The 72,089-nt window shown below is 41.4% G+C and overlaps 1 protein-coding gene and 1 long non-coding RNA gene across 4 annotated transcripts; one reads left to right on the top strand and one right to left on the bottom strand.

Moving 5' to 3' along the window:
• Positions 1-46,043: 46,043 nt before the first annotated feature.
• On the bottom strand, positions 46,044-58,490 carry LOC146511228 (uncharacterized). The gene is made up of 3 exons (XR_014876190.1): positions 58,266-58,490; positions 57,744-57,834; positions 46,044-48,210 (listed from the first exon to the last, which is right to left on the bottom strand). It is a non-coding gene; the product is annotated as an uncharacterized LOC146511228 (long non-coding RNA).
• Positions 58,218-66,392, top strand: slc35b3 (solute carrier family 35 member B3). Of its 3 annotated transcripts, none has more exons than XM_085173167.1 (10): positions 58,218-58,292; positions 59,721-59,957; positions 60,130-60,251; positions 60,369-60,523; positions 63,026-63,133; positions 63,504-63,601; positions 63,747-63,839; positions 64,107-64,218; positions 64,460-64,529; positions 65,369-66,392. In XM_085173167.1, exons 1-10 carry the CDS (start codon positions 58,233-58,235, stop codon positions 65,517-65,519), a joined length of 1,206 nt encoding a protein of 401 aa, XP_085029293.1. In that variant the 5' UTR covers positions 58,218-58,232; the 3' UTR covers positions 65,520-66,392. The 3 variants fall into 3 exon arrangements, with proteins under 3 accessions (XP_085029293.1, XP_085029294.1, XP_085029295.1); XM_085173168.1 differs by lacking the exon at positions 58,218-58,292 and adding an exon at positions 58,605-58,743; XM_085173169.1 differs by lacking the exon at positions 58,218-58,292 and adding an exon at positions 58,849-58,964.
• Positions 66,393-72,089: the final 5,697 nt, after the last annotated feature.

Here is a 72,089-nt window from a genome sequence, read left to right as displayed (position 1 = left end):
CGGGGGACTAGTGAAAAAGGTGGGGGGTGAAGACTGGGGGAGGGGGTTTAAGGAAGGGAGGGAGGAAACAATTATGACCTCATTTAATAGTCTCTCTTTCTTTGGGCTCCCAGGCAGAGATCGGAAAGGAATGCCCAGTTTCAAAACCGCAAGTCACCTCTGAACATGCAAGCATTTGGCCTAAGTGTTTCCTGTTGCAATAAAAATGTATGTCAAGTATGTGAACCGAGGTTCCTCTCTTCGCTAAGCCTGTTGAGCACACACACACACACACATATACAGCCACACATACACGATGGAAGGGCAGCATTCTGGTTTCCTCCACAGCAAAAATGAGCACATATTGAACCGTACTGCCGCTGCCCAAGCAAGACAGTGTGATTAAACCAAGCACGGTTCGTGGGGGTAAAATGTGTGCGTATGTGCAGAGCGGGGTGGCATTGTGAAAACGGTTGAGGGGTTGCTGTGTGACACAAAGCCCATGCCGTTCTGGTGTCAGGCTCACGATAAGAGTTTGGGAACTCGTCGCATGGTGATAGCCACGGGCACAAATGTGCAAAGGGGCTCCGAGTGCTAATTTTATTCATTTACCTCCCTCTCTGGATAATTGTTTCTGTCAACCAGCGACGGCTTGATAAAGGATTTCACGCCACTGAAAACAGTTACACGGCTACTTTGGAAGGTGATCGCCAGAGACGATTATATTTATCACCTGCTTTAATATCCATAGTGTGGTGTAAATTGATTCATTCTCTGAGGATTGCTGTCACAGGAGGGCAAGGTGTGAAGAGTTCTGCACCCAAACAAGGCACCTGGCATCTGACATGTAAGACTGCAAAAACAGGCGCTTGCAGGAAACGGCGCAGCGTCGTAAAATTAAAGTAACAAAATGTCGAGTAAACATTATTTTGCTCTTTCTACCCTTTTTTAAAAGTCACGATTGAATTAAATGCATTAATGTTTGTACTTAGATGACACATCTGCACTTACACTACTGCACACATGCTTTCATGCATGCCACAGCGCATTACGCCACAGCCACAATAAGTGGCAAATTGGTTGGGATTAAAATATGGTGTAAACAGAACCACATAACCAAAATATTGCATTTAAGGATTTTGGTTTTTTCCCTGATTAAACAAATACGAAAAACTTTTCTTCATGTGTAAATTTAAGAGGAAGAAATGCATTTTTTTTCTCCTTTCAAAATCTGAATCCCAAAAAAAGCGACATGAAAATCAAAATAAAAGTGTTTTAATATTTCCCTAAAAGAATTTCATCTCTTTTCATGCGTAGCCTTCAAAGACACTGACTGCCACCCACACCCACCAATAATCAAAACAGCTGATTTCACTGCTTGTCTGTCAACATGAACATTTACAAGATTCATCAGATTTGGCCCATAACAAAAAAGAGAGAGAAAAAAAACACACATGCGGCTGTCACTCACACGACTTTAAATTCCACAGCACACCTTAGGCTCAGTAAGTGACAGATTCCCACCCATTCAAAAGAGTGGCCTGGAAGCCCCCCGCCCCCCGCCCCGGAGTTCAAAAACATGTCGCTCTGCCTCCACTCAGGGAAACCGGCTTTTATTGGACTCTTTGTGGAACATCCTTTCTTCCCCCTCATCAAAAGGAGGAAAATAAGTCAAGGCGTATTCGCACCCCCACCTCCCCACCCCCTCCCACCTCTCTTTTATTACAATTCTAATAATACTTCATATTTGTTCATGCCTTCGTCTTCTCAAAGCAGCCACTGAATGTGTGGTTATGAAGCGCTACAGTGAGGCAGCTCCACTTTACTGACCGCATTTGTACTCTAAGCTTCAGTGTGTAAATGTGGACGGATGGAGTGATGGATGCATGTGCATACCTTTCCTGCTACGGTATGTCTGAGTGACTTAAACAGTGCTCAACACAAGGTCACATTAATGAAAAGACTGAAGTGAAATGTAAGAGAGAGCAAATGATTATTACAAAAAAATAAATCCGTGAATCCTGAGATTGTGGCTTTTAATGCCGACACACAACAGGAAGTAGGCGATACAGTTCCCATCTATACATCCACGTGGACGTATGTGTGATTCTGTGTGCAGAAACATCTTGTTAAAATCACTCTACACTAAAAGCAGCTCATGCCCCTTTGCTCCACCGAAGCCTGCAGATGAAGTGGTGGTAGCTGCAGAGGGGGAAAAAGGAGGAGGGGAGGTGGAGGGCAGTTCCCTTCGCTGCCTGGAATGAATGGTATGGAGCAGTAGTGACCATTCATGCATGCTCTTTTACCTCTCTCTCTCATGTGCGCGCTCTCTCCCAATCCTCTCACTGTTCCCTATTTGAGATTTTTAGCCTCGTGAAACAAGAACTACCAGGAAAGGGAAGAAGCGGACAAAGACTTAGGAAACAATTAAGGAGGAGAAGAAGGTGACGGGTGAAACAAAAAGAGAGGAGATATAAGGCAGACTAAAAAAAGAGAGAGAGAGAGAAAGCGTATAAAGGAAGGAGAGAGAGAGAGAGGCAGGACTCTAGTCACTGGGCCGCTGGAGTTGAAGAGCAGCGCAGCGTGAAATAAGAGAGAGGAGCAGCTGAACCAGAAAGAACCCAGGCTGCTCATTACAAAGGCCTAGGCCTGACTTCTAGCCTTCGCACACACCTCTACACTGTAACACACACACGCACACACACACACACACAAAAGATGGTCAGATAAGCACAGGACACAAGCAAATAAAAAGAGGAACTCACACACATCACAGTGTAACGTATGCTTTGACAGAGATACTTTTATGTATATGCACTGTACCATACTCTAACGAGAGACACACACACAAACACACACACACACACACACACACACAAACTGCATTAATCCAAGCAGAACTATAAAGATCTCCTTTTTTTAAATACTGACTCTGTGAAAATGTTACACAAAACTTTGGCAGGCTTTCCAGGAGCATGCAGGGCGACACAGAGGAGGAAGCCTCGATGCTCATTGTGTGACCCTCCTCATCCCGTCTTGACAGCTGACGAAACATTTGGTGCAACTTGTTTATTTAGATTTCATTTCCTCCCCTAACATTTGAGCAGCTGCCTCTCAATACATGCCTCACAAATATCTCATTCAAGGGCACAAAAAAAAAGTGTGTTGCCGGCTTGATGATTTTGACTTTTTAAGACCAGCGATGAACATTCGGGAGGTTCTTGTTTTATCAGTTTTCTATTTAATTGTAAAAAGAAATGATGTTATAACATGACGTGATATGATCATGATATAGGATAAAAACAGAAATCTTTAAACACTACCACCTCTATATTTCTTGCTGCTTTATCCTAGCATCGTCTGAAACACTGACAGATATCTCTGCAATAATCACTGAGAGTAAAACCAGCACGCAGAAAAAAGGGGGCTCCATCTGCTCCAACCAAATGCGTTCACTCGGATGCAGTATATTACTTCATCAACATTTACAGCTCACTCTTTCATCTTTTAAATACACACTGGAACCGAGGGGCAGTAGCGGAATTAAATTCAACAGGGAGATGTAAATATTAAGAGACATACAGTATAGAGATGTAAAAAGGAATGACAATACGCTCCTCAGATATTCCTTTACAAGTTCTCCTAAGACCTTCTTTTTTCGTTCTTTCTTTTCCCTTTAAAAAAAAATTCAAACAGAAAAAGCTGTAAACCAGTGCTGCAGTGGCTTCAGATAAACCCCCACCACCTCTACACCGCTCGCTGACACATATTCTGTGAAATACTGCCATCTCTTGGCACCAAAAATGAGCACTTTTACAAAAAAGGGGGACCCATGGTGGCTCAAGACTGTGACTTCAATCATATGTTGAAGGCCACTGGAGGCTAGGTCTCTGCTGGGCATGGAAGAAAAGAAATAAATAAAATGTGATTCTGATTTGCCGAAGGGTTTCAAAGAGTCGTGCTGGAGGATCAGATACCCAACATGTGATCAAATACTTTGCTTATATTTTTAATGCACGTTTGAGGGATGGATTTATCCAACAATATGACGTCACAATAAACACAAATCTGAGCACAGCGACGTAAGCATAAACTGTCTGGTATCTGTTTATTACTTTTTGATATTTTTAGCTATAAAAGAGAGTACGCTAGCTGAAATAAATGTTTTCAAATTCTTTAATCAACTCTCTGTAGTACAAATATGAGGATATGAAATATATTACCACTTAAATAAAAACACCAGTAAAGAAAATGCAGACTCAATGAGTACCTTTCTGCGGCAGTACCGTAAATTTAAGTGGGTACAGCAGACTTTACTGTACAGCTTCAGTTCCTCACAGCGAGCGTTGGTCCCCAGTCATGATGTGGAGGTGTGCCTCGGCGTGCTGTACAAGTTATTCGGCGGGTTCCTGCGCCGTCTCTTTAGAGAGATGAAAAGGCCTCGATGCGTGTCGAGGTTGAGGCACGCAGATAAAAGTGACATCTTTTGAAAAGGGGAGCGAAAGTGTATTTCTCTCTCTGCTTCACAGAGCAGTAGAGTTGTAATTCAATACTCCCCAGTCAGTGCTTTGCAGGCTTTCTACAGAGGACTGTTGTGTTTCACAGAATGTATTTCCAGCATGGAACAGGTTGTTCATCACAAGGTCTGTTGATCTTAAACACACACACTGAGCTGGGAACTTTGAAGTGTGAAAATAAACATTTTCACCTAACCACTAATCTTCTCTCTTTCTCTCCTCTCACTTCTAGTCTCTCTCTCTCTCTCTCTCTCTCTGCATCCCTCCCTCCCTCTCTCAGCACCTTTTTAACGTGAATTCATTTACAACTTTCATTTCAATTTGTCCCGTTAGTCCATTTGTTATTGTAGCGGAACCAGCGCCAGGGCCTCTGGTTAGTGAAAATGTCAGATTCTTTGATTTGATTTTATAGGATTTCAGCGGGGACCGGCCGAGCTGCTTGCTTCTCGGCCCCCTTTTCGCTGTGAGTGGACTGACTACTGTTTGCATTTAAACATCCATTTGAGCCCGATTCCCCCGAGGATTCATTTATTTCATAGAGGGTCAATTACCTCTCACCACCCCATTCAAAAAAAAAAAAAAACTCTTTTCTTTTTCTTTTTTTTCCAGCTGCAATTAAACAGATTTTTCCTGTTTAGGTTAGGTGTAGGATGAGGGTGCCTGGCTGAGGTCACTCTTTTAATTAGGCACTATTTAAGACCAATAACAAACTGATTATTTGCCAAATGGCTCTTGCAAACTGAGAAGCTTGATGGTTGGCACGTTGAGTGCTTCCCAAGTAGTTTTCACCCTGCGAAAATCGCAAACTGCTAAAACGCGAGGTCGCAAAACCCGTCTTTGATTGAGCCTTTCTATGGATACAGATAACACCACCCCCCACACACACACCCCTCCTCTCAACCTCTCTCTGTCACCCTCTTCCTCTCCCTCAGCCTCCCGTGCAGTGTCATTGCCGAGCGCTAAGTAAATACGCGCTCTTTATGTTCCTCGTTGCCTTTCAATATTTGGCAGCGTGGCAGCGGGGGATCAAAATGTGTGTGCCTGCTAAATGTCAGTGGGTAAAAAGGGGGTTGAGTTTAGAGAGGCACACACCATGAAGCACCTGCTGTAAAGCGAGCAGCGGGGGGAAGTTTCATCTCAGTTTGATCCAAAATGGAAAAGGCTTTAAGCGCCACATCCACATCAACAGCAGCCCCCTCCCTACAAACACCCGACTCCCACTTCCTCAAGCATATTTTCAATTTAGAGGCATTCAACAGATGGAGGTAGAACACCTCACTTTGGCATTTTAATCAGACCAGAACATCATTTGAGTTATTATGCAGACTCTATGCCCTAATCTAATACTGCGACTGATTATCGGTTTCCTAAATATTTGTATCTTATTGTATTTTTTGCTGCTTATCGTGACATTACGGTGCATGTTTGAAGCTAATGCATGAGTCGCAATTGTTATTAATTCTAACTCACCTTAACTTATCTCTAATCAGATTACATTTTATGGGCGGCGACCCACGGAGACATCTGTGTCCTCTTAAAAGACTATCACGGCTTAATGTATTACAAATGCAGTCACTGATAATAATGCCGAAATCTGAAATGATTAAGTTTTCATGTCAACATAATGGGGGCTGACTGTGCAAATAAGATCACTTTCCGTAAAAGCATCACTCAGTTGCTTAATAAAAGCAATTGCCAGGGAGGGGAAATGGGTCTGGTTTGCGGTTATGTATGACATCAAATAAGGTTTGAGTTCTATGTGAAATGGTCTGCATGAGCGTGACCAGCCATGGGAAGAATCTTTGGCCTCGAGGGAGTGGAAAAAAAAGAAAGAAAAAAAGACAGGAAGCCCTGAAGAGCCACTGCAGGCCATCTCCCCCTACTCCTTTACCTCCTCCTCCTTGCTACTTGGCCTTTGTCTTTACTTGGCATGTGTGTGCGTGCATGTGTGTGTCTGTCTGCGTATGAGTTTGCATCTGCATCCTGTCCTTGTTGCCTGTCCCTGCCTGCGCCATTGGAGGCAGCTGATGCTATCTCATGGCAGTATTGTGGCAGCCCCTGCTGCGAATAATCAAAGGCAGCTGTTTGGAAAATACCAGAGATGCCTAATAGGAAGCACTGATGGCCTGGATTCACTCTTTACCCAACAAGCTCCCCCCATGTCTAAAATGAAATGCACCAGATCAATTATTACTATCCACATGCAGACTCTATGCCTCCTTTAGTCTGACATATAGTTGTGCAATTTATATCAGGAAAAACAAGGTTTTTTTGCAAAAAAGGCCGACATTTGTCTCATTTCAAAGTGAATGTCGTGTCTGCTCTCTGCTCCCTTTATTTTAGCATAATTACAGCTAATAATGTTTGAGCTATAACCCTCAGTGTTTGCAGGGTAAAAAGTAAGAGGAAAAGACCCATTATTTCTATTATTTGGACTGCACACCGAGGCAGCTTTCGGGGTTTGATTGTGTTTTGTTTGAACAAGTCAGTTAATGAACAGCAATCGCTGGATGCTGGTAGTTCACTTCGCATATCTGCTGATCTCGGGGGTCCCAGCAGATCTTGGCCAAACACTAGGCGAGGCAAAAACAAATCTGTCTGTCAGTGCGGGGTTAGGAGTCTTAATTAGAGAGGTCCTGACTCTCTGTCCGCGGCTCTGAGTCAGGACTCGGTTCTCCCTGATTGGTACAAATCGCGTTTTTCTAAGCCTCAAATTTTCACAGAGAGGGTCAGCGGCTCACCCTGATGGTGATTTGCTTATACCTTTAAGAGGACACTGATTACGTAATTAGACAGGGAAAATGTTGCACCAGTGCGGGCTGGAAGGAGGGGTTAAGCGGTCAGGTTCTTTGGGAAGTGGTGGGAACGCTCGTGCGCTGGTCGGGAAACCAAGATAGGGAGTGGTGTTAACTCACAGAAGTCTGGAAGTTATAAAAAAATCGACATTTTATAATGTCTGCTGTCTGAAAAGTTAAAGATCAGTTAAAGAGTGCTTACAAGAAATGGACACTATCCACAGTGGGGCTTTTACTTTTACTTTTTGTAGCGCTCAAACTGTTTACCAGGAAGTTTCAACAACACTGAATTTTACCTTAATTAGTAACTCACAGTTTTTATCTCACTTTCTGCCACTGACTCATAGATGACACCGGTGAGATAATTCTCACTGGCCATTTTTACATGATAGCATCACTGGCTTTACTGTAACAAAGACGTCTGCAGTAAAAGCATTACTGGAAATGAAACTGTGGCCAGGTGTGACAGCAAAAACACACACAAAAAAAATGCCAGCATCTGTTTAGTTTACTTTAGAGCACTGGGAGATTACATAAGGCCAGTCTGAGGAGGGTGAATCGTATCATGAACTTTCTCTGCTCATGTTTTCGAGGGGAAAGGTTGAAATAAATGGCCACGATTGTCCTTAAATAGGCGCATCACTTTTGTTTCCAGTTAACCGACGCTTTCAGAAAGGCCAGCTGCTCCGTGTGCCTCTCCCCCCACCCCCCACCCCCGTCCTCTGTCTGTCTGTCTGTGCAGGTTATGGATGGTCTGGTCCACGAACACTCGCTGAGAGCAGAGGCCACATGCACAAAAGCAAAATAAACTGCAGGGGAAGGAAGTGGTTAACATTAACAAGGATCCAATAAGAAGATTAAATGTAAAACTTGGGCCCTGGTAATTGATGTGCTTCTAACTGTGTGTGTACATGTGTGTGAAAGTATGCCCAAGTCTGTATAGGTGCATTCGACTGTGTATGTGTGTGTGTGTATGTGTTGCAAATATGGGCTCTGTGTGTGGACATAATTGCTCCCAGACCTGCAGCATAACTCTACGGGTTGATTAGCAAATGTCTCTACTGTTAATAGTCGCTACTAATCATGCAACACCATCGCTATTAGCATAAACGGGGAGCGCTAGAATGAGCAAAAAAAAAAAAAAGGAATAAAACTTTTTTTTCTATACTACAATCAGTGACTGTGATGTAACTGGAATTTTCAGATGATTCACAAAGTCTACTGGTACATGTGTAACTTGGAAATGGTAAGGTTATCAGTGAAAAGAGACTCCTGTCTTCACGTTCTTATTGTTATCACGGACTTAACATGATGGGAAGGAAAGATTAGAGCAAATCTCGATGCCTCATTTCCTTATCCACCCACTGACCTCAGTAGACAAGGCTCCCGCTATACCATAATGTATAGAGACACAGAGATTAACAGAGCTTAAAGTTTTTTATCACATAACTTGTTAATAGAAGACTGACGAAACACAAAATCAAATCTTATGTAGTTTGTCTATAAAATATTAAAGATTGCACCAGATTAATGGTTTAATATCTTAGTGATATGACCAGCGTTTAAGTATAATGTTTGCTCATATTGAGATTATTTAAAATTAACATTATGATCAGGGAGCTCTTTTCTTAAGATCCAAGTATTTTTAGGTTCTTTGTAAACTAAAAAGGTTGCTGCACATTTGCTCTATAACCTAAAGAGATGCAACAGTTTCAGTGGAATATTACTCAGCTATTAAAGGTTAGCTTAAATTAGTTTCAGCAACATCACTGTCCTTCAGTGTCCTTCAGAGTAAAATGAATGGTAAAGGCAGTGTTCGCTGTGGAAGTATTGGGGGGTTTCCATCATGTTTACATTACACATTAAATGCCATGTGTACTGACTCAAGGCTGAAACCGGTATTAGTAAGTGACCATTTTTCCCACTCCTTTCCGCTAAAAATACTTTTTTTACAAGCATATTAAACAGAAACGCAAATCATTCTTTTTAAACCTTCTTGTGTTCTTTAAACTGTACAGAAAATTCCGAGTTTCTCCTCAGATGACTGAAGGTGCGCTTGTGTTTGTTTGCAGATAGAATCCGATACGGTGAAATAAAGACTGAGCTTAAGTGTATTTCAGGTGACTCCTCCCCAAGGTATCCCTGGATGTACATAAAATCCCCAAGTGTTGAGTGAACTGTTTGCACACTGCATCGTGATGCTGGCTGCTGTTTAAACAGTCATTAATTGTTGTACCTTGGATTCAAATTATTGCTGTCAAATGAACTGATTAGGGTCAGTTTTCTCTGAAATATGCTTATGTTCACAAGACTGAAAGCTTTAATGCTTCTATTGCTGAAAATTACAAATAAATTGTCCCTTCTCCAATGTAAACAAAATGCTTTTCAGTTCTCATAAACAGCCAGATAGCGTGCGATTGCATTGCTTTTAACATGCTGCCACTTTCAATGCTGTGTTAGGGTGACAGAAGCCTGAGGGAAAGTTAGAAAGCACTAAATATATGCCATTATGGGTAATAGATTGAACAAAATCCAAGACTCTCAGAGATTATCTATTGAGACGCTGTCAAACAGGGACAATGCGTGCCATTGCCATTCCCATACACTCTGCATTACTGCGAGCCCATACACCTTGGTGTCGAGAAAAAAAGAGAGAAAGAGAATCTGGGCAAACGTGGTAAAAATAAATATAGGATAAATATAACCTAAAGGCAAGGCGGCTGGATTTAAGCGAGTACTTATCCGCTCAGCATATGTTCCCTCTATGAGGTAGATTCTCCACCCCGTGTCCACAACACATCTCTATGTGGAAGGGTATGGATAATGTCGGAATGTTAATGGTTTTCCGATAATTACCGCTATCTGTGTTCTGTAATCCATCATACTGAGTAGATATAAACAAAAAATGTACATCTGTTTATTTTCCTGTTGACAGGCGCAGCAGGCTCTGTGCAAAGGTTGCTACTGTAGACGAGTTTATTTGCTTTTTTTTTAAAACTAAAACCTCCGTTAATCTCCGCTTTGAACCGTGACTGGCGATGCACGATATCGCATCAGTGGGTGGAGGAGGGCGGCGACTTCGGAACGATTTCGTAAGAATGAGGCAGAAGAGAAAGCATTGGAAATTGTAGTAGAATTGCAGAAACGTGAGTAGACACGATCATGTTTTGGAAAACACCAGGATTTTTCCTCCTCTCAGAGGTTTCACACACATGTGTAGTATCTGCTGGGAGCTAACTCAATAATAAGTTTAACTACAATGGTATAACTGTGTACCCGACTTCTTTATCAATAGTCTTCATCTTCAGCTTGGCATATGTGGTCAGTATAACTTTAACCACTTAAATGTTTTGTTTGTTTATGAATATTCACTGAGCTCAGGTCATTTTACTTGATTATTTTTGTCAGATGCATGTCATTTATAAAAATGGCTGATCACAAACAGACAAAGAAAAACTGGACGGGACATGTTCATTTATAAACCTGTCATTTTCAACCTAAACATGTTTAACCTTTTGCACAAGATTAGACATCTTTACTTTCAATTCTGCAACACAGCGTCAGCGCTGCCATAATGAAGACAGGGGAATCAATCGATTGATGAATGAAAGATTAGTCCATAGACAGAAAGCCCGTTAGAGCCGTTAGCCCAAAATGAAGAGGGCATCCAGATGGATGGAGCCTTCCCAGTTCCATAATCAGGATAGACTTCAGTCTTTGCGCTTAATTAACATTAATTTTCAAAGTTTTGCGATCACTTCATTGCTATGATGTCCTTTGATCATCATACCATTAGAAATTCAACTTCAAGACCTCTTGCGCTAATGGCAAAATGTACTATTCCAGCTCTCAGTTGGAGGCCCCATTCAATAAACAGCATGCATTGAGGAAAATGATGTAGACTATATGCATTTGTCTCCTTCGTGTATTATGTTATATCCAAGAACGTATAATGTACAAGATGTAGTTATATTCAATAAAGCGCTGCATGTTCTGTACCACACACATTAACACCTATCCTCGCATGCACACGGTAAGCACTTAATGCATCAGTGCTGATTATCACACCCACACAACCGACTTCATGCATCCCATTGAAAGTGTATGATTAACTATATTAAGGCTGATCTGCAACCCAGGCCTCCTTAGCATGAGTAATTGATTTGTGAGAATTATGGCTGTTCACTGTCTTTTGCCTATTCATTAATCATACAAGTGTTGTTTGAGTGAAACAATGTAGTGAGTAATGATATTGATGAAGTCTCCTCTGCACACAGTTGTCTGGGGAAATGGGAACATAACGCTTAACAGAGCAGTTTTCTCATAATGCCGGAATTAAGTGATTAGAATAATCGCCTTTGTGCAAATAATCTCAGAGCAACATGCGCTCTGCCACAGCCGATTGTGCGCTCTTGTGATGCTGAGAAAAGGCACGCGTGTGCCTGTTTTGTCACTGCTTCAGCTAATTTCCCATAATCCACTCTGATAAGGCCCCATGGTCCTCATCTACCTATGCTGCATAGCGATGTGATGCACATTAGTCAATTAATAGTGTGTTAAATGACAGAAGTTCCAGTCAATTGAGTTTCTCTTGGGGGCGGGGTTGCCATTGTCCTACAATTCAAGACACAGACAGATGAAGGCAAAGACAGTGATGTTGGGAAAACCTTTGCTGCATTTAAATACTGCTGCACACATATGATGTATGTTATGTCCCACATAATTTATGTCCCTTGTTTTAACTAATGATACACTATCCTGCATTATGACATGCTCCCCTTTCACTTTATAATTACCCTCCTGTGACACTTTGACCAACATTACAAACACAAAGTCATATAACTGCAATAAAGTCAACTTCAGTAAATTAGCAGCTCAGATTAACGAACAGTATAAGTCATTTTATATTCAAACATCCCATCCCCCAACTTACACATGCCCCCCGCTGCGTCAGTGAAAGGGATCCGGTCCACATTTCAAGCATTACCGCTGCAGAAAGAGGGAAAAGATCCCCCTGTTATTATGAGACCCTCAATCGAGGCCTTACCTCCTGACAAGGGCATTAAAATGAAATAAATCAGCCATTAAGAAGCGGGCGCTGGCAATTGAAACTCTATTAATGCAGCAGGCAGAAAGAGGTAGCCCTGGCGTGATGTGACAATGGAGCACCACTGTGCCACTTTAATTGCATTTCAGCCATGTTTTTATTCCCCAGAATGGGTAAGGATGACAGGTGTGTGCAGCAGATGAGAGTGCACGGACACACAATCATACACTTGGACTTTAGTGCACGGGTGAACACACCTAATTATAGCAGTGAGCTTCGAATGGTAAAACCTCAAATGTGCATCTCCATTTCATAACAGCCCTTAATAAGACGGTCACTCCTTCAGTCAGCCATCATTGTCTATGCGTAGTCGGCAGCCAGGGCCCCATCAATGTTGCATAGGTTCCTTTCTCATTACCCTCTCTGTTAGACTAGACACTGGGTGATGGATCATGGCCTCGACTGGACCTCATTTGGGTGATCTATCGCTAGCGTTCCCCTGTGAAGTGTGTAGGTGATTATGTGCAGACACAAAGACAAACACAAACACTCACACGGAACGAAAGACGACAAATCGGTCCCAAGCAATTTGACGTCCCCACTTACGGTGTCCTTGATATGAGCAAATAACGAAGCCGAACAAAAAGTTCAGCGGTATCCTGCGCCAGTCTAATCTAAAATACGGTGTACGTGTAAACAGACGGCGGCGGTTTGACACATTATCACATGACAACAGGAGGGAAATATTCCTGCAATTTTTTGAACATTACGCAATTTAGAATTCAAGACAAAACTGAATTTTTTGGCTCATAACCTCAAAAGGAATGTTTGAATTTTGTTGATGACATTATTTTGCTGTTAATTGCGTTATTTACTTATTCACCCTGGCAGACAGCAAAAACAAATGAAGGCATCCAGGAGAGGTGTTAGTGCTTATTTGAAATTTCGTCAGGAGCACTCCTTCACCTGTCACAGGTTATTGATATATTCATTAGAGGGCCCTATTCTCTTTCTCTGGTATCAGTTTCTCTTGACAGTAGCACTGTTGACAACATCAGTCAGTGAATCACTTTACAATTATGATTGTTGATGGCCCATGACACAAACTTGGAGGGGATGTCATTATATGAACATTAAAGTGATACACAGAGAAGCCGGGATGGAAGACCTGGTTGCTACCTCTCCTCCCCCTTCCCACGACTGCTGTGACGCCTTCATTTAAAACAAGGCCCTGTCTTGTATGACTTTATCCTTCAGAACAATGTTATTAGATCATTTTTTAGGGGACGGACTCGATAATATTAGCAGCTTGTGCGGCAATGATATTACACTGATTTGCATCGCAATGAATGTCTGCATTAACTTAAGTGTTTTATAGTTGAGGATAGCCAAAAACATGACATTAATTTGTATTTACATATTCAGAACGGTCTATTACATAGTTATACCACATTTATATTATTTACTCATTTAGTATAGAAAAATCATCATTGGCTAGGTTTAAATGCAAGAAATAAGCTTATCAAAATATATAATAAAATCTGTATCAGCAATTTTATAGGTAAACAGGAGGTGAACGGGTCTCCTCTCGGTAACTTTGGGAATACACCGGGCGCGTGGTGTGTGATGTCACATCTCTGACGGATTCTCGAATGCCATCTGTGTGCCTGACTTCTTGCCCTCCACATCCTCTCTGTGCTGCTTCATGCAGCTTTTGTATAAAATAGACCGCTATTTTTAGTGGCACAGAGCGGAGACCCATTTCTGGGCCGCTGCAGCTCGTCTGGTGAAATTGTGAGCTTTGTTTTGAGTGGGAGTGATCAGAACCAGAACATGATTCAGCCGGGCCTGGTGTATTCCCGGGGTAACCCTTCAGCAAATAAAGATATACAGTACCTCGAGTGGCCGCTTGTGGCTGGCTCTAAAAGTAAGTCAATCGCCATTTCTAAACCAGAAATAAACAGCCTGGTAACAACAAATGGCTTTAGTCTCTATGACTTTTACTCACCTATTAAAAATAACTTGAAGTATAAAGTTCCAGATTAGGTCCATGGCCAGTTTGACTGACAGCAGGTGAAGCACTTCTTGGCATGTCCTCATCTATTCTGAGTCACTGAACTGGACCTCTTGACTATGTTTTGCGCTGGATAAACACAATAAGCAGACAAATAATATGATTTACTGTGCAGTTAACTGTACTGACAGCCCATCCCAGTAGACTGCTCTTTAATATTGGTGAGTGAATTCAAGTATTTGACATGTATGCCACTGAGCACTTATTAACGAATGCCTTGCTAGTGTTAGCTGATAACCCTTTGGGTCTAACAAACCAAAGTAGTGCCTGACCCTTCTGACCGTGTTAGCATGCTGTCTGTGCAGTTATTTAGACAGAGCAGATGCTATGTTATCAGTATAATGCAGTCGCTTCTGTCATGGACCCAAATTACACTTTACTATTATTCTATTGTCCTTTTTGGGCAATAAAAATAAAACTAACACTAATACTTCCATTAGTCACATTTTTGCAAGCCTGAAAATCAGCTGAATACAAAGACACGTTTGATTTTTTTCCTTTTCTATCCATTGATTATGCAGACATTTCAAATAACTTTGCAACACAATTAACACCATAAGTAAAACTGTAGTGTGATTACTAATGCTGGAAAAGAAATAAGCTACATTACAGCATTACCGAAAAATGACCTGTGATTACAGTGAAGCTTATGCTTTACACCCAACACTGCCTGCGATCTATGTCTGAACTACTAAAGTGGGAAATAAATGTGCTTATCCGAGTTTCTAGTGAACAGTGCATTTCTATAACAGTCCTATGTTAATAAAAATGCAGGATTAGAATAATAAATAGATTCTTACTACAACTATTTTTGCTCGAGACAGTGCTGGCAGATTGACAAGCCACTCCAAAACTTCTAACTTTAACCAGTGACCAGAATTCATATATCACTCCACAGTGCCTTGTTTGAACACGTTCTTGCATTCGCCTGCGTGACCTGCTGTTTTGTAGTGAGAGTATTTCCTTTAGTCATAGCTACTCTTACTTCAGTTAGTGATTTGCTACATCTGCCATATTTATGCAGCATTCCTGTACATGGGACAAACTTGTGAGTAAGACAGAGTGGAGTTTTTGTTTCCACTCCAGTTGTGCTCCTTATTAGCATTGTTTGTAAATGCAGTGTCTTCTGCTGTATGTTAAAGCTGCTATCACTGAGGAAATTGGTTTCTCTTCCTTTTCTGTGATCTAAATAACCACAAAAGGGTGAGGGAGTCTCGAAAGAAGCCCTTTGATTCTGCAGGAACTCACATTTGTGCCAACATTTGGCCAGTCATCACCACCAATAGTTTATGGTTTCCAGTTTCCCATAATAAGGGCATGAGCTAACCAGGGTTATTCTAACCAAGTGTTGATATTTTCAATGTGTTGACCCAAAACCCGGATGAAAAATCTTATTCAGAGGGGAAATCTCCATGTATGTAAACATAATCAGTGTTGTTGAAATATTCACAGGATGAAAAGTTGACTTCTTGTGGTCGCCATGTGATCTCTCTATGGGGTCTGTATATTTTGCCCTGCTGTTGCTGCTAGTAAATGCGTGGCCTGTTGAGAGATAGGCTCTCATCTCCTTTTCACATTACTCTCCTTTTTCCCAATACTCCAACTGCAGCGGCACACAAACACACACACAAAACACATGTGGCTGGCCTTGTTGCCATAGCAGGCTAACGGGTTGCAGCAGCGGCAGATTTGATTGCCTGCCTGGCGCTGAAGTGAAGAAGAGGAGACAGGACTAAATGAAACTCCATCCATCTTAATGAAACACAATTATTTTCCACTTATTAATCATTGAAAAATCAATATGTCTCTTCTCGGCCCAGTGTCGGCTGGATTTGTCATTTGAGGCTGAGCTGTTATGTATCATCCCCTGACGCCAGGACAGTCACGGGTTCAGTCACCTGTGGCCTTTAAGAAGAAGGGAGGGGGGGAATAGCTGGAGATGTGGCCAGACACAGAGACGGGTTTCAGATGAGTTGGGCAGAGGAAAAGAATTTGAGAAAGGTAAGCAGAAGAAAAATAGCGGAAAACGGTAATAAATGAACAAATTGAAGAGAAGCGAGAGGGATGAAGGCTGCTCATTCTGTCTCCTCGCTGCTCGCTGAGACAAATGGGAACTCATTAGTGGCTGTTGGTGATTGCGTGTTTCTTCACAGATCAATTTACTAAACACATTGTTTAATGGGTCATTATTAAAGTCTAAGGCCTTGTATTGACTGGGAGGAAGAATGCAAGGGTGAAAATTGAGGTTAGGTTATCAAATATGATATATATATATTTACTTAAATGCAATTGATTGGAAAGATTTAAGTGTTTATTTGCCATTGAGCTGTATACATTTTATTAACCAAGCAAAGCAGTGTACTCAAAGGATGAAGAAACGATGCCCTTTCTCAAACGAAACATTATGTATTACATACATCTGTGTTGCATTACCGTCATATTTCACCGTATTCTCAATAACATCATGTTTACATCCGCTACGTCACAGATTGCTGATCATGTCGGTGTAATTTGCACTGAAATGCTTTTCATTTGTTATTCACAAACTTTCTGCTCTTAGTATAGAAAATCCATGAAATGGCATAGTTATGAATATTTAACTGATACCATTACCTCTTCCCTAAGTGCACAGGTTTGGTACACAACATAGTAACCTTTAAAAGACTATTATGATGTCTTTTATTATTTATTTATTGAATTTTCTAATGCGTCTTACACTGTTAGAAAAAACATCTTAAAAAAACAGTAATATTCCGGCAGCTGGGGCGCCAAAATAATACCGTAAAATAACAGAAAATAACTTACTCATAAAAATACGGTTATTTCCAGTAATGAAAATACAATTTGTTGCCATAATTTTACATGGGATTTTGTCTTTTTCAAGTGCTTTTAAACATTGAATTAGGAACATTTGTTGTGGAACATGTGATTAAACAATGAAATTACCTATAAACAAGGTCAATGAATGTGGCAATATGAATAATAATACTTAAATGTTCAGAAATATACAGTTAACAGTTGGTTTAAATAATAATGGATTGCATTCATATAGCACTTTACAATTCTACTTTATAATTCCCCTCTGGCCATCACCAGTAGGTGGTAGGTGAAGTGTCTTGCCCAAGGACCCAACGGCCGAGAGTGTCCGAGCCGGGGCTCAAACCGGCAACCTTCTGATTACAAGGCGAACTGCCAACTCTTGAACCACAATCGCCCTAAATAGCAATAATAATTATTATTATTTGTTGTAAAAAAAAGTTTACAAGAATCATTTTATATATTTTTCCATAACATTACATTTGAATTTAACAGTTCAATCTTTCAAATAATTGACAAATATTTGTGAAATCATGATACATTTGTGAATGTATTTTAACAATCTAAATATGCATATGTACAGACAAATACATTTAAAAAACAAGAAAATTATGTTTTATTACATTACAGTGATTTTACGTTAATTTACATTTGAAATGTGAAATCACAGTCTTTTGATGTAAATTTAATGAACAGTACAAAACTGTAAAATACACAGTAAAATATTTTTATATTAGGATTTTTTTTACAGTGTACAAAGTGGAAAAAAAAGATTTTTCTGTGTTTAAAATAAAGTTTTTGCTATTTTCTGTACTTGAATTTAGCTTCAAATTTGATTGCAGTTTGTTAAGCATTCAGCAGTAGGGTCAGTGTAATGCTTTGCAGTTCTTGTTTCAGACCACACTGAATGAAATGTATCAAATGAAAAATAGATTTTAAACTTTCAACATCCATTTCCTGTAAATACAATAAATTCCTGTAAATGTTCATGAGTTATTTTTTTTTTGTATTTATTGCATCATTGCTTCAAAGTTCAAATTGTTAAAAGTGTTTTACACTTGGTGGTGGAATCCTGAGCCAGCTACGCGACCACAATATGCAAGTAAGTAAAGTTTATTTATATAGTGCTTTTCCCAGACATAAATGTAACAACGCGCCACCAGTGTAACAACATCTATCATTTAGCCCATCTGACTTCTTAACAGCTGCACTATACAATATGTTAGACACTAATAAAATGTTATAATTTTACAAATTATGTTTTTACCTGTATTTATAAAGTACTTCGTGTGTTAACTCTAGAAGCACCATGCAAAGGTATCTGAAGCCTCAAGTTACACCTGTGTAACTATGCACTGCTCTACATATGGCTCCAGGTTAACACTTAGCATTTTATTCATCCAAACATACCAAAGATAGAAACTGAGCTTGTAAAAATAAATGGATATTAAAACTTTCAACCTCATTTTTCATCTGAGTCATTTTGATGATGTCAGTTAAACAAAGAACTGCACTTTATATACAGATCTAAATGTTACATTAAGGATACTGAAAGTCCACTCTGCTGTTAACAAAGCCATGTCACGCATCTGCTCAAGAGTTTGCTCTGTTGCACGTGACTCCGTTTTTTAATGAAGTTTCCAAATTCAGGAGCATTTCATTTTCTGTATTTTCATGATGTAATCATGTCATTTATGATTTTAGTATTTATTTTTTAGGTTCCTTCTCCTCGTGTGCTTATACATATCCGGCTGGCTCAAAAATAACAAACACTGCAGCTGCTAAAACCACTCGTGCATGGAAATCCACAGGCAAACATCTTCATTAGTCACAAGTAACTTTCTCCAACTCTCAAAACATAAAAAAAAACCTTATGTGCATCTCTCTTGTTTTTCTCCACAGCAGAGGAATGAAATCCATCAATCTGCCATTCATCAATTTTATCGCCCGTTCTCTCCTCCTCGGCCACCCCATAACCCAAAAGGAAAGCTTTTGGTGCTGTTTTGAAAAATCGTCGTGAGAAAAAATGATTCCAAACGGCTCAACCCTTTGTTTTCCCTCTCAATAAAGCAAGCGACAAGGCCGGTGCTTGATATACGAGCGTCGTGGGCGCCTGGGCATGCAGCAGAGTGCATAAGCAAAGCCATGTTTCACGGCAAACAGTGTGTTCTTTACAGTCACCATGGCTGGATGAGAATATAATGTTCTACAGCACATAACTGCTTCAGGTCAATACTTGATTTGCTCCAGCATGTTGTAGAGCCTCTGCTCTGGTAGGGGTCTGGGGATGCATTAGGGGCCCCAGAAACAGGACACAGAGGTGGTGGGTTGAGGAGGGACATGGAGTTGGGGCTGCTTCTCAGTGTCAGAACTGGGGTGCGGCTAGGCCACATTCCCCCGAGTCCCTGAAATCATTTCCAGGTATGTGAGGCGTCGTGTGTGTGTGTGTGTGTGTGTGTGTAGGTGTGTGTGTGTGTGTGTGTGTGTGAGATTGAGATGTACAGCTACTCAGAGTCATGTGCACATGCTGTATATGGGCACTTCATTTAAAGCTAGAGTATATTGAAATAAAAAAGCGGCAAAAAGTTCCCACGTGGCATTCCTTGAGAGGGAAAAAATAGCGTATAATCTAATGATCATACAAGCCAACAATTCAAGGACACAATTATTTCAATATATATTTTTTCTTAGCAGCTATTATACATAACAAACAGACAAGCACATTTCAAAGTTTCACTATATGTTGCAAGATCTGGATGTTTTCTGTGTGTCACCCAGGGACAACAATCCGTGAGTGTCGAAAAGCACCCAAATAATGGATGGCGGTGAGGCCAGTCGCTGAGGTTCCTTAAATATTAATGTTGTTGAACTGCCGTCCATCCCAATCCTGACACAGCGCTGAAAGAAAATCATTTGCCCTTTCAATGAGATAAAACACATTGTGGATATACCCGAGTCCATATAGGTCTATATATAGATAGATGAATGACATCATCTTTTCTTGATGACACTAGCGCTGACTGACATCTTACTTCAGAAGATTTACTGCGGGATCCAAAACAAAAAGCCAGGAGGCTCTACGGGAAAGGACACGTGCAATGTTTTCAGCTTGTTTTATGACTTTTGTTGCTTGTCATTTCTTCTATCTTCAATTTTTATGACATATTTTTACAAGTAAAGGCACAACCGTCAAGAAGTAGGTAAGTTTGTGAACGTAACACAGATTAAGAACGCACCCGTGCACCTTTGAGATGAAGAATATTCAATTTTGATTTTGTCTTGTTTAGATTGAGGATCATTTTTAATTTGGCAGTTTGAGCATATAAAAGTTTGCATGGAAGGCGACCACAGTGAGATTTACATGTTAGCTTGCTAGCTGGTGGCACAAATTAGCAGCACGAACATTTGACTGTCTCTGAAATGTTGCTAATGCAATGCTGCCATGTGTGCTTGGATTAAAAACACATTTTTAGCTAACTTTATTTCAAGCAGCTACACTTTCAATACCCTTTTAGTGGTACCCACTAGGGCTGCTTTAGATAGTCGACTAGTCACCGATTATTTTTGCAATTAGTCGACTAATCAGATCATGCATCCACTGGACGTAAAACGTACAGCTTATTGCACCAGCATGCATCTGCTCTTATATAACTATCATTAGCTTACAGCTTAAGGTGTTTAAGGTCTGTGCTAACTAAAAATAAAGACAAGATGATAGTTTATTAGTAGTTTAATCAACTCAGCCGTCTGCTCCTTGCTATCTAAAATATAACAGGACACCGGAGTAAATTCTCTACCATCTCACACTTCTGATAATCAGTTTTCTGTTTGACGTTTATTCAGCTGTGTGAAAACTATAACTTTAATTTAACGTAATCGGCCTACAAATGCGTTTTCCGAAGGATGCGGCCCCTGAATTTGGACACAGCTACCGGACACAGCTTCTTCTTCTTCGGGGTTTAAGCTGGCATCCTTGTACATGCAGTGCTGCCATCTTCTGTTTCAGTCCGTAATTACTCTCTTCAATCCTACTACTTATTCCTGCATGTTTCGGGATCTTACAAAGCTTCAAACGACGCGTCGACTATTAAATTAGTCGTCGGCGATTTTGATAGTCGACGTAATCGTGACTAGTCGACTAATCATAGCAGCCCTAGTACCCACCGGTTTACTAATTATTAGTCTTTCTGGATGTCACATATGAGGCACATCGCTTCCCATGTGAGCGTGCCCTGACTTTTACTCTATCTAGTAAAGTAGAGCCATAAAACATGAAAGTTTAAAATAGCATTAACTCCTCATTTTGAATTCACATTTAGTCTGAAAAACAAATGTCAGAAATCCACGCGCTAAAAAAGAAAACCCTGTGTAGTCCACTAATATGGAAAAATACAGGAACTACACTCAAACGGCATCTACTACCTCTTCCCATTTTTATGTTAAATTAATGACCTCACTCTAAAACAAGTTTGCCTTCTGTAGGAAACTATTAATTTGTGGTGTTGGCTTGTAAATTCTTTTTTTCCTTTAGCTTTTTTTTTAAACACAGCTTGTCACAGTGGCGGTCTTAAACCTTGCTAAACCAAGTGCTGGAGCCTGTTTTTATCATGGCTCTAATCCAGAGCCCCTGGGTCCCCTTGCCACATTGACCAGATGAAAGGCCTTGCCCAGATGTTTACAGCCTGTGAAAGTGGCAGGGAGCTGGTGTCGGATGCTGGCACAGCGTGCCAACAGACAGAAAACAAGGCAGTAAAGCCCCATGCTGTTTATGTAGAGTTTAAGAAAAAGGAGGAAAGAAACCGTGTCAAAGGGAAATGATGGTGTCGTAAAACCTGAAGACCGTGCAGGTATGTGTGATCTGTGTAGATGCGCATTTGTTACTGGGGTAATTGTTGTAAACAATGACACTGAGCAAATAAACATTTTTTTTAAAAAAGAAGAAGAAGTCCAAATGGCCACAATGCACAACAGTAAAATCCAATCTGGTCTACCAAAAGTGCACACAGGTTCAGTTGCTCCAGGTCACAGCTCCCAAAGGTGTAACCTTGACCTCGGTTTGCCAGATGGCACTCACAGTGGCATCGCCATACTTAGCACGCTGACCTCTGTGACTCTATTGAGAGTGTGTGTACTTGTGTGCATGTGACTGTATCTGCTTGAATGAGTGTGTGATGTGTGTACGGCTATATAAATGTGACACTGAGAAGTCTGTCTATCCATGCCAGTCTGTCCAAAGCCCAGGCCATCTGGTGCCCTCTGTCAGAGTGCTTTTATTTAGCTTTCCTAGATAAAGGCCCAGAATTACTGTGTGTAGGAGGCCAGACTTTCACTGCCAAGGTCAGGTCACAGCAGCACCGATTCCAGCATGGGGTTAATCATATTTCAACATGCTACGCATCATTCTAACATCTATTTATCTTTACCAATTTTATTTAGAGATGTACTAGGACACAGGCCTCGACAGGCTCTTCCAGCAACCTCATTTACTATTTCATGTGTGTTGCTGTCAGGGAAAAACATTCCCATATTACATGTAATTAAAAATAAACAAGTAGTTTGAGTTTTTTATTTTAAAGCTACAATAACAACAATATTCGTCTAAACTTTGAATTGACAGCTGAATATAGTCTAAAAACACGGCATAAATACGAACAAAACAAGGAGAAACAAAGGAACAAGCAAAAACTTGATGACTCTTACTTTTCTTCCGATTTAATTTGCAGACGCTGATTGATATTTTCAAACAACAGAAGAATGAAACTTATCGTTTTCTGTATTGCTATACATCATTCATGGTGAAAACAATAAATTTTTCGTATATAAAGGACAAAAAACCTTCTGGCCTGCAAACGTTTCAACTGCGCTTTTCCTAAGCAAGTATTCAAAACAGACAAAAACTCTGAGACCTTATTATCCTCAAAGCTATTGACCTGATCCTGCGTTTGAATATTTGAGTAGAGTTTCGCCTCGGGGTGCTCGCGTTAAGCGTGGAATTATGTAGATGTCACCTCATTATTGCAATGCTGTCTTGTGTACACCAGGATGCTAATAAACAAATAAATAAATGGTCTTCGGGAGGGTTTCTCTGGCTTCAAACAAAGCAACATTCACACCTCTCGCCTGCCCTCTAACAGCCCCAATTAGAAGGCCTCTCTAAATGAATGTGCCGTGTGTTTCTGGAGCCGCGCTGTCTCGTGACTTAATCTGGATTGAGCAGACCACTGTTTTATTAGGTTACGTGCGGCCGCAATGTGTCTTGTCACTTTGCGGAGACAGCGGCCGATAAAATCCGTTGAACGGAATTAGATTGTCATTGATGTGTCAGTAAGATCGCGAGAACAACAGATCGATGGCCGAATCAGCGAGCGATATTTGAAGATGCAGACAATGGATAAATGAACAAAAGGAATTCAGCAGGGAAAGTTTGAGCGCACATCACCCCGTGCCTGTGCCTCTCCTATACACACATGTGGAAACACACACACGCACACACTCGCACACATACAGGTCTTTTCTCACACTTTAGCTTGGAGCAATCTCACAACACTGAACAACAGAGAGCCAGTGAGGAGGGGAGAGAGAAAGAAGCCAAACCAATTCCAATACAGCACTAATGGGCCACATCATGCCAATACAATAAATAATGGCCCTTTCAGCTCAGTCAATAGTGAGTAAATGAAAATTTAACCTTTCATTAAATGTGGTCGTATTATTTCCCCTACTTTCTTCCCAGTTCTAGTTCCCTCTGACACTTTATTTCCATTGTGTACAAGAACCATGTGCAAATGTTACGATGTGAACCGTGCACTCGTGTTAAGAGGCAGGTAATACAGTTTAGTGCTGTAGCGGGCTACATTACATACAGTGAGATCTACGAATCAAATAGATGGGTACTGTTGTCTTCCTAATAAATTACAGGTCATACAATAAATCTATCACGCAGACGATGCAGACAGTAGGCGAGCCCGCAAAGATATTACAAAATCTAATTCCCCTCGCAGTACAGTTTGCATATGTAGCCAACTTGTTCCCAAATCTCCACTGATTTCTGCAGACTGTGCAGCAGCATTATTGGGAGAGGAGGTGATAACTCTCCAGGCGTCTTGTCTGGTTGTTTCTGGTAGATGAAAAGGCTCTGGGCCTGCTTTCCACTGTGGCCAACCTGCCCTCTTAATTAATTAGCGCTAGCAGGATGTGCAGGTCCACAGGGGAGAGGAGTAAACTCCAGAGGACTGGACAAGGTGATAATGTCCTAAAGGAGACACCAAATCATTTGTGTGTGTGCATAGCTAGTAGATACAACCCAGCTCTAAATGAAGAGAAGCAATCATGGTTAATGTTTTCTGGCATCTGGCATCTGCTGGATAGGCATCAACGAATTTGGACAATTTCATTCAAGTTATGTTTTGTGTTTATCACACACAAGTCTTGACAATTTATTATATACTACACAGAAATATGTTGCATTTAAAGGAACAGGTGGGTAATTTTGGAGAGCTTCACTTTGAGGGCATGAAAGCAAATAGTTAGCTTGTGATAGCTTTAAGAATTTATGTCGGCACATAACTGACATTTTAACATGCTGAGGGGGAGATTTTTTTTTTATTGTTATTATTTTTGAACTGAAGTTTCCCTGCTCTTCCTTTATGGTACGACGTATACGTTTCAAGCTTTCACGCTAGATTCACCACAGCCAGAGTTTCCAAACACTCCTGTAATTTACTTTACCTGGTCAAGAGATAATCGTAAGTTTTCTTAGCTGGCACAGTTTGGTGAATGTGTCATTTGAGGTGTCAAAGTGGAGAGAATTATAATAGGGCATGTTTATACAAAACATTCTTTTATTAATTTTATTAACACTAATAAAGGGTTTTCAATATGGTGTCCCAGAATTAGTTGGTGGATTGTGGAGTTATTTGCAGTCAGGTCAAAGTTAAAGAATGCACAAAGTGCCACAAATTAGACAACATTACATTATCGTATGAGGTACGAGATACAAATAGCTACTGTCTACCTCCAAGCTCAAAAGATTACGTTTCTCCAGGAGACTAGGCTTTATCTTTAAATTTAAAAGATTCTTTATCCGGGATCAGGTCAGAATTTTTTAAAACCTAAATTTTTCTCCTAAAATGAAACCTTGGATGCATTTTTACTCCCAGTTCAGAAACAGTCATCGCACCCTTGATAATACCTTAAACTACACTGGTTTATGGAAAGAAATTTGTTCAAGCTAAGAGCGAGACAGCAGCTTGCAATCACACAAATAAGTTTGGCTGATTACATCAGATCTGTGTTTAAATTTTTTCTTAAAAGAGATCAATTTGTATGGATAAGAATCCAAGTTGTGATGTGTTGCCAGTACTGTAGGATAAGACAAGGAGATAGGAAGAAAGGAAAGGAAAAATTAAGAAGAAGAAGTCGTCAGTGGAAACACTTTGCAAGATTTTGCTGTGCTTGCTTGTATTGCTAAGCTGTTTCTGTGTTTGTGTGGGGTGGGAATACGAGTGATGTAAAGATTGTTTTTAAGCTTTAGGTTTTTGATGTTTGACTGGAACAACATTACACTCTAGTTATAAGATACCAAAGTCTGGGAACAAAATATTTCAACCTGAATTTTAGTGTAAAGCTGTGTAACATCAACATTCGCACGATACAAACTCGTAGATTCACTCAAGTTGTTACTTCAACTTTTTATACACATCCTCCTGACCTCTGTACTCTTAGCATATGTGTAATCTTGCGATTTATCCTTGCTTTGTTATTGTGTATGCATGTGCTTCGGCGTGTGTGCGTCTGTGCACGTGCGTGTGTGCGTGTGTGCGCAAACTTCACTCTCTTTCTCTCTGTGTCTCCAATAATGAGCATGTGCACCTTTTCCGCCCCGGGCCTTCATACACAATTTAGCCAGAAAGCCATAGCTGATCATGATTTAGCTTTTGACACAGCTCGCCCCGAGGCAGGTGGGGACTAATACAGATATCTGACTCCCAGACCGCAATGGAGGGAAGGAGAGAGAGAAAGTGAGAGGCCTTTTATTGACTAAATGATAAAGAGGTTGGTAATGATAAATAACAGTCATTTTATTGTGGAATTCCCAGAAAAGACACATTCTACACAATATATAAAAAGAGAAATAATAGACGAGGAAGTTGCTCGCTGGGGTCTCGGCGCGCTCGCTCCCTACCGAGCCACCCATTGTTAAACTCCAATATTCCTCTGCTAGGGTGGAGGTCGCAAATTGTGTTAGAAGGACCTGCTGCTATGAATACTACATAAGACTGATGCAAAGTGGCAGCGTCATCCTTGTCTCTGGCACTAGGAGGAGGGCCCGGGCTGAGGCAGAGCCAGTCTTGCCCATGGGCATCGCTCACTCAGTATCTTTCTTCTGTGTTTCTCCCTCATCTTTAGTGCACTTAATCTCACTCTCTCTTTCTTCCTCCCTTTCTCATTTGCTCCCTTTCTGTCTCTCAGTATGGTTCTTGCACTGTTTTCCCAGCACATCAGGGTGGCAGGGGAGTCTCTGCTGCTTTTGCTCTCCGCCGCCTCCGAGTCTCCAGGCCCCAGCCATCAGTAAGACAAGATAGCTGACCCCATAAGGACAGATGCCTGCGTTAATGTAATTTCAGAAAAGCAATTCCCCTGTTTTAGTGTAAAACGGAGAGAGAGGGGAAAAAATAAAGCTTGTGTAAACATATTAGGGTATTACCTTGTAGCTATGATGGATAACGGCCTGTGCTGACCATCACCTAGAATTAATAATCTTAACCTTACATTATGTCTGCACTTTAATATCGCCCACATTAAATACATGATATCACAAAACAGATTTCCTCGTCCACCGTCAGATCCATCTACGCTATCCGGCAGGAAGATCCCAACTCTGCTGGTTCGAGAAACTGGTGGCAGCTAGTGTGTGTGTTTGCCTCAGGACACCTCTGCAGCTCTGCAGTTCTTGGATACTGAGTGGAGAGTGGCCCAGAAATGAGCAGTCAAATCCAATTAAATTACTCAAATTAAATTGTACAATGGTTATGGAATACCTGATCGAATTACTCACATTCAGGGGATTTCGACAGCAACCAATTAGTTCAAAGTATAAAGTTCACACGCTCAAATTAACACCAAGAGAGGACAGGGCCTTTATTTGAGGGAAATGATACATCATAATTACATCACGTTGGAAAAATCACAAATTATACAGCACGCATTTAATAAGAAAATGGAAATGGTTAATAGGTCTTGATAAGACAAATCTAGCCCTGTCAACGGTGCAACGTGGTGAGGTTGGATAAATTAAAGAGGAGAAGTTATTATTGTTTCAAAGGAGCTTAAGGGCCGATTGTTGTTCATTCAAAACACGGCGCTCGGAGAGCCGTCCCCTCGTCAAACGCAACCATTAAAACTAGCATGAAAGGGGGAAAAAAAGCTGTTCGAGCAAACTGTAGTTAACTCGTCTGGTCACTGAGATATGTTCAAGAGGCTGGTCCGACAGTTAACAAGATTTAATTTTGTAGTAGCTCTTTCTTGTTAGATTAGCCGAAGCAGACACTTTGTCATTTCCTCCCATTGATGGAATTTCTTAGAAACTCCTGGCTTAATTGTGCGAGGGACTTCCTGACCTTTTTTACATTTTAAATTTAGCTCCTCAAGGTGCCTTTCAAAGGTGAAACACATGAGTAATGAGATACAAAATCAGCCTGTTAATTGACTTTCAGCAAATTTAGATCCGCAAAGACCTACGTATACATTTCCCTCCTTTAAAAGTGAACCATTTTAGCTAATAAAGTTATTAATCTTGCCCATACAGTAATTATCTCTGCAATTATGCTGTAATTGCACATACATCAAGGCCACCTTATACAGTGGGCAGCCCTGAGCTTACTCCAGATATCATATCATTCCTCATATCACGTCAAGACATGAGTCTTTCTCGCAGAATCGGAATGAACGTTAATTGACATTTCTATTCACTTAACGCTGGTTAATAGTTTGGTTTAAAGGGCGCAGGTCAGATACAAACTTATGGATGCTCCTGCCATTTAACATCATTTGCAAGTTAAATGAAATAAGAAAATATTTCTGGATTACAACCAAAGTCGTACTTGTTGCTAGTCGCTGCTTGCATCCTCTGCGTGCATGGACAGCATAGAGCCGCAGAAGTACCATAAACGGCGTAACATGATAATGCTGCTTTAATTACCCCTTGGTCAGCCCACTTACAAACCTATTGCCGCAGCAGTCAATATCCCCAAAGATCCATTCATGCCTCGGCTGATGGTTAACTTGGGAGCCTTTGCTGAATGCTTTAGCCTAATTGATATCCTTATTTAGCAATGAGCCAGTGGGAGTCGGAGGAGAGTTAAATGGAGCAGTTTACCCGGCAGTGAGCACGCTAAAACCAGATCCCTGAAACCACCACCATTGCTTGCCACAGCCTGGCAGATGATTTATACCAGCTAATTTAGTGCTCCAAATTGATTACCGCCAGTATTGTTTTGTGTTCACAAATGAATGCTTTTACCATTTGTTCTCTGCTTTTGTTTCTTTTGCTTTTTGCCCCCCCACCCCCACCCTGCTCCAATAATCACAACCCAGAGCATGTTTAGCCGTGGTTACTGTTTTCCAGCAAATTACACCTATTTATGACAGCTGAGTGCTCCCATGCCACTAACTAACACCGGGGCCAGGTCACAGGAGAGACTCGGCAGCTTCCTTAAGGCATCCAGACCTACTAATCACACACATCCACAGAGCTGCACATGCAACAGTGCACCGAGCACGATCAGCAGAATATTTCCTATACATTCACAACCACGGTGTCTCATGTATTTATTTGCGATGCAATATCTGAGACGCTGCTGCAAGCAAGCTTCGCACAGCTGCAGGATTTCACTCAACTCCCACGAAAACAACAGGTATAACCCAACGCAGACGTGTCCAAAAGAGAACAATGCATACCCAACAGGTCAAACAAAGCCATCGGGAGCAACAGGAAAATCAGATTCTTCTTTTAAACTGGGTTTGTAGGTCTCTCCCTCCTGCCTGTCTCCCCAGATATGTCTCCCTTAACAGCTCAAAGTAATTAGCAACGACCACATGCCAAAGGTAGGGTAGCTACTGTACACAGAGTAGGCAGACCTTATCTTTAATTTGAGACATTGAGATGCTCTGTGGGGGCTTTTGGAGAGCTGGGAGCTATAAGGTAGACAGGCAGGCTCCCCCTCCCAAGGTCGCTTTAGTGAGACAAGCTAGTCTGGGGACAAAAGGATACCTCCTGTATGCGAGCGCAGGTTTTGACAGTTTAATTATAATTTCATTTTTGGTTTATTTTTACACCAATCAAAACTTGAGCCTCGTCTGCGGCCAAAATAGACGTTTCAAAAATTGCAAAATATCTGCTGCCAAAGTGCATCTGTAAACACAACTCTCCGCCTCGCTGTTTCAAACTTTGCTTTTGAGTGATACCGCCGAAAGTCCTCCAGGGCTTCCCATTAGTCACGTTGCTGAGCTCAGAGCTCAGCCACAAAATGGCCTCCAATCTTGGGAGAATGTCGTCAGCCCATTCTTTATACTGTCAGGATGAAGAAGAGCATAAAAATGCAGAGTCGATAAAGTCATATGAAATGCTTGATATCGAAACGTGGCGCAGCGCAGTGACTGATTCGGCATTCAGGTCCAGTTGTGATGCGTTGCTCTTGCTGTGGGATAAGACAAAGGGAATAGGAAACAAGTAAAAGAGGGAAAAGGAAGAAGCCACTTTGCAAGACTTTGCTCCGGTTGCTTATATTTCTGAGCTTGTTTTTGAGTCATGTGGGGACTCAATAGTGGCGTAAAGATTGTCTTTAAGCCTTACATTTTTGGTATGATCCTTGTTATTTGACTGGAACATTACTATTTTCCTTGATTACAGTAATCGCTGTACTCAATTGGTATGTGTATAATAACAACCAGTTAGAAGGATGTTTGAGAAGGAAGCATGTTCATACACTCTAGTTATATACATACCAGTGCCTGGGAATAAAGGTTGGGGCACCAATTTATTTCTTTTTTTTTCTTTTTCTTTCTGAGCAGTGAAGTCAATACTGACTCAGACAGAGATGGTGAGATGAGAAAAAGGGGTATGACAGATATTAAAAATGAAAGACAGTGCCACTTTTTTTTTCTTTGTCCAGATTGTGCTTTTAGCCCACAGCTCTCGAAAGGCTGAAATACTAACTGAACTAAAACAGCAGCATCAGATCGAGCTGAAACGTACACATGATTTATGCTTCAGACAGAAGCACCGTGAGTTAGAAAATCGCAAAAATTGAACGCCTACATTTAGGTAAAAGCTGACAGCGGCACTTTAAGTTTGCCTTAAACATATTGGTTTGGAAAGCGGAGGAATACGCTGGTATTACTAAAAGAAACTGACACTTCTGCTGGGTCCAGCAACGTGACGGGAATCTAAGCGCTTTAATGAGTCAGAGTCAAATTCAATTTCTACCTCAAAAAAAGTTGCAAACCGAAGCTTTAATCTATTCCAACACTCCAATTTGATGCAACGGACTGATAGGAATCCCCCTCCCACACACGCATACACACACCTCCGCACAGTATTTGGATGGCATTAAACTTTTCTATTGTATACAAACACTCACTGTGTCAGGCCCCAGCTCCAATTTGACATTAACACACAGAAACATTCCTGACTTGAGTGAACAACCGACTTGACGTGAATGTTTTCTGCACATGCAGGAGGAAAGGCAACGAGAAGAGAGAGGTGGGGCGGGGGTGAGGAGTGGGGTTGCGGTGAGATTTTGGACAGACCGTGTTAAGATCATCGCTTTGGGCTAGGCAGGTTGCTATGCGCTGAAATGCTAATAAGCTTCCTGGCTCTCGGTGCAGGTCGACCAGCCTGTGCCGACTCGTCTTGACACTTCACACACTCGCTGTCTTCCACCCTTTTTAATCATTTTTGATAGGCCTCCCTGGGATGCCATCCATTTAATTTGAAAGGGTTGAGCCACCCAAACATTTTCACTATCTTTAAATAGAGGTCTGCCTCGACTTGCCTGCTACATTGTGGCCTGACAAGGTGAAAAGCAGCGAGGTAAAAAGCTGTTTGCGTTTTAGGAGGATAATATTAGGCCGACAGTGGTAGGGATTCGTAGGAAAGAAAGGTGAGTGATGTCGACGGAGGGCAAATAAAAGGGGATGTGGGGGGAGGGGGGTACTGTAACAATAGAGGAGCAGTAAACACAGGTGTGGATGCACAGACAAGAATACAGACTGTGACAGGTTTAGATGCCTCTTTATAATCATTAGATAACAAGACATTTTCCAAAGAAAGGGTGGTGCAACTTAAAAAGTCATAAATTAAAAGTGAGGATGAAATGAAGTGCGTGGGAAAAACGCAATATTAAAAAGTATGGAGTAACTTGTTGAAAACCAAGAGGATGCAAACACGGTGCGGGATTCAATATATTAAAGGCGGCACAACTTTAGCGGTCAACCTTCCAAATCAGTTAGAAAATCATTTTCTGTTATAGATTAGCTGATGATGTGTATTCCCTAACAGACTTTAACAGCCACTGTCCTACTCTATATATCTTACGCTCTCTCTGAAAAATATCAGAGCCTGCAGCCAGCGCAGCATGGTCAGAAATGAACGGCGGCCACGTTGTATGATTCATCGAGAAGAAATAACATATTTTATTGGAGTCTGAGAGATTTATTCACTGAGGTTGCACTGGATGTGTAAGGGACACGTTCACCGGGGGATTTCGCCATCCAATTTACCAGTGTGCTCTTCTATAAACATCAGTCAGTACAAATGGGACAAATTCTACAGAAAATAATCATAAACAAACCATTACATCGCATTTTGGAAATTGTCAAGAGATGCTCCTGACGATGAGTATCCAGTCAGAGTCAAAGGCAGGGGGGAAAAAAGCCCAAAAGGCAAGTGGGGATGTCTGCGTGCTATATGATATTACCGTGACTCTCAAGATAAAGATATCGCAGATTATTGGTTTAGACTGGTGAAGAAAGAGAGAGGGTGAGACCGGCGCAAACAGATAGCAGAGGCAAGAGAAAGGGACGTAGACAGAGAGAGGGCGAGTGCTCAAATATATATTCTGCCTCTTAGCAAAGGCGCAGATAGCTTTGAGCCTCTCGATGTTGTTCATGTGAAACAGCTGGAGCTCTTGATGGAAACCACACTCAACTCCAAAAACAAGCCCGCTTGTTAGTTTCTGACTGTGACAGAACCAGTTTTACATGCTCTGCGTTGTAGTTGTAGCACAGTAAACCATCATTTGCTCAAGTCTAATTTAGCTGCGTGTATTCGCAGGCTTTTAAGATGCAGTAAACTCAACTGTTGTGCATGTTTTCATTAAAAAAAATGGGTGGTTGTGATCATGGCCACAAATCAGCATGTAACCAAAAAGCTATAGAAGGGGAACTGTCATAATTATTAATTAGTCAATATTACTGAATGGAAAAAGCCTGCCTTTGGTTTTCCTCCCTACAGTTTAATCGAACACAGCCAAAGACGAAGCCAAGTTAAACAACACCAGGCAGTTAATCTCCACCACCGTACCCTTCGAATGCAGATAGAGTCCACGGGTTTTAAGTGAGCGAGCGGGCCCACGTTTTTTAGATTTGCTTGTTTGCTGTTGTTTTCTGTCTTTAAGTGGTCTTTTATTAAAGCCAGCCATCTTCCATACAGCCTTAATGCATTTCACTGTTGCGATGCTAATGGCGCCCTAAGAACACATTATTATTCAGCATTAGTTTCATTTCCCTTTGAGCCTCAAATGGCGACAAACTGTCTTGTAACTATTAGTTTTAACTTGCATAAGGCACACCACATGCAAATATTTCTGACAACAAAGCTCAAAGAAAAAGACAAAAAAAAATGTTGGAAGTTTTTCCAAATTACTTATCAGGACAAAACAACGCAGGAAACGTCAGCGTCTTTTTTAAAACATGACACGTGTAACTACGGTAACTATTTTCAGACAGTCTTGCAAGGAAAGCTACCATAAACAAACGTATCCTGCAAAAATGTCTTCTTCTCTTTCTTCTTTTTCTTGTACTTGCCGACATGAATCAGGGTTTGCTTGCATACTCGAATCTTTTTGTGCTCATGCAAGAAAATGAGTGGAAACATTAGGAATACCATGCAGATAGGTTATCTGCAGAAGTGTCTTTAAATGCACTTGTTGGAAAAGATATACTTCTGACTATTGCTTCCATTTTGCCTTGTGTGCGTGTGTGTGTGTGTCTGTGTGTGTGTGTATGATTAGGACTCCCCACTGACCTGCTGTTTGGCTACAGAGAGACAGAGTGGAACTAGCCATATTACTGTTCTTACCCTGCCATCTACTGGCTCACATCATTCTAGGCCCTACAGTACATTCATCCCTCCGTCATGCACTTGCTCCCTCTCCCACTCTACACACACACACACACACAGAGACACATGCACACACCTCTCCCTTTTTCAACCTATCTCTCTCCTTCATCTTTGTCTCTTTCTTCCTCCCTTGATTCATTTCTTTGCACGCGTAGCCATCGTCTGCCCGTTACATCACCCCTCCTCAGAAAGAGGGAAAAAAAGAGAGGGTGGAGAGAGAGAGCGAGTGGGGGACTAAAGGGAAGCGGCGGACAATTGTTATCGAAAAATAAGCATGGAGTTTGAAAGGGATTTTAATTGAGGCATTCGTTATATTTGAAAAGGTGAACTCCTAAGGGGATGGAGGGAGAGGAGCTGCGACCCTATTCATATCCTCAGACATTCATAAAGAATGGCATCTTTTGACTTTCCCTTTTAAAACAGTGCAACCTTAAATGGCCTAAATATAGAGGAGGGGAGGTAGACACGGTAATTCCCCGCACCTTGGGGGGCGCCACTAGAGTACGGGATGGTGGGATCGAGCCGAGGACTCCAATTAACTGTGAGGGAGGGTCTAGCCACCCAAAAAGGAGAGAGACAGCGTCCTTTCCACAATCCTCCAAAGGTGGTGATGTCAATCCATCTTATTTCGTTCTAAAACCTTCCTCTGTCTGCCTCATTTTTTAGCTTTCCTCATTTTACGCTCCTTTTTTTATTAACCGCCTCTCCCTCTTTCTCTCCCTCACTCTGTCGCTATGCAGTAATAATGTCATTAATAATGCGAGGGCCCAGTGATTGTCCCGTTAAGACCAGTTATCCGGTTTGTATGTCTACAGAGGAAGTCAACAGAGAGCTCATTTGTTGTTGTTTGCTAAGGTCAGCTCTTTACGAGCCCCACTTCCAATGAAGCAGACGGCCCCTGGTCTTTTCTTTATTATATTTTGACTGTGACCACCGAGTTAAACTTGGACTGTTGGTTTATTGTAAAGTTGTTGTACATGGACAATATCTCTAGGCAACATACAAGAGGTTTGTAGGTTTTTATCTTTGTACTGTCCGTCCACTTTAAGCCGGAAGATCGGCGTCCTTTCTGGGGAGGATGTTGCCCACACGTGCCGTTCTATATCGACAACATTGATTACACTTTAGCGCCAACCATCTTCCTCCTGTCAATTTGATGTCTTATGCAGTTTTGCTGTGACTAAGTGATGAAGTCTTTCCATATTATTAGCAAAAAGTTTTATCCTTACGCTTTGGGAAATACCCGCAGGCACTGTTCTGTGTATGTATCATTGATGATTTATGAAATGTAACTGCAACCAAGGCGGCATCCTTGATGATGAAGTTATAAAACTTTGTTGGAAGTACCATACCCACTGAAGGTATTTATCATGAGCCTTCATTTTTCATTGTCAGAATATCTACAGTATCGCACAACATCGGTGAAAACTCATTAAATAAGACATGGGAATGCTGTAAAAGTTAGTGACAGCCACTTGTTGATAACACAAGGCTTTTGTTCCTTTGTCCATTTGTGCTAAATTAAGATAGCGTCGCTACTGCTATCATTAGCGGTTAATGTGTTCGGGCAATGTTATCAAAAAACAACTGCCCAATTGTTTAGCTTCAAATCTGCTATATCGCATCTCATACTGGATGGGATAAGGCACGCTTAGCTTCAGCACAGAGGTTTGGTTGGTTAAGTGGTGCGGTGGCTGAAACATGGACGGCTGCATCATGAGCCCTGCAGAGAAAAACTGTTTTGTGTACATGCACATATGCAAAAGAATGCATTCTGCAGTGATGAGCACAGGAACAAATGCACACATAAATATTTCCTCTGATCTCTACAAAATCCTTGATTACAACGCTGGAAATAATCACAGCTCAGTCATAATCACTCATAAAAAAGAACCTCGGTTATTAATTTCAGCTCCTGCCAAACAAAATTCTTCCTTTGTTGCATTTCATTTGGACTTTAACAGTGAGTCATAAAAGTCAGATTCAGAGGCAGGCTGGCCAAATCTGACATCCACTGGTAATGAGTGGAGCGTTTCTCTTGAACCTAGCGGGATGTTGTTTAAAACTGTCTTAAGTACGATGCAGATTATTAATATTACCGGTTGAACTTAAACACATGTGGTTAGTTTATTGTGTTTATTTAGTTTGGCTTGTGCAGCCGAAACGGAGAACAGTAATCCGTGGAGCATTCAAACCCTGTAAGTAGATCATGATCATGCACAAGCGCAGACAGACAACTGCACACATGTAACAAGGTTGCAGATTTATGCGCACGTTACACAAGCTCTCGTCGCTGTGTGCATGCAGAATCACAAATGCACCCACCAAAACACACGGCACCTATTCCACAATTCATTTGTCATATCATTATGCAAATACTGCACACTGAGCAAATCTCCAACCTCTCAAAGCCGCAGTGGGAAAACTGGAGAATAGTGATGAGATGTATCCCTGTGCTTCTGACCTTCTTTTTTTTTTGTTTTTAACTGTTAACATTTTATTTGCTTAATGTCAATATGCCAAAAGTATGCATGTAACACCTTTAATACTTGTTTTTTAATAAGAAAAACAAGGCGCTACACTGAGTTGCACAGCAGCCCTCATTTGCAATAAAGGCACATTTCTAATATCAGAGCCTACGTTCTGAGCAAGTGACCAAGTTGAGGTGTGATCTGTTATTTAGACAGGTTGGATGCACTTCCTCACAGCCTGAAATTTCCCCCGGGGGCTCTCTTCCATTTCTCACTGTCATGGATTTGAATCTTTTTACCACTGAACTCTTACAATTACTGAACATTCATCACCTGCCTACCTTCTTAGCTACCTAGATACTGTATGGAGACCAGAGATATGGGGCAGACTGGTGCAGTCGGGAATACCAAATAAGACTGCTGTAACACAGTAAGGAATTCTAAAATCCTAAGATCACAGGAACGTGTTTATTTTATTAGGAGCAGCAGTGTTACTTGGTTACATGCTTTTATTTAACTAAAAAAAAAAAAGCTGAGTGAGGACACTTCATGTTAATGAGCTAGCAACAGGTCGCCACACACCAAACAATACCCCCCTTTTATTGTCTATTTTACTATAAACAGGACTAGTTTACAAAATCAGTCTTATGCTATTTAAAACACACTTAACTTTCAATCAGTTCTCTGGTTTAAACTAAAATACTTAAAGAAAAATACTTTTTTTATTTCTGTAATGGAAAAAGGCAACATAATAATATAAAAATTACAAATTGATGCATTATAAACTATTATAAACTTAGAATTAATCAATTAAAAATACATAAGAGCGGCCGCTAGTTTGTGGAAGCCACCATGTTGCCCCGCTATCTTGAATATAATAGCTGATTAACACTGATGTTCTGCATTTTATATGTATGGCTAGAGACCGCCAAAGCCAGAGGGAAAGAAAACTTGAAGGCACTCGTGTATCGTGGAGGCAAATATTAATTCGTGCCTGCACCTTCAGACTCAAAATATGAAGGACCGTGCCTAGGTTTTATTATCTTTGGAGGGGTCCCCTTCACTAAAAAAGTAAAAAAAACAAAGGAAAGAGACAAAACTCAAAACCATGCTTATTTATTCCCAATATTTATTCCCAATAAGTAGCAGCAGATTAGACATGTGACGCTAATGTTATGCTAGCTAATGTTATGCTAGCTAATGTTAGGCTCAAGTGTCCAAAATCTCACTTTCTCTCTGATAAAAAGTTTGATCACATTCTCACACCATATAACAGTTTATTCACTAAGTTTCTAAATATAACAACATTAGATCAACTTCAAACAAAGTTTTATTTTATTTTTCTTTACTTTGGAAGAATAACCTGACACTAAAAGTAAGAAATTAATAAAAGAATACCTACAAGTATGTAGACGCAACTATGAAAATATACGTATATCATAAATTATAGTAAAATATGTCCATAATGGCCCAAATTAGTGCAATTTTGACTACTGGGTTTTTTATTTAAAAGACAGTAGTTTTCATTCTGTGATTATTGTCTCTCACAGGGAAAAAAAGGATTCCTCTAAGCTGTAAATCCTCCAAACTCAAATGGTCTTTAGTATCATGGATGCCTCAAAAAACCACAGTGACTTATAACCAAATGCCACTGTATATCTCTGCAGTTTTCCCCTCATGAATAAAAGTCCTGATCTGTGAGGTGAGAGGATTTACCCCTGTGGCACACCCAGTCACCCCCTCTAGTCACTTGTGTTACTCAAGCTCACTTGTAGAAGTCCCTTAACACTAACCGAGAAAGCATAAATATATTATAATCTCATCACCTGTCCATTTATACAGGTGTCACCCTGCCTCGCAACTTGATTTTCCAGGAGGGCAGCAGTTTTTCCTGTGGCAGCGACTGAAGTCACAGCATTATTATCAGGCAAAATGTATTCATGATAGCAGAGGTCCGAGTGCCCCGTGGGCTTTGTAATATAATACCAGACCTCTTTATCAAATTTAACAGTTTATTGGAAACAGCTTGTACACATGATTTAGGCACCAGGCGCTATGGCAAGGCTCCGGGTACCCTCCTAACAGACATCCCTTGCACACCTCCACACAGTGCCGAACGTACACATACACGCATTATGAAAGCTCACAAACACATGCCGTGCACCCGCTCAGAGTGACGGTCAAACACACACACATTTAATCACACATCTCCCTCCTCCCCTGCCTTCTCTACAGAGCTTCACTTCTCCTGCACTCCCCTTCGTATCTAATGCAAACCTCTCATTGGATGAGGCAGCGTTTTTCTGTGGAGGTCTTTTGTGCACTTTTGTTGTTTGTTTTCTCTGAAGAGCAGCGCGATAACAAAAGTGGGACGTGACAAATGGACTTTGTGCCCCACAGCTAGATTCGAGTGATAGGTTACTGAATGGGAGCTACCCTCCTATCTCATTTATACACACACATCGAGACAAATGGACACACATGTGATGAATGCGCTTACATTTGTAACTCTTATTTCTTAATCCAAATGCTTTAAATTTTTTGCTATCATATAATATAAAGCTTCCCCGATCAATCTGACATCCACACAGTCTAACTACAATAAATACATTAATATACAAAGACTGCTTGTTATTATTTCTATGTGATACAGTAATGAGATATCAGTAATGAGACATACTGGACCGAATTTTATTATTTATCCAGTGTAATATTTTCTCATTTAAGCAGATATGAGCTGATGCACATCAACATCAAAATACCCGCACCTAACCACCGCGACTAACACGCCGCTCTCCAATGAGCATGGTAAACAGAAACCGCCAGTTGACCGGCTAATGATTTAAAGGGATGGTCAGAGGTCATATCCAGCTATTAATGAACCCCTTTAACAAAAAGCACATGCAGGATCTATCCTGTAATCTGTCTGGTTGACACTGCATTGAGAAAAAGCCAAAGCTGAAAAATCAGATGTATGTAGACGCATGTTTGTGGTTTGTGGAGTTTATAGTTTTTAGTGTATGAACGCACTGGTTCAAGAAACGGTGTGTTTCTATTTTCTGTTATTTCAAATTTTAATATAAGAAATTTGTTTCATTAAATAAAAAAAGTACTTTAAAATACTGGAACTCCAGATTTGCCAGGCTCTTGCCCCTGGATAGGAAAGTTAACACTCCACCCTGCTCATACTTATTGGCAAATTTGAGAATACTAGCTTAAAATGTTCTCGGCGTGCAACAGCTTAAAGGTTTTTAATGCGTTTAGCAGCTACAGAGCTTCAAGTATAAACACTCATTAATCCTTTCAGCCATTTCTACCCTTAACAGGAACTTGCTGGATGATGGAGGTTATCTGTACAGTGAGGAAAAAGAAGCTCTGAACCATCACTGACCCAGACTTGACAGACTCTTTCTCTTGTTTTCTTCTATTCTGAGCTGTTGTGTTATATTTTATTCTCTTCCTGTTGCCTCTGACTAAGCTCCCATCAGTCCCGTGGAAGTTAATTATGGGTGCCAAGCTGTTGAGAGGTTGAGGAGAAGCTTTTTTGCCTAAATACTGGATATACACCAAGTCTGGCAACGCCACCGAGCATTGTCTGCCGTGATAAAATATGGACGGAAGTGCTGCTAGGCAAATCGTTTATCAGCCAGGTTTAGCATGCACATGTTAAAATGAAAGACTGTGCTATCTGCATAGGTTGTGTGAGCTTAGTTTAGTGTAGCCAATGCCGTTTGTTGTGTATAAATGGCATGCTGGCTGTCACCCCCGTGGGACGTGATCAATCACACATTGCCTGCTTTGCTCTCTAACGGCTATGGGCAATTCTATTCAAAATATTCAAACCAACATTTTAGTCCCACCTTAACTGTGTGCTTTGTACTTTTTGTGCCTTTGTTTTGGAGCCAGTGTAATTATTAGAATCTGATTTTTTTTTCCACTTGTTTTTCCACCTTTTCTTTCCCACAGCTTAACTTATCTCTCTAAAGTCTTGCGGTACAATCCACAAGAACTGACCCATTTAGTAGTTAAGCACAAATGGTCTATTATGATAATTAATTCTAATATATGTCTTCAGTATGGACAAGCCATTACATGGAGCATGAGCTGGCATGTTTGCTCTGTTACAAAGCGGTCATTAAAATAAGTGCAAGCTCAGTTTACTCTGCTATTCCCCAATTTGCCTTAATGAGCCAGTTTAAGCTGTCAGAAACCGAGAGGAAGGATTTCTGCTAACTGTAAGTCTGCGGTGAGTAGGCAGGGATGATGGGATAAATGGAAGGAGGGAGATTTAGGGAGGTGTGCAAAGGTATACTGAAGAAAGGATAGGAAAAAGACAAAGAAATCATACTGTTGCTGTAACAGCTGGTGATAAAACACACCAGGCTTCCACAGAACTAGTGTGTGTTTGTGTAAAAGTATTCTCTTCCAATATGTTGGAATGTTTTGCTTTCCTTTGGTCACTCATTTTCAGACAATGGATTATATGTCCCTGTGACCCTTGCAGGGATAAGTGAAAGAGAATGGGGGGGTGGATAGATTATGACTCATGGTGAGAAGAGGGGAAGCGTGGTTAACATGTAGAAAGGTGCATTTTAAGCCAAACCATTAAGAAAGCTGTTTTGGTGCCGAGACCTAAGGAAATGGAAATAAAAATGTCTTAAACCAACGGTTCCACACTGATCTGGCGTGGCTGGTTTCTTACACAGAGCCACATCAGAAGACCGCCTAGAAAGCTGTCTGGAAAAAAATATTTGGATTGGCACAGGATTGAATAGCTTGTCTGTTTTAAGCAATCTAATAAGTTAAACTATAGGCTGGGAAAAACTGTGTTTGCGGTACATTATTAGACAACTCCTGTGCTCTTTGCAAGGAAATTCATTTCACAAAGGTCTTTTGTCATGCCTGAAACATGTCTGCAGCTGTCACAGTTCAAGATATCTATTTTTTCTTAACAGCAAAGGAGGTTTCTGGATGCATACAACATTTATAGAGAGCCGGGAAAGACAAAGGCAGTAAGGTATATTAAATCTACATATCACTTTAAATTGACTTTAACATATCTTAATGACTTAATCATTGACCGAAACAATGTCATTGTCATAAAAAGCTAAATTCCCGGCGTTTTTGTCAATTTGAGCAGGAGGCCTTTTTAGTACATGGCTATTAACAAGTAATCACAAGAGATGTATTAATGAAGAATGCCCTTCATTTTTGCAGAGGGCAAGGTAGACACCGGTGTCCAGCCCTTGTCTTCAGAGGAAAATATGGAGGGAACTTAGGTGTTTGATGATGCGTTTAATTCACACAGGAATACATTAATATGATAGTCAGTGGAGCGTCAAAGCCCTCAAGTAAGGTTCCCTCATTAGTATGTTTCTCTATTTCTTTTTTTAATTATTCAACAAAAAAATGAGGAGCCGCGTGACAGATGTATTGGCTGTGTCAAGAAGGAATGATTTGAATTTGAATTGTGCATAAAATCGTGCAATTAGGAGGGCTCATTTGTGTATGTGAACAAAATATTTGCCTCCAAATGAGCGCTGGCTCTGAAGCATGAGTCAAATTATGGGGTATATTTTAATGCAATACTTATTCCTTTCTCAAGGATCTGGTCACATCGCACGCGTTTGAATGTCACGAATGCTAACCCTTATCAGAAAGCGCCTTAGTGTGAGCCAAAGCAGTGGCCTAATAACCCAACACGCTGAGGTGGACCAGACAACGTCTGCCACACCCCTGAGAGTCTCTGACTTCAAAAGCATACCATTCAGAGTGTGCAATGCACCGTGAAAGTTTGATGCTTGTACAAGTCATCCGCGGCTCATCTTGGCGGGCTATTATCTCACTTTGCCATTGTCGCAACTGGTTGCCGAGGCTTTCATCATGCTTATAAGTTAAACACCTGATCTGTACACACTGGGGTATTGTCTGGGCTCTGCTCGGGCAGATCACAGGAGCCACCTGTACCAAGACAGAGAATTATTGATGACGTCACAATGTGTGTCTCTTTTTTTTAAACAAAGGGCCTTCACCGATTAGTATCTCTAATTTTCTGTGACACCGTTTTGCTTTGCATTTGAGGTTAACACCAACCTCCTGCAAAAAGAGCAGGCAGGTAATTCACTGCTTGATTAGCCTCACTCTGCAATTAATCATTCTTAAACGCACACCCTCACTTTAGTGATAATTTAGGAATGATGATTAATGAAACCATCAAATACTGTATTTCCCCCATTTCTCTCCTTACAGAGCCGCTGCACTAATGTGGGTCGCGGCTGTCAAGGAGGCCCCCAAAAAACTCTCGGGCTCTACTGGCAACGGTGCGCACACACACCCGAAAACAAGGTCGAAGGTCTTCTAAGTTCATTGTTCTTCTTTATTTACGTTGCACTCGTGTCTCCTTTCGCCTTTGAAAAGCCAGCTGCAGTGCGGCGGAAGCGACTTTCTGAGAACAGGCGCACGTCAAAATACAGGTGCAAGGTCAAGAGGACGAGCGACGCACCTTGTGGGCATAGGAGACGACGTGTGAGATAGTTGCATGTCAGTGATTGTTGAGTCAATTAATTATTGAACTTGGCAAGAGATCAATCGTTCCAGTGAGGTGATCCCATTTCTAACTGGCAGCATATTGAGACAGTAACCTATGACAATATTAATCACTAGCACAACAGCAGGCTAATTCCCACATGTAATTAGTCTACATTTTAATTCATAGAAAACTAGCACTTTTCTAAACTCGCTTAATTATGTACTTAAACTTAATTATAGTCCCCCCCAACCCCAACCATACCCCTCCCCAATTTGTTTGGAGTGCCACAGATGGAAAAACATATTTATTTTGGGGAGAGGGCGAAAGATAAAATGAAAGCTCCACCTGGGAAAGGAGAGGCAGGTCTCTGCTGAGTTGTGCTGCGTCTGGTAGGAATTTACTGGATTAGCTCAGTCACAAAATGTGAGATGAACCACATTGTCAATCACCCTCGGGGCAGAGCGAGAGAGAAGGAGCTGTCAATCAAGGCAGGTCTTCAATCGTCCCATTCACATCGCCTCCTGGAATCAGTCTCTCCCGCTGACTGCTCTTTGACATTTAACGCACTGGGGCCACGGGGATGGAGATCCTCAAATCCTGCCTTTCTTTCTTTTTTGGTTTTTTCCTCTCCCCTGTCTGTCCTCGGTCTTTGTGCTTTGGCGGGGGAAGATGTGTGTTTAAAGTAAAAACACAGGGCAATAGCTGTGAGAAATAACTAACAGACAAAAAGTTTTAGCAACTCTTCAAGTGCGTGCGGTGACAACAGGGCAAAGCGGCGGAAGACAAAATAGTCCGGACTGCTCTCATTCCAACTTACTATTGCAGGGCTGAAAACATATGAGCTCCCTTTGCAAGATCTCTTTTGGGCTTCTGCTTTTCATGAGATGCATTATGAAATTCGCACAGAATTCATCAATAAAATACATTTGCTTAAGCCTGAGCAATAAAATAGGAGGGGGGGGGGGGGGGGGGTGAAAAAAACAACATCTAAAAATCCTCCTCTTCTGGGAGATGCTGCAGGATGAAAAATCCTATCGCAGTTTGTTGTCGTCTTTATGTGTTTTCTCCCCTCTTGTTTGTATTCCGGGGCAGTCGCTTCGCTCTGAGTGAGGTATACAGAGTCATTGCTCTTTTGGCTCCAGCCCTGACACCTCGTGCCCTCAAGTGTGGACTCCTTAGCTGCGATCTGATCAGCATCTTTATAGTTTATCAGCCTTGGGGTTCAATTTTGGCTTGGATGCTTTTACAAATGAACGCAATCACTGGTGAGCCTTCGCATCCTGATTGCATTGAGGAAAGCGGGTGGAGGAAAGTTTAGTGGATTACCGTGCCACTTGAGGATGGAGCACAAACACACCGAGGCAGCCGCAGAGGGGGCCCGCCTGTGCCTCCCTCCCCCTGCCTGGGCTATTGGCACTCGCTGCTTGTACTCTGTCTTATTTCACTAAAATAATATAATTGTCTCCCGTATTATTGCTTGTAAAGCCATCTTCTGTCCGCAGGCGATGTGTGTGATCAATGTACTATCTAACAGAATCAATTCTTCCAGGAATACCTCGTGTTTGTGAAATGATCCCAGGCAGCTGCAGCAAAAGACAGGGCTGAAAGTGGGATCCTATGGTACTAGGATTAGTTTAGCGACTTGGGCCCTCCAGTTTGCACTGAATACTATGGCTCTTCGCCCATTTCTCATGTTGTTCACTCTGTGCGTGTGTGTATGTGTGTGCAAAAATAAGCTTCTCAGGGAATTCACATTCATATTGCCAGTTATGTGCATCATCCCTTGAACATCTTCTAAGCAGTTTATTCCACTTGTAACCGCTACAGTACCGGGCCCCTTGAGATGTTTTCAACTGTGCTGGAAATGGTAATAAATGTCATGTCATCTGTGGTGTAATATAAAACAGATATCTCGAATTTTACCAGAAAAGAAATTTGTTCTTATCACTCCCGGCATGTTTGTTTTTTATTTGAATTTATCTGCAGTGTCATCACTGACACTGTTGAAATGCCAATTACCTCTGTCTAATCTGTAAGATATATTGTATACCTTACAAATAAACTTGGTAGCAATCTGCAACCGATGCTATATTTAAGCAATTAAATGTGCCTGCCTTAAAAATTTTCCACCATTTAAACTTATAAGAAGATAAATAGAGGACGTGCATTACGGTGGCGCTGCCGATCAGATCACAACAGGATTTATCAATTAATTTCCCACTGCCAATGCTGTCTCCAGAGTGCACGGCTCCTCTAACTACAACTAAACTGTGCCATCAAAAGCGAATTATAGGAGTAGATTGGGGAGAGTAACATGCCACAAAAACTATTACAGATGGGAAACTATGAGCCTAGACCCCTCTGGAGGAGCAATCGGGGGTAAGGGAGGAGAGAATTAAGGAGTGGAATCAAGCCAAAGGGAACCAATTTGGCAGTGGAGCTTGTTAGCGATTGTCACTGGAAATCTCTGTGGTGGCACCGAGTCTAGCTTCCCACCAAAATCTCATGCTGAGGTGGAAGCGAGCGAGTATTCACGCAATAAAAACAAGAAAAAAGGCTCAAGTCCTGCAATGACTGACATATCAGGCATGTTGTTGTAATATGGTGTAAACAGCTGGCCTGGCCAAAAGCGGCATATGGGTTAATAGGTATGGTGAATTTCCCAGGAAGTAGCATAGCTTATTGAGTTACTTCTGCATGCTAAAAAAAATATAAAAAAAAACAACAAAAAGAATAAGGACACTTTATGCAAATTCAGGTGGGCCTCAGCCAATTGTCATTCAGTTGTTCAGTCTTGTGGTTTGATTCCATTTAGGGGAAAACAGCGAAGCCAAATTGTGTCTTTCGATAACATCGCTGCAGTGATTGAGTTATGCGTTATTGCATTTGTGCCTTGAGTTCAAGTCTGTTGCTCTGCAGTTGCAGCCTTTACCTGAGAACAGCTCCAGAAATCAGGTCCAAAATCCTTTCATTTCCTTTGGAAACCACATGTCATGTCCTATATTAGCTGGATAAAGGACGTATGTGCACCTAAGATCTGGCCGGAGATTTCCCCTCCACCCCATTCCTTTTCTTTCTCTTCCCCCTCCTCTCTTCTGTTTATTTTCCTGCTGTCTCGGCTTCATGTGTTTTGTTTTGTCTTTTCCCTGCTATCTCTTCTCTCTCTTGCACTCTCTCGCTCTGTCCTCCACGGTTCTGCATCAGCGTCCTCAGCCCATTCTTTGGGTAGCACAGGAAGTGAAACTGTAACACAGAGTTCACTGGTAATTGGCCACGGTCACGCTAACCAAACAGGAAGGAATCTGCAACTGATTAGGATTCTTCCTCCTGCAATAATACCCCCACCACCACCCCACCCACAGCCCCTCTCCCCCCCAACAGCCCCCAACAAAATTAATTACATTTGGGGGTCTATTCCCACTATTGGTTTTCCTGTTTTGAAGCTGCATTATAAAGGAACAAATCCCAAGACAAAACAGCCTAGCTAGTTTTTCAATTACAGAGAGAGACGGGCTAAGTTATAAAGGGCTGAAGAAGCACAGGCAGGCATCCATCTATCTATCTCCACATCCGGACAGGGAGTTTCTGGGCCGTCTGATCAGTCAGCAGCACGGACTGCTGAATAATCTCTCCGATACTCTCTCACACACGATGACCTCCCAATTCCTCCCACTCAGAGCAAGTGCTCCAAACAAATGTTCTCCTTTTATTGGTTTTGACTCAGAGATTTTGTTTTATGTGCAGTTAAAAAGGTGATAATTTGTAATCTGGAATAAAACACACACGCAGCTAACAGTGTTGCTTGTAGAAACTCCTCAACAAGTTTAATGGAATCATTTGCTTTAAAGTCTGAAAATTAAAAAAACACCAGAATTAAAAGTGCAGCATTTACGATTTATGACATTATTGTCTCTCATCAGATCATGTTTGATTTTTCACTTTTTCACTGCTGTTGCCATATTATTGAAGCCAACCAACCAACCTTTAATCCCAGTAATAAAAACACTCACAAAGTTCAACATATTTTATTTTATCTACAGTATGAAAAAAATAAATAAATGTGAAAATGTACTTGTGTAACTCCATTATGAATTAAATGTTTAACCATGACTTGAAATACCACAGGAGTCCACGGCCCACGACTGTTAGCGTGTGTTCCCGTGTGAACGTGAACGCTGCCCACCTGAAATCGCTTCGGCGTTGCATTCCGAACAAGTGGATTGCTCGATATGACATATTCATTTCACAAAAGAGGTTAAGCACAGAAAAACTGCGGGGTGCCATGGTGCACATGAAATGGCAAAAAAAAAAAAAAAAAAAAATACTATGGTGCTGAGCGCCTTTCAAAATAAAATGAAAATAAATTTAAGGAGATACATTTTCATCTCATCTTCACAGAGGGAAACAGAGAGCCAGGGCTGCCTCAAAAATAAATGAATGCCTAACAATGTTTTTGATGTCCTATATTTAAATTTGTACGGTTACTTACATTACTCCTACTTGCCTGGTCTTGGAACTAATCCGATTGATATGGAAATGGGGTGCTCTGTTTCATGACAGAGTTGGGGAGAGAGGGAGAGAGAATTCCCAGGTTCGCTCCTACTCAAAATGTGCTGAAAACAGATTTTCACAATCCTGTGGCTTCATGGTATAGGTTATAGGGGATTACACAAACCACTTAAAGCTCTACAATGAGCTGCTCTTTTCAACCAAGAGGAAAAAACAAAAAAAGCACTTCATGCTGGACACACTGTCCACACTGGAGGGGAACAAATTCAATAAATATTGTCATTGTTTGGGGATCCATCCTTTGTCTTATTTTTAATTTTACAAATTTTCTCAAGGGAAAGGCTTCTAAGTTATTTTGCGATAGTAATAAAATAATCAGAAGAACTTTATTGTTTAAAGAAAACATAAAATTTGCTATAATTATGTTTTAATTTATAAAACTAAAATTATGCATCCAAAGCCTAAATTCAATTCAGGAAAAGGTGTAATAATTTGTATTTATTTTCAGCCCAGAATGCAATATGTATAATTATTGTTACACCACTGAGAAGCAGTCAGGTCAGTTCAACAGTTCACCTTCAAATTACACTGATTGGAGGGTTTTGCATTTTAAATTTAGGATTTTTTTAAAGAATAAAATTAATTATCTACATAGTCCCTTTAGGTTCAGAGTTTTAGCACAACTTCAAAAAAAAATGAAAGCTTTTTTTCCCAACACTGTTATAGAAATATTTCATATCTAATGTAAAGTAATAGTTTATTGAAAACGACAAAAAAAGAAAAAATGACTTTTCTACTGCAGCGCTATCTGAAGCCCAGCACCATAAATCACACATGTGGTATGTGGCTACTGTAACAGTACATTCTAACTGGTATCTCCGAGCTTCCTGCTCTCTACCCAGGCACACTCTTATCTGTTGAAAACTCCTCTTTTTATCTTAAACAGCATTTAAAATCATCACTTACCAATTCCCTTCTTTAGCAAAGCACCCATTCGAGCGTGTGTTGTCTGTCATTGGGGTTGAAAATTGGGGAATGGGCTGGAAATTGGAACCATCGAGGATGCCGTCCTGGAAAAAGAGGAAATCAAAGTTAAATGAGATCATGCATGCCAAGAGAATGTTTAACCAAAGGGCAAAAAGGAAGCTGGAGATAACAGAGAAGAGAAAACCGCTTAATGTTGTGTTGCTGCAGTCTGCCCGGAGTCGTGCATGCTTTTGTGTGTGTGTATGTGTGTGTGTGTGTGTGTAGAGGAGTGTCAGTTGTCAATATACATTTATGCAGTTATTTTATGGATCTACACATTCTAAGTAAACATATTCACGCACATATATATTCCATGACTATGAACCCTTGTGTGCATGTTCGCCTTCCTGCATGTGAACACGTGCGTGTATTTTCACAACAACTGACATTTTCACTGAGCGTGCCCATCCGCAGGTGTGCACACAGGTGATGACGAGCTGTGCAAAAGTTTATTATAATGGAGCGTCTGGAAAAAAAATGTTTGAAGTGGTGCACCGCAAACAATTAATCTTGTGCCTGTGACTGCACTCTGTCCCGGCGATGCAGATTTCTCATGACAAGTTCGCTTCAAAAGACTGGAATCCTGCCCCACCCAGTGCACCTATGGTGAGATGATAGACAGGCGATTTTGTTTTAACACGAGAGGACAAGAGAGCATCTGGAGCGTATACATTTATGGTGACTAGGAGGGTGGGGCGCGTGGGTGTGGGTCCTCTTAAGTCCTGCATTAGACACCGATCGAACACTTACAAACTATTACACAGATGGAAAAATACGAGTATATTTTCACTTCAACCTTAAGATAAAGATGTTGCTAAACTGACAGGAACCGAGCAAACAGCAGGGGTGTGTGCAAAAAAAATTAGAGGAAATACTAGCATGAACGTATGCACTCTATACTGCTATCTATCATCAAAAGATAACAAAGGAAGCCATGAAACCATTTCAGTAAAATCACTGATTATCTGATGTTGGATTAAAATGACGTTTATCGCAAGAGCCGTGGATCCTCTTTTATCTGACAGTGGCCTCTCTCGGCTGACATCTAATCTTTGCACCTTCTTCACTGATGGAATCGGGGGATCTCTGCGAGTCGTCCGCAACAGACAGGCCGGAATGGCGCATGTCTGGATCGTGTTTATTCAATTTAACTGAGCATTTATCCTCCCAGGTACCATCGCCAGTCTGTTCCCTGTGTGCGTAAGCTAAAGAAAGCAGAGCGATCATAAGAAAGAGAGATGACAGGAGCAAAGTTTCCAGTTCGTGAGCCGAGTTGAGAAGAGAGGAAAACATCCAGCCAGCCTGCACATGTCAAGGTCAGAGCAAACGTTCTTCCAAGGAATGAAGGAAGGTGGAGGAAGGAAAAAAAAAAGTTCTCGTTCACATGTACCTTCATGCGGCTGTGATGCGATTAAGAACAAAAGCCCTGATAGGTCTTTTTTGTAAAGTTGCGTTTAACGAAAACTGCCGGACTGACAAAAACCCGACAAAGACTTGAGCAACTTTATGCTCAAGTCTATAAGAGGTTCTTATAAACTAACCAAGTATTTTTTTTTAAAAATCACAATAATAAAAAACTTGAAGTTGTCAATTTTACGCATGGTGATGTCATGTGAACAGAATACCTGTGGGTGTGTGCCATCTTTTCACTGAATCATTTGGCTCTCTGCTTTATTTCTTAATTCTCGCTGCCATGAAACACTTCAGAAAGAATATCAACCCAGGAGCGATATTTTCTGCAAGCAAAAACTAGTTCAAAGACATTTTTTCCCCTCCTCGCCCCCCTCCTCCTCCTCCTCCCCCAACCCAATCCTCAACTTACTGTCCTGGCATCCAGTCAGTTTCCAATTTGCATTGACTTTTACAAGATTTTATTTTTTTTTTTCTACTGACTTTGTTGCAGCAGTGAAGCCCCCCCGGGGGCCCAGTGGGTCATATAATTATTAGGTACAGAAAATGATAAGCATGTTTTAAAAGGGAAAATTAGCTTTAATTGTGGTGTAGTGTTGCAATGAGAGCATGGAATCACAAAAGTCAAACTTATGAGACTTTTGCATTATTTAAACAATTTAAGTTAACCAATATGCGAGGAGTATGATTTCCAGTGACTCATGAAGTTTCGCTAATACTGCATAATTCAGGTAATTTTATCCATTTTACAACATGACAGCCATCATATCTTGTTTTGGGGGGTGGCTTATGTAGTTTTTTTCTCTTAGATAAATTTATAAATTGCATGAGCACAGACATCAGAGCAAGTAAAAAGAATGCAGACATTGTTTCTGCCAACGTAATCACAATTTTGTAAGCATAAATATTATAATCAAGCATCACAGCTATTTTACAGTGATGTAAATATTCACGACTGTGTAATCTTCCACCTTTTAATGGCGTAATCTTTAGGGGGACTTGGCAGAGCTGCCGTACAATTCTCGTAATGTTAACACACACACAAATCTCTGAGTTTCACCTCACTCTGACTGGTATGTCAGGACCAATCAGAAAACCAGGCCAGAGACTGGAGATAGAAACGAATGTGTAAGGTGTCCTTGGAGTAACCAAAACAACCGCGAGTCCAATTTCCTCCTTTGTCACTTTTTGTAGGCTTTACACTCAACCGGAGCACGAGCTGAGAAAAGAACGTGTTGTCGGCCTGACTGTAACGTTGGCAGTTCTCCTGCTCGTGTGCAAAGCTGACATCCAGCTTCCTGAGTGAAGTCATTTCCTCAGTAGACGTCTTGCGCAAACAGTCTAATATCCAAAGGCCGGTGGGAAGGGGGTGTTCGGGGGGGCGGCAGCTCGTCCTGGCGAGCAAAGAGTGACGGCAAACGCTCACATTTAAATTGAGTTTCGTCCCTTCGTCGCTGAGCACAGATAAGAGATTCAGTAGCCATGGTTAACTGGGAAAATATTATGATAAATGGGCTTTATTACTGTTTTCCCCCATTATTCATGACAATAACAATACAGTGTTCTCTGATGGCATCGGTGCATGTGTCGGCTTGCATCGCTGACAAAAAAAAGCAAGGGCGCTCATTATGGAAACGGTGCTATGATGAATGTGGTAAAGCAACTCAAACTTAATCTAAACTGCATTACATGTTGTTTTGAATATACCTCGCTGATATGCCCATCTTTAATGTACTATCAAGTGCAGGGAGCCGAATTGCTTTAGTCTCCCAAATTCAGAGCGGCAGGGAGGAGAAGGGGAGAGAGCGTGCGCGCGCGAGAGAGAGAAGGGCTTTAAAATACTGTCTGTGAGAAATGCAAAATTTATGAATACCCCCCTCACAACTCAGCTTGATTTATGTGAAATAATAATACACTATTTAATGCTTAAACATAGCTAGGAGCGATCCCTGGCTATCAAGATGTACAATGGAGTAATGGGGCTGGAAGACAAATCACCTTGTGGACTTGTGATGCTTATTTAAAGGTGCTCAGGCAGATATATTAAACTATATGTAATTGTACACTAACTCTGTGCTGTAGGCAGAGGCGGCAAACACAGGAGGAGGCCAGTCATGATGCAGATGGAGTGGTGTAATCAATTTGACTCAAGCATCAGCATCCACAGCAGAAGGGAGGGAGAGAAGAGGAAGAGGGTGGTGGTGGTGGTGGTGTTCGATCAGGGGTTTCACCTTTATTCATGCATCTTTCATGCAACTTTTAAAGAAAGTGTCAAAACTTGTGAAAATGATAAAAAAAAAAAAAAAAACACAATTAGGACTAAATAATAATAATAATTGTTAAAAAACAGATTTTCAGCGTTAGCCCACGTGCACCTGGAGGAGTGATAATAAACTAGAATTACAATCCACACTGGAGCTTTCAGAGGCTGTAGTTGTGTCTAATTTAAGTTGTAGCGCGGGGTGTGTCAGCTTTAAAGAGGAAGACCGGGTTCAAACAGAGCTAGTGGTCACACCGGCTGTGATTTATGATTCACTGATTGCCTCATTTAATTAAAGTAAATGGCAAAAGCCCAAAGCCGGGCCAAATTGTCCTGATCTGATGAATTGGCCCCGTTTTACCACCAAAAGCATGTAGGGTAAATAAACAGGGTAATTACATTGGTAAATGAAGCCTCTGTGAGAGAACCGTGTGGGCTGCGGGTGGCTCACCCAGGATATACGGGGAAGAACAACAGGCGTTTCCAGTAACTTTCTTTTATTGTCTTACCTCTGTCTCTAAAAGCCAGTCATGCCAGCAAAAGAAAAAAAAATAAAACCACACTCTCAAGCACACAGACACCTACAAGAACGCGCGTGCGCACTCTCGCTCGCACTTTCAGCGACACGCAAACCACAACTCTCTCCTCCCACCTCCATCCCGGTGCGTTCATGTACAATTATAGCTACGATGATCCACAGGTGTTGAATTCTTCTGGCAAGCCATAAAACATGATATGCATGATTTGTGCAGTCAGCCAGGTCTGTAATTTCATTCTCCTTTTCTTTCATTTTCCCTTCCTGGGCCACACGATCCATTTTCCTGCTTTATGAGAGTGCAGACACCCAGAGAGACTTTCAGGATGATTACATGCCCCATGCCATGGGGGGTCTGAGGAGCCAACACGCCAGCCTAAGAGCCGTGTCAAACCCGGGTGAAAACATCTATTTGAATAAAGCTATGAATATTTGAACTGCTTGAGGTGCGTTTCATTTATTCTCCTCGACATTAGCACGAGTAAAACTATCAACTTCCAGACAAGCTATATTGGGCGCTTCTAATATATATATATATATATATATATATATATATATATAGTTTAGATCTACTTAAAAATTCAAAATAGACACGTATTATCCACTTTGTCCAGGTACGGAGCGTGCTGTCACAGCAGGAGTGCTGATTTAAGATCGGGACACATGCCCTTGTGGTCCTGTAAGTATCTGGCAAAAAAAAGAAGAAGAAGAAGAAAAAAATCAAGGGTACCTCAGATGGCTCGTGTATTTAAGATATCTGTATACACAGTCAGGCGTCACAGTACGTGGGTTGGTCTGTTGGCAGAGAACTGCGATGTCCTCCAGGGGAAACTAAACAAACTCTCTCTGCTACTTTCACAGCGTTGCCTTAAACGTGATCAGGGTGAGAGGTAGTTCCTCTGCAGAGGACTTATCCAAACACACATGCACACATAGCGCACGGATTATGTTTTAAACACACGCACACCTGCAGTATAAACGCCAAAGGAGGGAAGCTATAAATTGAGTTTGTACATATTAAAACTGAGTCATTATTATAATCCAATCCGAGTTTCACATAAGAGCGCTTCTAATATTACTATGAGGTTTACCGTGGCTTGCCGTTATCATAAACATAATTATAATATCTAAGTAAATAATGGCCTCTCGTGGATTTAGAATTAGGCTGTTAGCAAATGGGAGCATAAACGACACGGAGAGGATTTTGCATATTGCAAAGTTCTGTTGCGTCTGCAAACCTGTCAGATGAGAGAGCTCCTCCAGCTTCAACCCATAAGTAAATAATATTCAGTCATAAAGCGCAGCATTAATCCCGGAGTGTGATTGACATTTCATATCTGTGACAATACTCCAAATAATTAAAAACGGAAATCTTGAAAGGTAATAGCTTCTCAAATCCATTAAGTAGTTAAAGGTTATGAGAAAAAACGGGATTATTGCTCACAGCCAAACTCCTAATTAAATGACACTACGTAATTTGTTTTGCAATCCCTTTCTCTTCATAAGCACAGTGCAGGTTAAATGAATGGGCAATGAAACATGTGTGTCATTTACCGTCACTCTGAGGAGACAAAAAACAATCTATCTGCGCCCCCCGCACCCCACACCCCCACCTCCATTTTCTGTCTGTATGTATTAGAGCAAAAGCGAGTACGGTAGATTGGATAAGCAGACACACAATTCCTGGTAAATTGTTTGCTTAATTACTTTTTCTTTCCTTTTCTTCTAAGCACACTTGCAAAGAGGGATGCTTCCCCCTCCTGGCTGCTCATAAGAAAGTCAGAGATTCCTCGGTCTCTTGTGCCTGCCTTCAGCGGCCCCCGTTAACTCTCTTTTTACCGCTTATGACCTGTACGTGTGGACAGATAAGCCTAAAAACTGCATGTGTGTTTGAATGTTACTGTAAAACCTGGAAAAACACACTGATGTTCAATGTAAGGTTGAACAATGGAAGCGATGCTTCAATTGGATGTTTGACTTCTTGAAAGAAACTTGACCGGGAAAACCGGTGGAAGTCGACCGGTGGAAAAAGGAGGGATGTTTTTTGCTTTTTTGTGGGAACAACTTGAAGAACCAACCTGGTACAGTAGAGGCTATAACTCTGGATCGATGCCTGGGGACTTAATGTATGTCATTCTACTTTAAGTTGAGCCCGGTGTTTATTTTCTCTTCACTCTCAGCTCTCTAAAGGTAAAAAGGTCAAAAAGAAAAAAAAGTATAGCCTTTACAAACAAGATCAGGCATTATTTCTGAATTGTATTGATACAAATGCATGAGTATAAGGTACTGATATGACCCGCTTTAATGGGCCAAAGCCTGAACTTGTTTTTGTGAAAGTTTATCTTCACCCAAACTTTCTGCAAAGTTCTCATCAACTCAAAGCAACTTGTAACTAAAATTATTCTTCTTACACAAAACAGTTGTGTTCTTTATGATTGGACAAGTATGAAGCGCTGGAACTAAAGACGATTTTGGACTTATTTTTTACTAATCCATCATCAAACTGTTGCTGTTTTTTTCTTTTACAAAACATATAAATCCTAACACTTTAGGAGTTGTTGCTTTAACGTGTTCACTGGATGTAAGCTGACACTCTGTCCTCTGATGGTGCAGGCTCATTAAACGGAGATTCTAAGAGATCCGACACACCGTGCCCCTCGTGCCCTCCGATGACAGAGAACAGATGAGGTGAATTTGAAAGGTCCACAACCACCGTGAACCAGTCTGGCCGGTTTGCCTCTGCACTCTGGCAGAGAGGATAGAAGATGGAGCGGTGGTGGTGGTGGGGAGGGTGGTTTGAGAAAAAAATGTAAGAGCAGCAAGCCTAGCAGATCAAAGAAAATAACATGGGAGAGGATATGAGTGCTTTGAGAAGTAATATAGCCGAGATAGCATCTGTTTTCCGTAGCATGCAGGAGGCTTGAGACAAGCCCAGGAAAAAGACAACGGAGAGCGAGTGCACTTTAGCCGAGGATAAGACCAAACACAAATGGGTTATTAAGAAGCCCTCAATGTAATATCTGGCTGACATTAAAGTGTCTCTTTTGAAATGATCCACGGCTGGGCAGAGGGGCTTTTTTATGACACTGATGGTGAATAATAAATAAAATGAAGCACCATTTAAGGGCAGGGTGTTTATATGAGATTATTTTCTCGAAAAAAAAAATTTTTTTTAAAAAATGTCTTTGTTCGGACACTACTGGACAGCTCAGTGTAGCTCAATAAGATATTTTAGTAGCAAAAAGTTCTAAAAGAAACACTTTAAGAGTGTGTTAATTATTAAAATGGACATTTTTAGCCTCTCCTTGCTCCAACTCTGTAATTAACTTTTCATCGTGTGCTTTATCAGGTGTTCGCTGTATCCGTGCAAAACAGTAAACACTCGTAACCCGGTCAGAAAAAGAAAACTGGTGTTTGCCATCGTTTAGGAGAAACTCTGTGACCCAGTTGTCTAGTCTAATTTTTATGGTCGATTTACAATATTAAAAACATTCACAGGTCGCACTCCCACATGAGCCTCCTGAAGATCGAATAATGTCCTTCCTGATCTGTACTGCAAGAGGCCATATTGGATCCAGATTTCACTAGTTCAAAAGTCATTTCATCCCCCCCCCCTTCCCTCTTTCCCTGCTTTATTCCTCTGTCCCTCTCAAGCCTTCCCATTGCCTGCTTTATTTATTGCGGGTCCAGTGGTGTGGTACAAAGCCATTACCCGCGCATATGTACCTTTTTGAATAATCAATAAATAATTATTTTATTATTTAATAGGATCGTATGGGAAAAGGAAATGGGTTTTATTACATAAATCCATCATGCGAGATGAATGGTTGCACTTGTAAAGTTGGACGGGGGGAAGGAAAAGTGGTCGGACAGGCCTTCGCCTGTGCTCGACAACTGTGCATTGCTGAGTGCTTTTCTCCATGCCAGGTTGTAAATATGACATTTTTGTCTCTGTGGGACTGTCGATTGGAGTGCGCGGGGAATGGGATTGTAAATTCAGGGAGATTAATTAACCTTTTACATTTGCGATTCAGCCCTGCATCTTTTTCTGTATATTGTGACCCCTGTGAGCAGAGAGGTGAGAGACCTGGCCGCAGACAGCCCAGGGAGTGTCGACGGCTCATTCCAAATGAGTTATTAACAGAATTTTTTGAAAAGATGGAAAAATTGTAGCCCGGCCATTTAGTGTCATAAAGGCTGGGTTGGCGAGGCGGCAGGGGCCTCCCAGGGACAGGAGGCAATACCATTACAATCAAATCTGAGATGGAAGAGGGATTGAGCTGTCCATTCTGAATTTTTATATTGTCGGAGGGCTGGGGAGGAAATAATGCCATCCTGGAGTGTATTAACCTCTGGCTGGGGAAGGAGGACGGGGGAGCGAGAGAGCGGGAGAGACAGAGAGAAAGGCAGAGGGAAGGATTTGAGATTGGACAGCAGGGAGAAAGGAAGGCTAGATGAGGGAGGAGGGAAATGAAGGGGCAAAAAAAGAGCTTCGTTCCTTATGCCGGGGAAACCAAAGAGGGAGAGGCAGGGATATGAGATGGCCAAGAGACAGAGCCAGAACAGAGGAGGTTGAGGAGGGAATAATGCAATAAGGGGAGGGAAGAGCAAAAGAACTGTGATGCAGAGCAAAGCTTATATGAACATGAAAGCACGGTGAAGGGAGAGAAGAGCTGATGGGAAAATATACTAGGATAAAGGTGGAAGACTGTTGGAATGGTGGAAAGAGGAAATGTAGAAAATCAGGGGGGAAAAGTTGTTGAGGACAATAGAGAATGATTTGACTTGTGAAGCTGTCCTGCATGGTAACAATACTCATATGACACCTAAACATCAGAATGATTACTGCTACAGCTTCAGTATCTCCACCGTTGATACTTAAACTCCATCAAAAATTAACTTAATTCGTCCAGAATGGGAGCAGAAAAATGTTTCTACAGTTAAATATCAAGTAAAGTATCAATAGCAAAAGTGTCGATGGTGGATGACATGCAATCTAAAAGTCCTATGAGTATTCTTATATAAAGCATGAACGTGGAAAGTTAACGATGATCAGAGATCAAAATGGGGATTTAGGGTTGCCAGGTGTTGAGGGACAATTACGTCGGGTTGGGGAAAACTACTGTGTTCTTTTTTAATGCTTTTTTTCAGTGGGTACAGTATGGAAAACGGCAAACACCACGGTTCAAGTCACTTCTACTAAATGCTTTCCTTCAGACAGCTCAAGACGTTATGAAAGAGCTCTGCCTCCACAAACTGACCTCTGGGGACAAATGCTGAACGTGTTTCCTGATGTGATGCACCTTTAATGCCTTAACTGGAGACCAAATTCCCCCCTACTACATGCACTTCAGATCTGATTGATACCTTACCACAGAAGCTGATGTTTGCTCTCAGGAGCTTTGACAGCTGCGTGAAGCTGTCCAAACTAAACCTCCACGGAGTGATGCAGGTGCAGGAACGCTGGAAGAAATGCACAAGGAGATGACCTTGAAGGTGATAGCGGACAAATTAAATTATACTTAAAAAATTAAAATAAAATATAAACCTAGAAATTCTCCCATCTAACTGCAGAATTGGATATTAAAAAAAAGTTTTAAAAAAATTTTAAAGAAAAAAGTAAAAGCTAGCAAAGTTAGAGTTGCAACATAGCATGACATCAAAATAATAAAACACCTCTAGATTATATTTGACTATCCTTTATCCTGGTTGACTTCAACTTTATAGCTGTACATAATTTGACCCTTTTCAAAATAATAGTTTTATCATAAAAATAAATTCTTAAAATTGAAAGTAAAATGAAAACTGACACCTCACACCGTCACTCAGCAGGATTAACCAGAAGAGCTTGTGTGTCACTGATGATGTGGACAGCGACAGGAACAGTACCCTACCTATTCATGATGAACTCCTCTACCCAGGTAAGCTAGCGTATTACAGCCCGTCAGGTTTTTCTCGAATTAAATGCAGCTAATAATTCACTTCTGTTGTGTTTGTGCCGAATCGACACTACGGCACCGACCAATACATTTTTGTTATTTTTACGGGAGCTAAAAAAAACGTGAAACAAGCCACCTGCAGAAGCAGTGCCTGTCTCCGCTGACCAATAGCGGCGCAGTTCAGAGTTCGGAGCCGAGCGGAAGTTGTTGGCTGCTTCTAGCCTGCCATCCCTGCAAATGCATGTATCCTTTAGCAGGCTAGCACGCTTGTAAGCGCATTTTTGGCCTTTTTGTCACTGAGGACCAAAAACGTGAAAATGTTCGGAGTGTGTGAAAGATGAAGCCGAGCGAGTCGAGGGGAATGATTTTCACCGGTGTTGCCTCTGAAACTGGGGATAAGTGCACGTAAAGACACCCGGAAGTGTTGTTGAAGGTAACGAGCTTGCTATTGTAGCTTTCTCTGGGTGAATGATAAAGCTATGTCAGGTGCGAAATGTGTGGCTAACAGCAAACGTGTGGTAAGATGACGATAGCTGTGTCTTTTGATAGTTAATCGTTGCTCTCTGATCAAGTGACAGCCTCCATTCAGTATTCATGGCGTTAGAAACGGGTTGCTTCGTAGCCTAGCTACCGTTACCGGCTATTTAAACAGGGGTGAGAACAGTCTCTTTTTATAATGTTTTTTCATTTAGCACAGCTTTAATGTGGTGGATGCTTTAGTGAATGCTATTCAGTGGTTTTACTCATGGCAGAATATCACTGACCGCAACGTATACTGAGTGGATTTGAGTCAGAGTAGTGATCACTAGCAGTACTCATAGTTTAGAATGAAAAAAAATGAAAAGAAGTCTTTAAAAGCATATGGGGAATCAGTGACATTAATCTGTGCATGCTCAATAACGAAGTATCGAAAATACTGCATCACTAAAACCTGGCCTGGTATTTTCGCTTAAGTGTTTACTGTAAGATCTCTTGTTTGCTTTGCACTGCCTGCAAGGATCGTTTGCATACTCATATAATAGAGAATATGGCTTCATTTAGTCGCACAGTTCCCTTGGTGTAACGTGTTCAACAGGTCTTTCTCTTGATGGCACTGCCACTCTGGTTATTTTTTTTACTGTCATCATAAAAATGACTCAGTGAATGGTCACCATTTCTTACACGAGGTGATGAAAACTCAGCTCCAGGCTTAGTTTATCCGCCCCATCCTTCATTTTCTACTTTGGAATATTAGGTTAGCCTGCCTAATGCTAGTTTCTCAACTGCATGCAGTTTGAAGGGTGTATCAATCTGCATTTCGTATACACAGTAATGATGAAATGCCTCTCTGAGCTCTTTCCCTATCTTCTTATCAAAGCTGCAGAAGCATCATAAAGGAGGAGCATCAAATCTTTCTTTATGTCCCTGCAGCTTCCAGCAGGCGCCGACACAATGAGTGCCAAATATGGCCTGGTGGGCTACAACAGTTCACGGAAGCACATTTCAATCTCCATCCCCTCGTCTACAGAGGTAATGTCACCTCATATAAAGTCTGTGGAGGAGCTGAGGGTTCTGGGGATCAACCTGAGCAGCTTAAGTGCACCCACACAGTTCTTTATTTGTGTGGCTGGAGTCTTCTTCTTTTACCTCATGTATGGATACTTACAGGTAACGGGGATTACAATCCTTCTTACACACACACACACGTATAGTAATACAGTAAAAATGCAGTAATTCCATATGTTATTCAAAGTGATATGTGAATATATTGATTAAATAAAACGGAGACAAGGCTATTAAGGGTGTTTTGTTATGTCTTTATATTCGTCCCTCAATATAGGAGTTAATATTTTCTGTGGAAGGATTCAAGCCCTTTGGTTGGTACCTCACTCTGGTCCAGTTTGGCTTCTACTCCATGTTTGGATTAGTAGAGCTTCAGCTCACACAGGACAAACGCAGAAGGTATGATAGCAGATTATGCTTTGCCCCCCAGAAGACAGCCTTTACTGTAAAACACATTTTGTGTCTGACTTTTTCTTCCTTGTTTTTTTTTTTTCTTCTTCTAAATTTCATCTCCAGGATACCAGGGAAGACCTATATGATTATAGCATTTTTAACAGTGGGCACTATGGGCCTGTCAAATACCTCTTTGGGCTACTTGAACTACCCTACACAGGTCATCTTCAAGTGCTGTAAACTCATCCCAGTCATGATTGGAGGAGTGTTTATACAAGGTCAGCTTCCTATGTTGATACTTATTTATAGTGTGTGCATTGTGTGTATTTTGGTTCCTGCTCTGCAAAGTCTTCATCCTTGCTACTAGATGATCCACGGGCATCAGTATTGCAGCTCTCTGTAGACCAATCCTATGCCTTTCTCATTGTAAAATAATTTGAGGGGATTTCCTGTGTTATGTAAACTGTTCAACAAATTAAAGGAACTATTTTTTGCATTTGGCTAGAGTCAGTATCACTACTGATGACATGAGATGATACCTTGACCCTACAGAGGTTGTACAGTTAGTCCAACTCCTCCAGGATGACACATTAAAACGTTTGATTGCCACAAGGTTTGCTATGCTTCCCAGCACAGTCTTAAAAGCGTGGGTGAGACAGTTACTTTAGGAGAGCTGAACATGACCATAGAATATGCATCCTTTGTGCAGGATGTGCAGAGCTACAAAAAGTGACCTCCAGAAGGCCACTGGTGTGACCAAATAATCGGAAGCAAATTTCATGAGGGTGGCATGAGGGACTGACATCCTCTAGACACCTAGCTTTCTAGATGGGAGCAGAGAGCATGTACTTTGAGTACATGTGACAGATGTGAAAGGGTCTGGATTAACTGTGGAGAACGTCATGGTGCCTGAAACATCATGCAGCATGACTGGTTGGGTGGTGAGTCAGTGATGGTCTGGGGAGGTGAATCCATTGAGGGACGCACAGTCATCTACAGGCTAGTGAGCAGCATCCTGGCTGCCATTAGGTATCAGGATAATATCCTTGGACTATTAGTAGATTCTGTGTTGGTGCAATGGGTCCTTTGGTCCTCTTGGTCCACAACAATGCCCAGCCTCATGCAGTGAGGATTTATAGGCAGGTCCTGGAAGAGTAAGTGATAACATTGACGAATCTCACCTGACCTAAATCCAAGAGAACACCTGTGGGACATTATGTTTCTGTCCATCTTATGCCGCCAAGTTGCACCTGAGATTGTCCAGAAGCTCTGTGATGCAATGGTTCAGAACTGGGAGGGGATCCCCCCCAAGACACCATCCTTCATCTCCATTAGCAGCATTCCCCTGATATTGTCAGGGATGCATACAAGCACATTGGGGCTCCTTTTATTCCTAACACATTATCCAGTCCTATCAGTATTATTTTTTTCCCCACTGGGAATTGGTTTGTTTTCAAAGTTTTCCTTTAACTTTTTTGAATGGTATATTTATTTAGTCTGGTATTTGTTTTTTGGGTTGGCATATAAAAGCTTAATTGGTCTTGTTCAAATGTAAATCAACAGTTAGGGTCAGCTTAAAGGTTCCTGCTTTCAGGAGATCCCCTCAGAGCATGAACCTGTTACTGTAATCTCTTAAGTTTTCATCATTTCAACAAAACTGTAATCGTACATGTAGCTCAAATCTGTTGGCACATGAGGTAACAGTCTTTTCAAAATAACTGAAAATGAAGGGGTTTTTTTATTATTCAGAATATAATAAAAGTGAATGTTACATCATCATTTACAGGGGGGGAAAAAGTAGATTCATTTTTTCACCTCATTTCATTCATCACATATTTCCTTTGAAGCAGTGACCACCTTTCAACTTTCAGTGCATCCTTTTCATCCGCGTCTGTTGTTTTCTGTCGTGAGGGCCCGGTCGGCAGTACGTGCAGTTTCTTCCCCACTCTTACTTCTGTCTGTCCTTTCATCCTCACACTGGCCTTCACAAGGTTCAACGTCCTGAACGTGAGAAGGGTTTCGTGCATTTTTTTTTATTTCTTATATTCTTTTTTTCATCCGCCTCCTTGCGTCTCTCTGGATGAATAGATGTGAGGACCACGGTCCCTCAAGGGGGTCGAGTGGAAAACAGAATTTGTACACTCCAAATGCAAAGAGGAAAGAAAATGAGAGAGAGGGATGGATGAACGGATGGATGGAGGGATGGAGGCAGGGGTGTGGGGGTGCATCTGATGTGAGGCCCTTCAAAGACGAGTCAGGGAATCAAAGCCAACCACAACCTGATGCCACGTCCCCCTGTCAACCTCAAGGCATCCATCCGTCAGCCTGTTTTTGAAAGACTCCTTCATCCTGTTGTTTTATTTCCCCCCACGTTTTTTTCATTTTCACAGTTTTTTTTTTCCTTTTTCATTCTTGCATGCACAGCCCAAGAAACTTTGCAACGGATATTGTTCACAACTCAAAAACTTTCTTTAGTGATGTTTTTTTTACTTCAGTCCAATGTCAACTTCTGTTTATTAAAGGTGGGTCGTCATCTTTCAAAGATTTCTTTGTAAGCTGTGCTTGAGGGGAAACTCTCTCAGTTTGGTTTATTGTGCCTGGGATGTTTTAAAGTGTTACACATATCATACATTAAAGTGTAGATTTCATGCTGGTGTAGTTTTAAAAACTTTAAAACTACACCAGCATGAAATCTAAAAGTATAAGAAATGGGTTTAGATTTAAGGCTTGAAAAATAAAAGATATTTTGAATAACATTTTTCTCCATCTTTATGTCCCAGGTAAACGCTATAATGTGGCTGATGTGTCTGCTGCTCTCTGCATGAGTCTGGGACTCATCTGGTTTACCCTAGCAGACAGCAAAGTGGCCCCCAACTTCAATGTCACAGGTATTTCCTTTGAGATCCACCTGCAAACTCAGATGGTTTTCGAACAGAGGCTCCTATACAAATACAGAGATGTTGGATGAGTACATTAAAGTACATTAAAGACACTGTATATATGACTGTACAGCTCCATAATGTAGCTGCTGACGTCTGTCACAGGTTCTTTCCCTTTTACTCTTGGATCATTGAATTGTGGCTGGAAACTTTTATTTTAGTGCATAAAATGTCTATTTGTGCTCAATGAACTTCTAGAATAATATTATAATATATTTAGTTAAAGCACCTTGAGGCGTCTGTTTGAAATTGAGTAGTTTGTTAATGTTTCCCCTTCTTTGCCCTGAATGGTTACATGTGCATGTTTCTGTGCACGCAGGTGTCCTTCTCATCTCCCTGGCACTGTGTGCAGATGCTGCCATTGGAAACGTGCAAGAGAAAGCCATGAAACTCCATAACGGCTCCAACTCTGAAATGGTACACTAGTGAAATAATATAAATCCAAAGGCATTTTGATAGGATCACACATTGTTGGAGAAAAATCCAGAATGCTTTGGTTGATGGTGTGATTGGAAGTACTTCTGTTCTATGTTGTGGTAATGCCGCATTTTGTCGCTCACAGGTGCTGTACTCATACTCCATTGGTTTTGTCTACATACTGGTGGGCCTGCTGTGTGTTGGTGGGCTGGGACCAGCTGTAGCATTCTGCTCAGAGGTGAATATACCTGAAGATGATGTCATTACACATTCCTAGCTTTTAGTGGGGTTGTTTGCTTTATGTTTTCAACCGTTAGCATTGGAAGGAATGTGAAATCAGATCCTTTTAGGACTAATGTGTCAGGATGCTGTTTTTTATATTTCAGCTTTAACCTTGTAGATTGATGATGTTTTGATGTTTTCCAGTAGCACAGGGTTGCAGTTTTTAGTGTTTTTTTCATCTGGACCCTGTTCGTTTATCTGTTCTCTTCTCTTTCCTTCTCAGCATCCCGTGAAGACATATGGTTACGCGTTCTTCTTCTCTCTTACGGGTTATTTTGGGATCTCCTTTGTGCTGGCCTTAATCAAGCTCTTTGGCGCTTTGGTTGCTGTAACAGGTCAGAGTCACAGTTTATAAAGTTTTCCTCAGAATTGTTTTATCTTGTGTGAAAACAGCATTGTTGGCATAAACGGCAAATAGTCATATTTCAGTCAGCCACACAATTATATAGATAAAAAAATTACCACTATCTTAACCCAGGATGTTTGTCTTTTCTTAGTCATATTTTAAAAGTAATTAAGTAAAGAAATGTAACGAGTGTCACTGATGGTAATGCATCTGTGCGGGTTTCTGTGCAGTGACCACTGGGAGGAAGGCCATGACTATCGTACTTTCCTTCATGTTCTTTGCAAAACCCTTCACTTTCCAGTAAGTACCACCACCTTTTGACTTAAAACACTTTCCTCCTAGTTTAAAGTAAGTCTACAGTGTGACCGCTGACCCCCTCTTTTGACTAATAAAAAACTTGATCTGGCTTCTCTGCCCCTGGTTTTTATGTCCTCGGTCCATTTGCAGACCTCGAGTTTTCCTCCGCTCCTTCAGTTTGTCCTTCCCTCTTTTGTTCACCCTCTCACTCGCCCTCTGCGCTGTCAGAGAGTGAATCCGCTGCTCTGTTGTTCAGTGACTCTTGAAAACTGTGTGTGTGTATCACGAAACAGAAAAACTTTTGTGTGTCATCGCAGCCAAATTTATTCTCCCTCCAGCTGGTGTGTGCCCTCACCCTTAACTGGACTCAGTCCCTTTTTATGGCAACAGCTAACACTTTTTAAAACCAAAAAACTGCAGTACTACAGTGTGTTATCAGTAAATGGCAGATTTAACCAAATTTATAAATACTAATTGCATCAATTTCTGAAGAGTTGTATGATATACAACACCTGTATTACACATGGTTTGCATGTGTTTGATAGGGCAGCAGCATTGGTCCATCGTTTCAGCAAAACTCAACTTCACTCAAACTGTCCAAAAAGAAAAAGTTATGTGTTGTTATTTTAACAATGCCCTGTGGATTTTTGTGCATGCAACCCTTTGCCCAGTGTTGCTCATTAGGACAGACTATATCCTTGCATTTCTGTGGAAAGCAGATATTTATCCATTTATTAACCTTTTACATCTTTCAGCTGAAGCCACAAACTTCTCAGGGTGTCGTAAGTCTTCCCACATTAGTTGTATAAAACATCTAACCTCTCCGTCTTTGCCCTCGTCAGGTACATCTGGGGCGGCCTTCTGGTGCTCTTTGGAATTTTTTTGAATGTTTACAGTAAAAACAAGGACAAAATGAAGCTTCCCTCCATCAAGGACCTCAGGAGCTGGCTGCTGGCGGGAAAGAAAGTCCGATTTCTTTCACAAAACGTGTAGGAGACACTCAGAGGTTTGGTGGAAGTCCTGTGCCGACAGACCACTTCTCTCTGCTTCTTCCGGGATGAAATACCCACAGGATGTGCTGAAGCATATGCCAGGCCTCATCACCACTGATGTTGAGCCAAAGATGGGCACACAGGGTTCGACCTCCAATCAGCCTTACAGACAGCTGATAATAATCAAACTGTGGGAGAGGGAGTCGCTGTATTCCATCTGCGTACCAGGACACCGCTGGTTAACCGAAGTGGCACTGTCTGCAGGAAAATGAAGGAACTGTGTTTTAAAAGGGGATCAATGCCTAGTGGGATCTTGTGAAGCAATGCTTCAAAGCCCCACTGAAACTTTTTTTTCCAATGTGTTGCACAACACTGAGGACATGCAGTATGAGACTTTCTAAAGGGAAGCCAGATCATTAGCTCACCAAATTGCACAGTTTTGCACTGGAATTGAGTGAAACACTTTAACCCTCGAGTGGTTGGAGCAAAAATGAAATGTTTGAAAGAACAAGTACAGAGATACGTGGTAATCTGTATCATGTGTGAAATTACTGTCACCCATCTTAAAATAATACATATTGATTTTTTAATAAAGTATATTTGCCCCTGCATGTGCCAGAAAGATGGAAGAAAATGTTTTTCAGGACCTTCTTTATAAAAGTGGCTTTCATAAGTTTTGTTTGTTTGTTTGTTTTGGTTTTCTTGGGGTAATCCATCTGTGACTCGAACCTTCATAATGTGTTATGTGCGATGGTCGCATTTTTGGGAGTCAGTCACTCCTGGACATCAACAGCTGCCATAATTTGCTAACCATATACATTTGGGTCAAAGGGTAAAGCTCTTTTTACAATAAAATATGTATTTAGTAATCACAGTGGTGGTGTTTTCTTTTTCGTTTCTTTTTTTGTCAGCCAGCCCTTATTCTCTCCTTTTGCACCAGTTGAGAGAAGAATTGAAATGTTGCCAAAATGTGTGTGTTTATCCATCCAGTGGCCTTGGGCGTGTTTGATTAGGAGTCCTGAAAAAAGAGAGCGCTGCTAGACGGAAAATAAACAGCAGTCTTCACAGCGCTGAGGCTGTCCTATTCATTTGGATCCATCGTGTGTGTGTGTGTGTGTGTATGTGTGTGTCACATAAATACCAGTTCAGTTTTTCTAAATGATGGCATGATAAAGCTCACACCTGGTTCTTCCTCAGGCAAACCGCTGCTTCCCCTGCAGGGCTATTAAAGCATTTTTGGTCTGTATTTATAATCGGTTTTATTTTTTCCTCTTGTGGTTAAAAAGATTACTTGACTGACATTAGTGCGACTGCCAGTACATTCAGGACAGTGGTGTACTGCTGTTTTTCACACATTCATACAAACACACACCCGTCTCTGAATCTCTGGTTTTAGCTTTATATCTGTGCATCTGGTTTTAATCCAGATTCAGTGTCCAGTCATCACCCCGGAGATCTGTGCTCGTCCGGTCTTATTCACTCAGTATCGTGCTTTTAGCCCCGCTTAACCGCACGGCTCTTTTGATGTAAAGCACTGGATGATGTGAACAATGCTGCTGTCTGTCAGTATTGTGGAAATATTGTGAGGCAAGTGTATCCTTTCATAGAGGTTTTATCATAACGTCTTCTGCACCTGTTCGCTTTCATTGTGCTCCAGACAGGCTCCAAGGAGCTTGATGTTTTTCAGGCCTCATTCAGAACAAATAGACCTCTACAATTTTCACAGTTAATGTGTAGGCTTTTAGTCTAACAATCACATCTGTGCAAACTTTACAAAGTGGTTACACAATGCAGTTGGACTGAGGATCATCCATCCGATCAGATGTTTCCCTCTCATTTAAAAGAATTGCGCCGCAGTAGTGCTCATTTTATCGCCAATGTTGGTAGTGAAACCGTGGCCGTGGCGGTGTTTTAAGTAGCCTACGAACACAGTGAAAATGTTTGAGTCTGTCCCTCATTATCATTTTGTGTTGTACGCGCGTGTCTCCGGCGTGCTGTGAAATGACGGAGACTTGCCAGCTCAGCAGGAGACGGGCTGAGTGTGGCTCTCTCTGTGATCCTAATAGAGGTCCCGATATTACAGTCTCACTTCCAGGCGGGAAACCTAACGCTGGGCCAATTAGTAATTTGGTATTTCATAAAACTTGGCAGCTTGTGTGTGATGACAAACTGACAGAGATCTTCCCTCCTCCGGGGAACCTTTGGTAGTGCAGCAGTACACACACACACACACAAAGGACTACTAAGTTTTCTTCTACAGCAAAATGGCAAGTGTTGCGCAGATTGAGAGCACGTAACTCAATTGGAAAGAGAAAATTACTTTGGATGCTTTCTTGTTTGGCTGTAGATTTGAGTTTCACACAGACCAGAAAATTGGAGGAAAAACATGTTTTTTTCCCCCTTTTCTTTCTTTTTTTTAAAGCCCGCCTTGCTTTAATACTGTCTTTGTATGATTGATGGGCAGCGAAACAGTCCATTAGAGGTTGAGGGGTCATGTTACGGGTTAAAAACATTAGTTTGCCATTACATACATTCGATGTGCGGCGTACAGAACTGCTTTATCGCTATGGGAAAGGCTATTCTCCTCCAGCTCCCTGAAAGGTCATTATGGGATGGGAAAGCCCAGTTGACCCAAGGCAAAGTACATCATTTGTCTTTTAGCACCGAGAGAACACACCTAACGAAGCCGGCTGACCCCTGTTAGAACGGTTAGGTTTTTTTGCCATTTTTCAAAGCCACAGAGGAATTTGCCATCCACCGAAGTCAGCTATTTTATTTTAACTCGTGTACTTTTGCGTTATTTTGTTGTGCTGTCTAGTAATAAGTGAGTTTAGGTGGTTAGTTTTTCTTTAAACGTTGACAGGCTGTTTGAAATTCTAAATTTAAAGCAAACATCCAAGAACAGGAAACTGTTTCATTGTAAGATAAATGCAGCTGCAGTCATCTGGGATACCGCTTTTTTGTCTCTATCCTTTACCCATTTCTTGTTCTTCATTTCACACCCCACACTTCCCAACACACACACACCTGCCAACACACACATCCAACCAACCTCTGCTCTCGCACGGCTGAGGCCTTTCCTAATAAATAATGGGAGGTGTCCGCAGCTCATCATTCCCGCAAATAGGCTGCTATATAATATGCGGTCCACCTCAGATAGGTTGCTATATAATATGTGGTCAGACCGCGGATGGCCACATAGGGGAGCGCTGGAGAGCCATTCATTATGGGTGCTATGTGTCAGTGAGGGCAGTAAGGTGGCGAAGTGAGGGATATGCAGCTGCCCTCACACTGCTATTCACACACAGACACATACCAGATGACACAGTCCCTGTCATCCTGGGTTTAATGGGACACACACTCCCATTGTGCCTGTTATGCCTCTTTTAAAACATGAGAACAACCTGAGGTGGAATAGGCCCTTTCACAGGAGTCATTCTGAGAAGTCTTAGCAGGGTAAACATGGGCGTAACTGGTAAAATGAATCAGTGTGTCGCAGATACCTGTGCTCTAAGACAATCTTAATGGAACAACACCACCACAGTTAATGTTAATTTCTGATGGGACAAGGGCCTGAATAACAGCAGTGTAACAAGATGATATGAAGATGAGATAATATTGAAACTAAAATTCATTGATTTCTAAAAGAAAAATGTATTTTTAAAGGAAACAGTTTAGCATTTGGGGAAGCAGCATATTCTGCTAATAGTGCTCGTGACTGGTAAATGGACTGGCACTTATGTAGTGTCTTTCGACTCAGTTGAATAATCAAAGCATTTTCTTACTGCAAGTCACATTCACACACATGCATTCATATATCTATGCCTACACACTCTCTAACGTTCACACATACTCAGGCTCCGATTGACACCACAGGGGCAACTTGGGGTTCAAGTACCTTGCCCAAGAAAACTTGGCACGCACACCCAAGGAATCACCGACCGTCTGATTGGTAGCATGAATATGAAGCTACAACTAGCAACTAGCTAGCAAGACTCTGCCCCAACTTAACAAAAAAGTGAACTACTAGCACCTTAATGTATAAAAACTTAGACAGTAGATGTGGAATGCAAAGCATGCCTGAAGCTTCATATTATTTCAGTACATTTCCACAACCTCAAGTAGGATTATGTTACTATTTTTGGAAGATCATGCAGTACTTTCCTGTTTTGTCATCAGTGTGAGGTTGCCACAAAGCAGTGGAGTTTTTTTTTTTTCCCTTAATGCGTTTGTAATATCTGCTGTAAGGCAGATATTATCACCTTTGGACGGAGCTGACTAGCTGTTACTGCTCTTTGTGCTAAGCTGACCAGCTGCTGGCTGTAGCTGAAACATAGCCCCAAGGCTGATTCTCAGTAAAAGACCAAATTACATCTCCAAAATTCAAACTTCACCGAATTAGAAATTTAAATGAGCTGAGGTTCGTTTAATAGCTTTCCCCCTTTTCTTAGGCCTTCTTTCTGTCGTTCTCTCTCATCTCCTCCTGATGCTCTCATTTCTTCTCTCATTATGTATCTTCTCTTTCCTTTCATTACCTTCCTTCACTCCACCTCCCCACCTTTTCCTCCCTCTTTTCCTTCACTCTCCACAACAGCGTTGCTTCACACCTCTTCATCCTCCTACCTCAGACTCATTACACCCCACCCACCCGTACCAGCCAGCGCAAGAAGCTCTCCTCATATAATATGATGGCCATCTGCTAGGCTGAGCCATGCTTCTCAAAAAGCCCCAGGGCTGGATGTTTATCTGTCGTCCCCCTCGCAAACTCCTTTAAGGATGCGAAACATATCAGCAATCATCGCAGCTACAATTAGCACAGGTGCTCCTGAGCTGTAAAGTGATCAGGAGAAATGGGAGGAAACATAATTGAAGTGGATTAGAGCAGAGAAGTGGGAGGGAAAAAATGAAATAAAAATTCTGGAGGCTTGGACAGCAGCCCCCTTTTTTCTATACTGCTGTTTGAAATTCACTGTGCTGTGATTAAAACTGGTGCAGAGCGGCGGTGGAAGTCCTGGCAAGGAGTTTTGGTATTTAACAGCTGTCTAGTGTTTTTCTAGCCCACTGTTTTCTCAAATGTGGTCCTGTCACGTTGAAATATGGAGCTGGAGAGCATGCCGGTGCCTTCTATAACCGAGATCGTGACTTTTTATGCATGAACTGCATGTATTTTTTTTTTTATTGTTTTACCTAAGGAGCTTGACAGGACTGTGAGTGTGTTACTCTTAAGAGTCTGACAAACCAAGCCTTCTTCTTGTCTTCATCTGCTGAAACATGGCAGCAAACATTTGCGCACACACTTACAAAACCGTACTGTACAGCGCGCACACGCACACACTCGCGCACACACCATTTTGGTTGCTCAAGCACGGTCGAAATATTCCACAGCAGTCACTCATGAAGAGAAATTCTTAATAATAAATATCCAGCCAATAATGAATGTGCTGCTGGCTGCAGTTGTCTTGGGGGCATAATATCTAATTTCCTCCCAATGTTTCATATCCCTACTCCTGCATGTCGACACAGTCCATCATTACACCCCAATGCAGGTTCCTATCACTTTTATTTATTTTTCAAATCAATATATAAATCAAAGCCTGGACAGATGAGATCCAATAAATTACAGAGTGCTGGACAAATGCAGAATGTTAACTGTGTGCCAGGAGAGGAGATTCCCATGGGTGCTGCCTGCTGCTGTTCTGTGTTGTGTGCTACAGCAAAATCTACTAAATGTCATATTAAATCACAGCTAACTTGAATATTACTCAGCGCTGTTTTTAATACAGGTGGAAAAACTCCTCCAAGGCCTTACGTGAATAAGTTTTGTGAAATTTCTTCCATCTGTTCTTATGATCTTTATATTTTATCTCATATCTTATTGAGTTAGTTATTTTATTTTTGCTAAAATAAAAAAAAAATTAAGGTTTAGACAAGCAAGTCACTGATGCTCTCTGAGGTTTAGGGAGCAGTAGCGGAAACTGAGCCGTAGTGTAGCATTTGCAGCTGAATTGCCCAGTGAGGATTGATACCATTTTGCATCCCGTACCGTCAGGCATTCGCTTAAAATTAACTGGGGGGATGCAAAACAGAGCGGCATAGTGATGATGCTCAGTACATCAGCCACAGCGTGTGAGTCACCTCCTCCTGGTCCAAGCTCAGCCACATGGAAAAACAGGAGGGTTAGTGTGAGAAGAGGACGAAATGGGGGCAAGTGCCCAGTGAAACAGAGCATAGAGAACAGTGGAGAAGACTCGCCTGCCCCATAAACCTCCGGCTGCCATGCTGAATTGTCACTGAGGACTCGCTTAGGTGCAGGGGGCTCACCAGTCAGCCGGGGTATAGACCCATAACATGAAGGGCGAGCTCACAAGACACACAGACTCAGAGCTATACCTGAGTGTAGCAATCTTCGCTATCAGCAGGGAATATGTTGCCATCAGGCCCCATAACATCAGAGCACACCTCGGCACTGACACCGCATGACATGCATATGTGCGGAGGCAGCGTGAGGCGATGCCGGGCCAGGCAGCAGCGGGGGTTTGAAGGAGATTCCCACTGACAGTGGTCCAGTAGA

This window comes from Neolamprologus multifasciatus, chromosome 9 (genome assembly GCF_963576455.1).
Source record: "Neolamprologus multifasciatus chromosome 9, fNeoMul1.2, whole genome shotgun sequence".
Lineage (NCBI taxonomy): Eukaryota > Metazoa > Chordata > Actinopteri > Cichliformes > Cichlidae > Neolamprologus > Neolamprologus multifasciatus.
This window is presented reverse-complemented; position numbering and strand designations above follow the sequence as displayed.

Coding starts and splice junctions, on each gene's coding strand:
- slc35b3 (XM_085173167.1), top strand. CDS start 58,233: ATGATGTGGACAGCGACAGGAACAGTACCCTACCTATTCATGATGAAC. Junction 63,602..63,746: donor ACGGCTCCAACTCTGAAATG/GTACACTAGTGA, acceptor TGTCGCTCACAG/GTGCTGTACTCATACTCCAT. Junction 63,840..64,106: donor CTGTAGCATTCTGCTCAGAG/GTGAATATACCT, acceptor TTTCCTTCTCAG/CATCCCGTGAAGACATATGG.